The 72,089-nt window shown below is 41.4% G+C and overlaps 1 protein-coding gene across 5 annotated transcripts; it reads left to right on the forward strand.

Annotated features, from left to right (window-relative positions):
- The first annotated feature begins 7,957 nt into the window (after positions 1-7,957).
- Positions 7,958-59,500, forward strand: SLC5A9 (solute carrier family 5 member 9). Of its 5 annotated transcripts, XM_081325870.1 has the most exons (15): positions 7,958-8,221; positions 10,527-10,729; positions 14,011-14,082; positions 33,081-33,185; positions 36,074-36,238; positions 36,876-36,981; positions 37,565-37,645; positions 41,637-41,842; positions 43,187-43,322; positions 44,119-44,226; positions 44,328-44,478; positions 45,276-45,444; positions 52,836-53,051; positions 55,287-55,440; positions 58,868-59,500. In XM_081325870.1, exons 2-15 carry the CDS (start codon positions 10,601-10,603, stop codon positions 59,074-59,076), a joined length of 2,007 nt encoding a protein of 668 aa, XP_081181996.1. In that variant the 5' UTR covers positions 7,958-8,221; positions 10,527-10,600; the 3' UTR covers positions 59,077-59,500. The 5 variants fall into 5 exon arrangements, with proteins under 5 accessions (XP_081181996.1, XP_081181997.1, XP_081181999.1 ...); XM_081325871.1 differs by lacking the exon at positions 33,081-33,185; XM_081325873.1 differs by lacking the exons at positions 7,958-8,221; positions 33,081-33,185 and having other exon boundaries at positions 10,602-10,729; positions 37,565-37,614.
- Positions 59,501-72,089: the final 12,589 nt, after the last annotated feature.

Consider the following 72,089-nt stretch of genomic DNA (forward strand, 5'->3'; position numbering starts at 1 on the left):
TTGCCCTATCTCACTTGGCAAGATAGTAATTAGTCCTTGCCATTTTCATGATCCTGCTAACTATGTGTGCATTTGGTGCAGAGAAGTATAGTGCCAAGAAATCCTGTAGTTGTTTATCCAGAGGTAGGATTTCTCTGTCGTCTCCCCAGTTGGAACATGTCCTCATGAAAAAAGAGCTGAGAGAAATTGTTTAAATTGGTCTAATTGCTTTTGTGAGAGAGACAGTGAGTGGCATGTCTTCAACCAGTATCATCTTTCTAGTGTGATAATTATTCTAGAGCCTGAAGCTAGTAATTTGCCAGATTTTCCAATTGACTCCCAGTACTTTTATACAAGTCAAGGCAAATTCACTTGATAGCATTATAATTTTTTTTAGATTTGTGTCAGGCTGTTATGTTATCAGTGAGTCAAAATTTTTGGCTGTCGGTGCACCAGCAAAGTAAGTTAGATTGGAGAACCTACCGTTATGTACATGATCCCTCAACTGGCTTATCTCATCCATATAGCTTAACTGACTGTTGAAAGCAATCGTCCATTTTGCACCCAAGCAATTTCTTAAAGCATAATTAGTTTTAAAAATGCCACGGCTTATGTGAAATATCTAGGCAGCCATTCCAGACTTTATAGCAATAGCAATAGCACTTAGACTTATATACCGCTTCACAGTGCTTTACAGCCCTTTCTAAGCTGTTTACCAACTCAGCATATTGCCCCTAACAATCTGGGTCCTCATTTTACCAACCTCAGAAGGATGGAAGGCTGAGTCAACCCTGAGCCGGTGAGAACTGAACTGCCGAACTGCTGGCAGCCGGCAGTCAGCAGAAGTAGCCTGCAGTACTGCATTCTAAGCACTGCACCACCAGGGCTCTTATGGTGTAAATATGTTCAAAAGGATTTTTTAAGATCCTTTTCTCAAACTTATTTTTGTGAGGACAGAACCAGTGGAAGGAAGAGCTTGTAATAATGTCTTCATTTTAAGCATAATTTGGGTGCTCCAAATTAAAGAGCTTCATGAACCCTGGGATGCATATGGAATCCATACATTTTGGAACTCACTAAGAAGACAAGAAAACACAAGGAAATAAATATACTACTATGATATGCCAAACATTACTCTGCCTTTTAATCCATTCCTCATCAATTTGATAGAAAACTAGATTAAGATTAAGGTAAGTTTAAGAAAGCCACATCCTACCCAGGAGAAATTCATAGAAAATTTCTCCTAGGTAGAATGTGGCTTCCTTAAACTTACTTTAATCTTAGAGCAGAAAAAGAGTGACTGTTTGATTTTTAATTGTACAGTCATTACTCAATTAATCTGCAGCCAAACTGGTAAAATTAAATCTGAAAGGAAAACAAAACATGCAAACCTCTCCTTTAAAGTTACCTTCAGAAAGCAAGCACAGTCAAGAAGGTAGGAGAGTGGTAGAAGAAAGTTAAAAAAGTAAAAGAAAAAGGGTACTATATTGTGATAAAATTTAAATAGCTTGCTGAAAGCAATTCCATTAAAAAAAATTCTAAAGCATGCTGAGAATGAGGTGGCATCTTGGGCAGAAGAAGAAAATGTTAGACACAGTTTGTTGTTGAAGGAAAAAAAGTAATAAAGGCTATGCTATGAAGTGGCACAGAACCTTACATGGGGGTCTTTTGGTCTCAGTTTGAAATTGCTGCAAATTTAAATGAATTAATTTCCACATGATTCCCACTGGTGCTCAGTGTAGTAGTTTGGTTTCAGATCTAGCCTGGGATTCTGATTTTTAAATTGCTCTGCCACTTGCTCAATGGAGAAAGCAAGCGATAATTATGCAATTGAAATCAAGTTCTGGAGAAAGAACCAAGTGAACATACAAGCTTGAGATTTGAGTGGAGCAGAATGGCTATGCCTTGGTTTTAATTGGATTTACAGCACTATCACTTTTTTTCCCTGTGAGGAAAAGGAATATTTTATAGCATAATAATGTTTACATGCTATTTCTTAAGGTTGTGCAATAATTGATTGGATTTATCAGAAACCTTTCGTGTTTCCAATCCTCACTGTTCAGTATAAACTTACACTCACACATATACAACCATGCATAATACAATATCAGAGATTACATGGATTTTTTGGTTGTTGTTGTTTAAAAATGATAGCACATTTTGATAATTTAGAATTATGAAAAGGGGATGAGTCAATAGGGAATTCTGAATCATGGATGATAGATGAATATTGCCTTCTGGATTACATTCTGTCTATAGAGAATTCTTCATCCAGCAAAACTCTTCTTATCCCTGCCTCTTATTATGTAACACTTACAGTACAAATAAAACAATAAACTCAAGAATCAAGATTACGTGAAGTACTAATACCACTTTACAATGCCTTGGTAAGGCCACACCTGGAATACTGCATCCAGTTTTGGTCACCACGATGTAAAAAAGATGTCGAGACTCTAGAAAGAGTACAGAGAAGAGCAACAAAGATGATTGGGGGACTGGAGGCTAAAACATATAGGGAACAGTTGCTGGAATTGGGTATGTGTAGTTTAATGAAGAGAAGGGTGATGGGTGACATGATAGCAGTGTTCCAATATCTCAGGGGCCGCCACAAAGAAGAGGGAGCCCAGCTGTTCTCCAAAGCACCTGAAAGCAGGACAAGAAGCAATGGATGGAAACTAGTCAAGGAGAGAAGCAACCTAGAACTAAGAAGAAACTTCCTGACAGTTAGAACAACTAACCAGTGGAACAACCTGTCTCCAGAAGTGGTGAATGCTCCAACACTGGAAGTTTTTAAGAAGAGACTGGACAGCCATTTGTCTGAAATGGTATAGGGTTTCCTGCCTTAGCAGGGGGTTGGACTAGATGACCTCCAAGGTCCCTTCCAATTTTTTTTTATTATTATTATTATTATTATTATTATTATTATTATTATTATTATTATTATTATTATTATTATTATTATTATTATTATTATTATTATTATTATTATTATTTACCATAACAGATTTTAACAATTGAAAAAGCCAAAAAGCAGAGTTCAGAAAAAGACTAGTGAATTGCTACAAACAAGGACATGTTAAACATTTGGGGGGGGGGGTTTGCAATTGGCAATTCTGAGTTAAGTTACAATGCTGCCTATAAATGAAGCACATCAAAGGACAATGTTTTAAAGTCCACTCAAAGATAGGCTGGAATATCTTACATTAGAACATCATTAAGCTTTTTTTGAACCTGATTTGGTAGATATTTGGGTTCTTTTGGCTTACTATCTATACAATCTAGAGATGATTCATTAGAAATAACCAGAATGATGACTACTATTAGACTACTTTTGTTCTGCCTGATATAAAAGTTAGGGTTAGGCTTAATCAAAACCAATGTGGTATAGGGACTTAAGAACTGGATTTGTCTGGAGAAATAGATTTCATATCCCTGCTTACCTATAGAACTTGCCTCTGTGTATCCATGAGGGAAATGGAGGGAGGAAGAGAAGGAAAAGAATATATGAGAGATATTAAATTACTGTTATGAGTTCCTTGAGGCTGAAAAGGCGAATGCATTAAATAATACGCGCAGAGCTGTTCTTTCACTCTTGTACTTTACCAGGAAGTGATTTTGACTGGAGCATATTTCCTCATAAGCTATACTCAAATCCTTTCCAGGAGAAACCAGAAAAACAAGAACAGACCCTGTTGACATCCTGGCTTTATGAGTAGGCACACGAAATCACTTGAGAGAATAGCTATATATTTCAGTGGCTGGAACTGTGTATAAATCCTCAGACCAATAGTACCAATTATTTATTTGTTCATTTGACGGAAAATATTTGTATCCTGTTTCTCATCAAAGAATCCCCATCACAAATTCAAGTAATATACCACTTCACTCCCTTTGACAGTTCCATGATTTTGTAAAATTTTATTGTCAGATAGAATTACTAAGGGACACGGTGGCTCAGTGGGTTAGGACGCTGAGCTTGTCGATCAGAAGGTCGGCAATTTGGCGGGTCGAATCCCGAGTGCCATGTAACAGAGTGAGCGCCTGTTACTCGTTCCAGCTTCTGCCAACCTAGCAGTTCGAAAGCACGTAAAAATGCAAGTAGAAAAATAGGGACCACTGCGTTGGGAAGGTAACAGCGTTCCATGCGCCTTTGGCGTCTAGTCATGCCGGCCACATGACCACGGAGACGTCCTAGAACAAGCGCTGGCTCTTAGGCTTTGAAACGGAGATGAGCACCGGCCCCTAGAGTTGGAAACGACTAGCACGCATGTGCAGGGGAACCTTTACCTTTTATAGAATTACTAATGGCTAAAGAGATGCTTCCCCACCCAAGATACACAACTTCTCTTGACATTCCTCTAAGTTTAGATAACTGAAGTATCTGCTTTGAGGCCTGGCAGTGTAGGCAAGAGAAGTAGGAAAGAGGAGTTGTTTAGCACAGCGGGTCAGTCCTGATTCTCCCATTGCCATTCTCCCTGAAAGCCCTGAAAATCAGAGTCTAGGTGGAAGGATAACCATAGTGGTTTCCAGGGACTAATAGGAGCCAAGGAGCCCCAAGGAACACTTAGATATGTAGTGCTATAGATTGTATGACCTAGTTTGTGCCAGAAATGCTTGAAAACACCACTTTAGAACTGGAACAGAAAAAAACAAGTTTATGCTACCTTCGTGATGCATCAGGGGCAATCTGAAGACGACATCATCCATTTATGTGTTCAAATACAATTGCCAATGTGTCTCCCTAACCCAGTTAATATTAGGATAAGTGTATTGCAGTGCTTCAGTAGAGTCAGGTAAGGATTCCTCAGAGTCTCAGTTGCTTATAAAAATATTCTTTTGGCTACCTTAACTCTTGATTCAGCTTTTCCATAACACTGAGAATACCTAAGAGACGTTTTGTATGGGAATTTCCATTTTAGTTTAAAAATGTACGCTTTCTCTTGGGAGATATTGTAGGGCACTGATGAAAATAGAATGTTATTCCATGCTTTATGAAACAGGCTTTAAGTACATCTTCCTACTTTGTATTATATTTCTGAATACTACAGTCAATACTGCTACTAATTTCATTTCCACCTGTGTGTATTGTATTTATACTCTACTAATAAAAGCTATTTGCTGACTGTAATACCAATTTCTGAAGTATTACACTAGAGCGGGGGTGTCAAACTGATGGACTGCAGGCCGGATGTGTCATGTGTAGTCCACGCCCACCCCAGGTAAAAAACATCATGATACATCAGGATATGTCATGTGATGTAATCGAGTTTGACACCCATGCCCTAGAGCAGTGATGGCAAACCTTTTAGGGACCGAGTGCCTTATCGCAAAGTGCCAGGCTGCATCAGCATTGTGGTGCCCTCAGGGAGGGTAGGGTGTGCGGCCCACTGGGTAGGTGTGGCTGCAGTGGTCACAGCAGACTGGGTGAGCATGGCTGGGGCCAGAACAGGAGGAGCCAGTTTCTTGCCAACTCTGGGGCACCCCTAGGGGGCTAACGCCGCTTGCTCTCTCACTTCCTGCCCTGTAATTTCCAAACGCCATGTGCTTGCTACTCTGGCAAACTCTGCTAGGGCAATGGCACACATGCCCCCAGATAGGTCTCTGAGTGCCGCCTCTAGCATGCATGCCATAGGTTTGTCACCACTGCACTAGAGTATCAAGTGTTCTTTTGGATTGCAGCAGTTAAGGCCTTATTGCTCAGTTTTTAAATTAATTTAAATAAGCAGCCTATAGCTTGCTCACAAGGGACGCGGTGGCTCAGTGGGTTAGGACGCTGAGCTTGTCGATCAGAAGGTCGGCAATTTGGCGGGTCGAATCCCGAGTGCCGCGTAGCAGAGTGTTACTGCCTGTTACTCGTCCCAGCTTCTGCCAACCTAGCAGTTCGAAAGCACGTAAAAATGCAAGTAGAAAAATAGGGACCACTGCGTTGGGAAGGTAACAGCGTTCCATGCACCTTTGGCGTCTAGTCATGCCAGCCACATGACCACGGAGATGTCCTCGGACAAGTGCTGGCTCTTCGGCTTTGAAACGGAGATGAGCGCTGGCCCCTAGAGTCAGAAACGACTAGCACGCATGTGCGGGGGAACCTTTACCTTTACCTACTATAGCTTGCTCATCACTGTATAAATAGTATTGTATTGTTTTTCGTATTAAATGTACCAGAAGAAGAAAAAATATTGAAACAGTTGTTTTTCCCTCAATCTTTTATAGTTTTGTGTAAGCCAGATATTTATTGTCCTTTTCCACACAGCCTTCCATACTCAGAGATGGTCTGCTAGATTCCTGATTTTCAGTCCTTTAATTCTTACTTGTCAAATTTTTATTAATTTTTGTCAAAATATAAGATACAAAGAAAAATAAAAAGTAATGAAAACTCTAGGGGAAGGGAAAAGAAAAAAGAAAATGTGCAGTAGGAAGGGAAAAGAGAAAAAAAAGGTGTTGACTTCTCTTTGGCAAAGTAGAAGATAATAACATTAAAAAACTCAACTTTTTACTTTTATACAATAGTATATACTAGCCATTTCTATAACAACAAACCTTTCTAATCAACAAAAAAAGTGTCAAAATTTCATTTTATTTTCTATCACAAGCACACAGTCCAGAAACTCAAACCTATAAACCTGCTCTGTATATGTGGATAATGCTAGAGTGCTGATTCTTTGTTTAAACAATTCTGTATATTTGCAATTTAATTTTTTTAAACAAAAGAAATTTATATCTATTTCCTCACTGGCAATAGAGAGAAAATCTTGTATAGGCTAGTGGTAGGTATTCCTCTCAAGCAATACCTAGCACTACAAAGACTCTTTTAAATTCTCCCAAGTTCTGTATGAATGCCAGAGTCATGAGTCATGATTGCTGTGATGTAAAAGTCTATCCTTTCCTTTTGGTATTGGATTAAAACTGGTATCGGTCTATAACTCATTTTTTTCTGAAGTTACTGATCCTTTCTGTTAGTTATTTTAGTTTATTAGGGTTCTGTGTCATTAGTGTTACATGTACTGTATGGCCTTTCTTCTACAGTAGCTAGTAAAATAGCTTTACTACCACATTCTTCTCTTTATCAGCCACAAACATAAAGTCTTGCTTCCACTGCTATCTGTGTTGTAGACGGTTTGTGTTGAGGTATAAGACTAGTAATGTGGGTACTAGTCCCTCCATGTTGTTTATTATCTCTTTTAAGCATGATTAGATTTTCTTAATCTCTCTCTCTCTCTCTCTTTCTCTCTCACTCTATTGCACAAATCATATGTTCTTTTTTATAACGAACAGAACAATTTAAGAATAAATGGCATTATTTTAGAGCAGTAGCATAAGGTTACTGTTTTCTCCTTGCTCTTCAACAGATTGTGTGTTTTTCTTCATTTCTGTTCCCCTTTTCTAATGCTGGCCTTATTTCTGAACTATTGCGTTACAATCCTATTCTAGTAAAATGGACTATTACCAGTGCTTTTTTTGTAAAAGAAAAAGGTGCTGGAACTCACACATGTCATACAACCTGCCTTGCCTAACCTACAAAGTTCCATCCAAAAAAGGTGCTGGAACTCCGTTCTGAGCGTTCTATGTGAAAAAAAGCCCTGACTATTACTCTAATAAATTCCAAAACACATGGAGAGCTGAATCAGGGGAGGGAACTTTGGAGAATACAATTCATAATAGAGTTGAGACAGAAATTTATTTCAGAAGTCTTTTGGATACCCACACAGGCTACCAAAAAAACAACAACCCCCTTCTCTAACGGCCATTTGTGGCCCTGGTCTCCCATCTGCCAACACATACTACAAATGTCTTGAACGTGCTTTGAATTCTAAGTCCATCTCAATTATTTTGCATGTTTATGTAGAAACACATTTATATTGAATGTTTCCATTTTAAAGGTGCTCTCTTACTATTTTGAAATAAAATGCAGCCAGACAAAGCTGAAAGTCTTAGGTGGAGCACACTGACTGAAATGATCAATGGTCAGTTTTTCTGGGTGGGTGGTTTTGACAGAGGTTAGCACCGTATGATAAATAAGGCAAGCCAAAGCAAATGCCATACAGCCAAGTATCAAGTTGTGAAACCCAGCTGAGAGAAGGAGGGTGTGCCAGGAAGGAGTGCACATAACTTTGAATGTAAAGGTGGATTCCCAGGCCAGTTTATTGCTTACTTTCACTCTGATATGAACCAAAACTGAGATGATGCAAGACAGACATAATACGGAGAAGAAAACAGCCAAGCAAAGGAAGGAAAAGAGATCAAGGTACTGTGCTATTCAGGTGATGATGATGGTGGTGGTGGTGGTGATGAAGCAAGTGTCAGGATGAAAGGTTGGATTTTTCAATTTCTTAAAGAAAGCATACAGTTCTTATGCTTCTGTTGTGCTTAAGAATGGTATTTAAGTTTTTATCGTTGTAACAAACCGGTAGGGTCAGTTGCAAATGTTCCAGGATTGTAGTATACTTTACTTGATAGCATTATTTGTAGGATGATATAGAGATTTAGGGTCATTTCTATTATACAAAGAATGTGAAGATGAGTTAGATGGGTCTCTGTTGATCTTCTGTATCTCTAATGATGCATGTATTTGGAAGGGCAGAATGAGAAGACCACAAAAGAAAGAATAGTGTTCTAAATTTTTCTGTCATTTCTAGAATTAAATTAAATTCAGGAGTGTCTTCAGGATACCAGTAAACACCAAACACCAAGATGGCAACTGTGACTTCACCTGTATCTTATGTGTTGTTTTAATCATACTGTGGCAGCTGCCAACTTGACTTTTTTTGACCACAGTGTGCAGAATGTTTGTTTGTGATTCAGATATTAAGAGGGGGGTCTGAAAAAACTGTATCTTTCTCCTCAATCTTTCGAAAGGTGAAAGACAAATAGAGGAGGGAACGGAATATATTTTTGTGTCTGACTTTGGAACTTCCGATAAGTTCTGCAGTGCCATTATTTACATGCTGAATCAATTTGATGATTTTTATATAGTGAAAGTGATAACATGGCTAAAAGACATTTCACTAAAAATCTGATAGATTGGGGGAGGGAGGGAGGGAGGGAGGGAGGAAGAGAGAAAGATTAAACATTTGATTAATTTTCTTGTAATAAAAAAGTGGATAGTTGAATAATGACAGGTTTAAGCCAGTTTGATGCTAGGTAGGCTGTCAGGATGAGATCATTTTCAGCTTACTCACATTTATTTTTGCTGAATTTGTACATTGTCTCTTCCCTAACTGCCAGTTTTTCCCACAGCTGGTAATGTGCTTCTATTATTGTGAACACTGTGAAAGATTAAATGGAAACAATCCCCAACACATCTCCAATAGCCATTAATTCTGGACACAGGAACACAAGAGAAAAACATGAATGTTTTACTGACCAGAGCAAAGTAATTCTGGCTGTATATTAAACTTTCTTTTCTCTGCTTTATGCCCACAAGATGGTGCTGTGTTAAAGCATACTGCTTTTTGTTGCACCGTTGCTAAAAGGTTTCTTGAAATTGTTTTATCAGGATGGGAACATTATAACTTACTCCTCTAATATTTACTCACTACAAATTAAATCCCACTAAGTTCAATGAGACAATATAACTTTCTGAGTTCAAGAAGGCTGGGATAAATGGAAAGCAAAGTGACCATGCCAGCACAAATCTTTGGGAACAGCTGCCAAAATAATTGAGAAGTCTGGGGGGCGGGGGGCGGGAAATTGAACTGTTTTAATGATTTGAAGAGAAATGCTTCATTTGCACCACTGTAGGAATATGCACCTATTTGTATCCAAAGCAGTGTTTTGGGGGAGTTGCTGGTTCAGCTGCTGTATGAACCCAGAAATAAGCTTAAGGTGGTGCCCAAAGATGCACTGAGCACTCCAAAGTCTCCCTTCCATTTTGGATCTGACTGTTGCACATCACCAGGCTACTATACATGACAAAGGATCTTCACAATCCCTTACATAGCTATCATCTTGAATGGCAGGCAGGGGATATTTTTCAGAATTTGAGAATAATTCATTTGTCAGCATTCTATCTATCTTCATTTCCAGTACAAACTGTGCAATTTTTCTTCATTGTTTTTAGTGGGCTAATCCTAACCCTGTAAAAAGGGATGTCTGGGGAAGCCAAAATAGAAAAATTACATTGTGGCTTAATTTCCTTGAATGAAGCAGGTTGATTTATTGGTTCATTTCAAATACTGAAGCATGTTTTGAATGGGTCTATTTCCGTGGTTGAGCCCCTCATTATTCCCCATTTAAACATTTCCAAATGTTAATTTCTCCAACATTGCTTTGGAAACTGAGGTTGTACAACTGCTAAAAACATATTAGAAATGCCAATGTATTATCACATAAGGCAAGATAGAGTTGTGGGCAATTTTCCTAGTTGTTTAAAAAAAATATCTGCAATTAATCCACACATTACAGAAGTACCAGAAACATAACTCATATCCGTATCATGGGCTCAGTAAAGCTGAAGGCTGTCAAATGCCCAGAAACTGGTATGTTTGGATAGATTTCCTAGTTCTTTCATTAACGCTTTTGCTTTCTCAAATCTGTTAATATTTATTAAGGGAAAGTAATAAAGAAAAATGTGCCAAAGTCCAGTCTGAACTGTGGAGGCAACAGCCAACACTTTTCGAAAATCATGAGCCAGACACCAGCCCCATCTAAGCCACTCGATGACAAGTCAGAAGAAAAGACTTTTGCGTTTGGAGTTCCTGACATTGTTGTTGTCGTCCTTTATTTCATCTTTGTCCTAGCTGTAGGAATATGGGTAAGTCCTCTGAATGGCCATTTTGGCAACAAGGGAAGTTCTGTTATCCTTTAGGTGGACAAAAGAGCCTTGGTGGAGCAGTGGGCTAATGCCTCCTTAAGTAACACCAGCTGCCTGCAATTAGTGCAGGTTCGAGTCCCACCAGGCTCAAGGTTGACTCAGCCTTCCATCCTTCCGAGGTAGGTAAAATGAGGACCCAGATTGTTGGGGGCAATAAGCTGACTTTGTAATAATGCCACTTGGGGGGGGGGCGAAAGCCCTAATAAGCAGGCATATACATAGAATGAAGGCTATTGCTAAGCACATTGATTTGTGCTTCTTAGATTGTAAGCCACCCTGAGTCTTCGGAGAAGGGCGGGATATAAATGGGATTAAAAAAAAAATACAGTGGCCCTGCAGAAAGTCACAGCCTTCTTGTTCCTGATGTTTTTTGGGCCTGATAGCTGCATTAAGATGGATGCCTTTCCCTTCCGAACACAAACCCTAGCTGGAAAGAAATCATTCTCTTTGCAAAAGGGAGGCTTTTTATTTATGTTATTTATCGCATAGACAACTGTTTAGTTTCACAGATGAATTTATACACATTTCTCCTGATACCTCATATACGAAAGATAGCTGAATATTCTCCATAGCATTCCTTATTTTCACTGTTGCTCTAGAACAGGAGTGTCAAACTGCCGGCCTGTGGGCCGGATGCATCATAGCAAAACCACGCCCACCCCATTGCCAGCAATGGCAAAAAAAAGTGACGATACATTGCAACACGTCACTTGACATTGCGAGTTTGACACCCCTGCTCTAGAACCTTATACAAGCAATCACAATTGTAACTGTATGTTTCAGAACAGTTGCTGGCCCTGGATGAGACCAGTAGAAGTTGCCTTACACCAAATCAGCCCATTAATTCATTTAGCCTATTGCTGACAATGACTAACAATAGCCTCCAAGGTGTTTGGGTAGGGGTTATAATAATAATAATAAAGTTGGAAGGGACCTTGGAGGTCATCTAATCCAACCCCCTGCTCAGGCAGTAAACCTTATACCATTTCTGACAAATGTCTGTCCAGTCTCTTCTTAAAAACTTCCATTGTTGGAGCATTCACAGCTTCTGGAGGCAGGTTGTTCCACTGGTTAATTGTTCTAACTGTCAGGAAGTTTCTCCTTAGTTCTAGGTTGCTTCTCTCCTTGATTAGTTTCCATCCATTGCTTCTTGTCTTGCCTTTGGGCACTTTGGAGAATAGCTTGACTCCCTCTTCTTTGTGGCAGCCCCTGAGATATTGGAACACTGCTATCATGTCCCCCCTCATCCTTCTCTTCATTAAACTAGACATATGCAATTCCAGCAGCCGTTCCTTATATGTTTTAGTCTCCAGTCCTCTTATCAACCCTTATATGGAAATGCTGGGCAATTGAACCTGAGAGCTTCTGCATGCAAAGAAGATATTCTGTCACTTAAAGACTGTCCTTGCCCTTTTCTGAATCCATCACTCCAACTTTCTGCCTTCAGAGTATCAGCAGCCATATCCATCTCTTTCATATCCAGCATCTGATAAATGCACACCTTCTCTCTGTAACTTTGCATTTAGTATACAAACTTTGAAGTGATAAAATCTATCACAGTCTGTCTACGCTAACTTATAGTAGTGAATTTATTAATTCCTTACACAATGAATGTATTGTGTGCCAGTCTTGAAGACAGTATCGCTCTGAAGTTCACTGTATTCTGGGATAAAACCTTGAATGCCAGTGTCCATAGTAAGGAATAGGTACTGAAGCATGCCTACTTTGTGTTGCATACAGTTGAGACTATATAAACGACTCATAAATAAATCAATAGATCAAGGTTTAAGGAAAAAGGTGGAACATGTAAAACAAAGACATGATTTTGTTCCATATATTTTCTTTGCACTTCTTCCTTGTAGAGAATTTCATCCAGAAATATTTTTCTATCTTTGTTTCTACTTGTGCTGCCAATACCTTTTGAAAAGCCTCTTTGTGGAAAAAAGGTAATTATACAGCAAGGGTTAAGCCTCCAAGCTGCATATGACACCCCCAACCCATTATTTTCAATATCCAGATCCCTTTTGTCTTTAGTACCACAGTAAACTTAACAGGGATTTTAAAAAAGTAAAAATTCCAACTCCAAGGAGGATAAAGAGAAAAATCTCAATTGTGCCACTTGTGGAACATCACCTTAGCCAGAGAAATCTACAGTGAGATCAAAAGAGCTATGCAGTTGTAGTTGCACATAAAAAAGCAGTGTAGCTTTTATCCATAGTTTCATACACCATCTTGATCTTTTTGAGTCGCCCCCACCCACTGGTGCCTGAAATGTCTGTGGAGATTCTCAGGCATCCAGGTCATAGTTGTCCCAAAGATACTTTTTCACAAGACAACTGGACTTCCTTGTTATCCTTTGAAGATGTTTTGCTTCTCATCCAAAAAGCTTCTTCAGCTCCGAGCTGTCCCATCTATGTTTAAATGTAGCCCCAGTGCCAACCACCTTGGTCAGAGAGGCTCACAACTTAGACACTTTGGGGGATAGGGAAGGAGAAGGAATGGAATAAATCTCTTATTCTGTTAAATATTTCTTACTTTTTTAGAAGTAATTTTATTATAAGAAGATTTTATAAAGGTTTTTTAAAAATTCCAGAAACAAAGAAAAAGTTGGGAAAAAAGGTACAAAAAAATTCAAAAAAGGCGAAAGATAGCAGAAGAAAAAGAAAAATATCTAAAGAAATGAGTTCCAATCTTCTTTGCAGCAGTTATAAACATAATTACCATATTCACTCACCCAAATTATATATTATATAGTTCCCTTCTTTAATGGTATGTGGGAATAACTTTGGAAGACCAAGCAAAGAGATGCTGTCCAGGGAACAATCAGATAAGAGGGAGCAGAGCCCACAGCTGCATAGTAGGCAGAGCAAGAGACTCAGGATTGACCTTTAGGCTGAAAAAATGACCATCGTCTTTTCAGACTTGCAAGATCCTATTAATGTGGTTTTACAATAAAGTAGAATTAGATTATCTGGCCATGTTTCTCATCTGATCTATCTGCGAAGGCTGACACCTTCTTTCCTTAAGCAAACATTTTAATAAATAAATTCTAAAATCACCAGTTCATTTCTATCCATTTTGTAGCAAAAAGTCCATAAAGCATTTCAAATCTTTTATAAAAGTAATTGTAATTCCCTCTTCCTTCACGGAATGTCATATCATTCAATTTTCTTAAAATCCAAGCCAGTATTTTCCTTATTTCAGTATTTTTTTTTCTTTAGTCTTCTCTTCGGGCCAGTCGAGGAACAATTGGAGGCTATTTCTTGGCTGGAAGATCCATGACATGGTGGCCTGTGAGTATAAATACTTTATTAGTTCTACATATTTTTGAAAATATCAGAACTGTGATTCTAAGGCTACAAAAAAAAATAGATGCCCACCATTGAGACACAGTTGGCAGTTGAGACACAGAAAACTAATGCTAAACTGACCTCATGGTCATTTGGATTTTTGCAACCGGGATTCCATTCCATTCCATTCTTATATACTGCCTATCTTCCCAATAAAGTGACTCTTTGGCAGCTCTAATTCTAAGCACAAGAGGTGGAGACATGATTTAAAAAACAGTCTTCCTTCATATAACTACCAGTATAGTTTTAAGTTTGTTTTATGCATCTAAATAGTAATGGCAGTCAGTACAGGTAAACCCTAAAAGAAAACAGAACAACAAACTCAAACAGATTCACAGACTACCCATTTTTCAAAATTCAGATTCTGTCTTTAGCATAAACTAGACAGCCCTGTGACCTCTTGGTCATCCTTTGAGAGATAGGTAGCGGAATCTGATATGACCAGAAAAAAAACATTAAATTTCAGACTGACCATACTTTTCCCCCAATATTGTATAGTTCCAGGATCATCTAAGAAGAGTATGTATCTTAAACAGAAAAATAATTGTAGTAGCAAGCAAAATTTAATACCGTATATACTTGAGTATAAGCCGAATTTTTCAGCCCACTTTTTGGGCTGAAAAATTCCACTTCGGCTTATACTCCAGTCAACAAAAAAAACTTACCGAGGACTTGTGCGCGGCCGAGGCTTTGGTGCTTCCGGGATCGCCCGCACCTCTCCCAAGCCACCGCCGTCCGAGACCTGCCGAAGTTTGGGGAGGTTTGGGGAGGTGCGCGCGCACCTCCCCAAACTCCGCGCCTTGCCTGCCTGCTTCTTTCCGCAGCGGAAAGAAGCAGGCAGGCAGGGCGCGGAGGAACGGAGACTTGCCGACGTTTGGGGAGGTTTGGGCGCCTCCCCAAACCTCGGCAGGTCTCCGTTCCTCCGCGCAGACCTGCCGACGTTTGGGGAGGTTTGGGCGCCTCCCCAAACCTCCCCAAATGTCGGCAGGTCTCCGTTCCTCCTGCCGACCTTTGGGGAGGTTTGGGCGCCTCCCCAAACCTCCCCAAACCTCGGCAGGTCTCCGTTCCTCCTGCCGACCTTTGGGGAGGTTTGGGCGCCTCCCCAAACCTCGGCAGGTCTCCGTTCCTCCTGCCGACCTTTGGGGAGGTTTGGGCGCCTCCCCAAACCTCGGCAGGTCTCCGTTCCTCCTGCCGACCTTTGGGGAGGTTTGGGCGCCTCCCCAAACCTCGGCAGGTCTCCGTTCCTCCTGCCGACCTTTGGGGAGGTTTGGGCGCCTCCCCAAACCTCCCCAGGTCTCCGTTCCTCCTGCCGACCTTTGGGGAGGTTTGGGCGCCTCCCCAAACCTCGGCAGGTCTCCGTTCCTCCTGCCGACCTTTGGGGAGGTTTGGGCGCCTCCCCAAACCTCGGCAGGTCTCCGTTCCTGTTTGGGGAGGTTTGGGCGCCTCCCCAAACCTCCCCAAACCTCGGCAGGTCTCCGTTCCTCCGCGCAGACCTGCCGACCTTTGGGGAGGTTTGGGCGCCTCCCCAAACCTCGGCAGGTCTCCGTTCCTGTTTGGGGAGGTTTGGGCGCCTCCCCAAACCTCCCCAAACCTCGGCAGGTCTCCGTTCCTCCGCGCAGACCTGCCGACCTTTGGGGAGGTTTGGGCGCCTCCCCAAACGTCCCCAAACCTCGGCAGGTCTCTGTTCCTGTTTGGGGAGGTTTGGGCGCCTCCCCAAACCTCGGCAGGTCTCCGTTCCTCCGCGCAGACCTGCCGACCTTTGGGGAGGTTTGGGCGCCTCCCCAAACGTCCCCAAACCTCGGCAGGTCTCCGTTCCTGTTTGGGGAGGTTTGGGCGCCTCCCCAAACCTCCCCAAACCTCGGCAGGTCTCCGTTCCTCCGCGCAGACCTGCCGACCTTTGGGGAGGTTTGGGCGCCTCCCCAAACGTCCCCAAACCTCGGCAGGTCTCCGTTCCTGTTTGGGGAGGTTTGGGCGCCTCCCCAAACCTCCCCAAACCTCGGCAGGTCTCCGTTCCTCCGCGCAGACCTGCCGACCTTTGGGGAGGTTTGGGCGCCTCCCCAAACGTCCCCAAACCTCGGCAGGTCTCCGTTCCTGTTTGGGGAGGTTTGGGCGCCTCCCCAAACCTCCCCAAACCTCGGCAGGTCTCCGTTCCTCCGCGCAGACCTGCCGACCTTTGGGGAGGTTTGGGCGCCTCCCCAAACGTCCCCAAACCTCGGCAGGTCTCCGTTCCTGTTTGGGGAGGTTTGGGCGCCTCCCCAAACGTCCCCAAACCTCGGCAGGTCTCCGTTCCTCCGCGCAGACCTGCCGACCTTTGGGGAGGTTTGGGCGCCTCCCCAAACCTCCCCAAACCTCGGCAGGTCTCCGTTCTTCCTGCCGACCTTTGGGGAGGTTTGGGCGCCTCCCCAAACCTCCCCAAACGTCGGCAGGTCTGCGCGGAGGAACGGAGACCTGCCGAGGTTTGGGGAGGTTTGGGGAGGCGCCCAAACCTCCCCAAACAGGAACGGAGACCTGCCGAGGTTTGGGGACGTTTGGGGAGGCGCCCAAACCTCCCCAAAGGTCGGCAGGTCTGCGCGGAGGAACGGAGACCTGCCGAGGTTTGGGGAGGTTTGGGGAGGCGCCCAAACCTCCCCAAACAGGAACGGAGACCTGCCGAGGTTTGGGGAGGTTTGGGGAGGCGCCCAAACCTCCCCAAACGTCGGCAGGTCTGCGCGGAGGAACGGAGACCTGCCGAGGTTTGGGGAGGTTTGGGGAGGCGCCCAAACCTCCCCAAACAGGAACGGAGACCTGCCGAGGTTTGGGGACGTTTGGGGAGGCGCCCAAACCTCCCCAAAGGTCGGCAGGTCTGCGCGGAGGAACGGAGACCTGCCGAGGTTTGGGGAGGCGCCCAAACCTCCCCAAAGGTCGGCAGGTCTGCGCGGAGGAACGGAGACCTGCCGAGGTTTGGGGAGGTTTGGGGAGGCGCCCAAACCTCCCCAAACAGGAACGGAGACCTGCCGAGGTTTGGGGACGTTTGGGGAGGCGCCCAAACCTCCCCAAAGGTCGGCAGGTCTGCGCGGAGGAACGGAGACCTGCCGAGGTTTGGGGAGGCGCCCAAACCTCCCCAAAGGTCGGCAGGAGGAACGGAGACTTGCCGAGGTTTGGGGAGGTTTGGGGAGGCGCCCAAACCTCCCCAAAGGTCGGCAGGAGGAACGGAGACCTGCCGAGGTTTGGGGAGGTTTGGGGAGGCGCCCAAACCTCCCCAAAGGTCGGCAGGAGGAACGGAGACCTGCCGAGGTTTGGGGAGGTTTGGGGAGGCGCCCAAACCTCCCCAAAGGTCGGCAGGAGGAACGGAGACCTGCCGACGAGCCGCGGCCACACAGGGTATTCCTGTGTATTCAGGCTTGCAGAACGGCGGATCGGCTTATACTCGAGTCAATAACTTTTTCCAGTTTTGGGGGGTGAAATTGGGGGTCTCGGCTTATACTCGAGTCGGCTTATACTCAAGTATATACGGTAAGTCAATTTTTACTTACCTAAACAGATAAATAGAGTGACACACACGTGGGCAAAACAGCAGTGGGAGTGGGACCAACTTCTGACTTCCAGCTGACTTCTCCATTGTCTTTGCTTGCGGGAAGTTAGGAGGAAACAGTGGAAATCATGATCAGGTGACTATGGGGACATTGCAATACACACTGAAAGGAATGTAGTGTCTCTGGCAGCCTTGAGTACACTGTGCAAACAGCCAAATGTATTCCCCATTGTGTGCCTGCTTACTCTCTCGGCTGAACATTTCAAAGGGTGGTGGAGTAGAGTGGAGGAAAGCAAAGTACAGTCACAGTCATTTCCCACTGCTTCACTTAGCAAAGGAGTTGCTGGTCCCAATTGTCATTAAATGAGGCCTACTAGCATATGAAAATAATTTAATGAATACAACTTTAACTAAGAGTATTAGATAATAATAATAGAAAAACAAGGCCAGCAACAATGGGTAATACTATCTTGCTGCTAACGACCTCACCTTTAAGACAGAGATTGGCTTTGAGCTCTACAGGGACACCCCCCTCCAAAGTAATTCACCCCAATCAACCTTCCATCATTTATAAAGGACTTGCTGATCAGCCAGACACTAACTGACCCTCTTTTGGTCCTCCCAGACATTTATTGACCCCTCGGATGATTCCACTGACCCTTGGGAATTGATAACAATCACTTTCGTGGATCCTTTTTTTATTTTTATGCCCCTTTAATCCCTTTATTTGGGGTGGAGCCGAGCAACTGAATGGAGCTGAGCATTTACTGACTGGATGCCCTTCCTGGTGCCTATGTGGAGTTCACAGCAGATATTTTCTCTTTGCACCCTGATAGAGAGACATCTGCCGCTGCCTAGGATTGAATTCTCAACCTACCGAGTGGGAGGCAAGCATCTTCACCTGTAGGCCACTGTGCCACTTGGTGGGGAACTCTATGTTACACTAATTACTTTGGGGACCCTATGTTACACTAATTAAAAAGAAGAAGTAAAAAAAGAGGTAACTTAGATATTAGTAGCTATAGTATATATGCAGGTAAGGGACATTCTGCAAATCATAGCTGTTATGTCAGTAGCTTTGCTGCAAAGAAGGTTCCTTTGAAGCGGGAGATTCTGGTGCAATTATTGGTTAATGTTGTAAAGGCGGGAAACCCGGGCTAGGGATTGGATACAGTTCAAACAGCTCGAGTATATAAGCCGGAGTTACTTTGACAGTTGTCAGTTGACATATGTGTATTAATAAACCTTATTGCTGTTAACCCTCACTGTGTCATTCGTCTGTCTGGACCAAACAACTGGCGACGAAGGTGGGATAGGCGGCGGACTAGTGAAGGATCGGTGACTAACAGCTGCGCGTAAGGCGGTAAATTTAAACAATTCACAGTCAACCGCAAGCGGCCGCGGCGGAATCAACAAACCTCCGAATGGCGCAAATTGGTTCTTTAAAAGAATTCGATCCAAACTACCCAGAGGACTGGGAAGAATATGTGGGACAGGTCGAAGGGTTCTTGCTCGTGAACGGCATAACCGACGACCGGAAAAAGGCGGCTGCCTTACTAACTATTTGCGGCACACCAGTGTACCGGGTTGCCGTGGGATTGTGTCAACCATTGCCGGTATCAAGCGTTCCGTATGCCGACTTACTGACCAAATTAAAAGTACATTTTACGCCAAGAAGATCAGAACTCTTTTGGCGGCGCATTTTCGAAAAACGAAATCAGAGACCGGGCGAGTCAATAACAAAATTCGTTGCTGCAGTCAGAGAAGCAGCAGTACGTTGTAAATATGACAACTTAGAAATAAGGATCCGGGACAGAGTGGTGCTGGGCTTGCGAGACGAGCAGTTACAGAATAGAATTATCGCTAAGCCCACCGGCGACTTGCAAGAAGTCCTCGACGAACTTTTAACATATGAATCCACGAGGTATCGCGATCCCCCCCCCCCGCAATAGCATGGCTGCTTCTGCCGAAATAAACCAAGAAAGCCTTGTGGACTGCGGGGAGGTGGACCAACAATGGGAAGCCGACATAGCCGAAGTCACCAGACGGTTTGGAAAAATGGCGGCAAAACCATCCCGAAGCGAAGGACCAGAACCGAGTCGCCGATTCCAAACAACACCACCACAACGACAACCAACAACACCGCAACGACAACCGAGAGAAATTCCAGCAAGACAGCGCGACAGCGACAACCGATGTGGAAGCTGCGGGGGCAACCATTCCCGAGCAACATGCAGATTCCGCTCTGCTAGATGCAGATTGTGCGGAAAGACCGGCCACATCCAAGCCATTTGCAGGGGTCGTGCACGCGACAACCGTCTACACGAAATCGACGTTTGGCCAGAAGGTAAGGTAACCCCTCACTATAGTGGCAAGGAGACCCCTAGACCTTGGGCACAATACCCCAAGGTGGCGCGAGTCAATCACATAGGGAAGAGAAAAATAAACCATATTTTGGGATCAAAATTAAAAATTTTAGTCCAGTTGCAAGGAATTCCTTGCAAAATGGAAATTGATTCCGGGGCCTCAGTGTCCATAATTTCTAGTGAGACCCTTAACAAAATTGAACTTAAAAGTGGTCGCAAGGTTCCACTTAGTTCAACCAAAATTCAATTGGCGGATTTCCAAAAAACCCCAATAAAAATTAAAGGAAAAGTTACCCTTAAAGTTAAATATAAGGGGTTTAATGGATTCCTAGATTTAATAGTCACAGAAGGCCATAGAACTAGTTTAATAGGCCTTAACTGGTTCCCTGCCCTGGGAATTTGGGTCGGGGGAATTAACACCGTTAATAATAATAATAAAACCCTCAAAAATGTCTGCGATGAATTCGCAGACGTATTTGATGGGTCCTTGGGTAAATATAAAGGGCCCCCAATTAATTTTAATTTAGACCCAGCAGTTAAACCCATCAGGCTTAAGGCCCGACGGGTGCCTTTTGCCCTTAAGCAAAAAATCGAGGCCGAGCTCGACAAGCTTGTAGGCCAAGGCGTTTTAGAACCGGTCGAGGGTGGCTTGTGGGAGACGCCAATCGTCACACCCCTCAAACCTAATGGGGATGTGAGGATTTGCGCTGACTACAAAGCCACCCTGAACCTCGGAATGAAAAAACATGCTTACCCGGTCCCGACGGTGAAGCAGGTCCTCGCCACGATACAGGACGGCGCCATATTTGCCAAGTTAGACTTGGCGCAGGCGTATTTGCAACTTACTGTTTCCAGGGAGGCTGCTGAAGCTCAAACTATTGTTACCCACAAGGGGGCGTTCCGAGTCCACAGACTGCAATTCGGTATTGCAGCACCTCCAGGCATCTTCCAGGAGGTGATGGAGAGGACCTTAAAGGGTATACCTGGTGTATGCCCTTACTTTGATGATGTTCTAATAGCTGGAAGAAATGAAGAAATTCTAGCTGAGCGTCTGGAACAGGTATTGGGAAGATTTAGGGAGGCTGGACTTAAATTAAAAAGGGAAAAATGCTGTATAGGAGTTAAATCCACAGAATTTTTAGGATTTAGGATTGATAGGAATGGAATTCACTCTACAGCGGATAAAATTAAGGCAATTAAATTGGCACCGGAACCAAAAAACAAGGCTGAATTACAAGCCTTTTTAGGATTAGTCAATTTCTATCATACATTCTTGCCACATAAAGCTGCCATCGCGGAACCATTACATAGACTATTAGATAGAAAAACCCCATGGCAGTGGCAAGAAAAACATAAAGTCAGTTTTCAAACTTTAAAAGATATCCTATCAAGCCAATCCACAGTTACTCATTTTATTGAGAGCAAACCGATCTATTTAGCTTGTGATGCTTCACCTTATGGTGTGGGGGCTGTTATCAGCCACATGGATAGTCAGGGCATTCAAAAGCCAATTGCATACTATTCCAGGACGCTTACTAAAGCCGAACGGAATTATGCACAAATTGATAGAGAAGCATTAGCTATTGTGGCAGGAGTAAAAAAGTTCCATGATTACCTTTATGGTAGGAACTTTACCATACTCACTGACCACAAACCATTATTGGGACTGTTTACCACTGATAAACAGACACCCCAAATAATGTCTCCCAGAATGCTGAGGTGGTCAATTTTCCTCTCAGCATATTCATTTTCACTGCAACATAGACCAGGTAAAGAAATGGGCCATGCGGATGCCCTTAGCAGACTGCCACTAACCAACACAGAGGAGGACCCTGCCCCAGTTGGACAAATTATGTCATTACACGATATTCCTGAATGCCCAGTAACAGCTAGAGAAATAGCTGAGGCTACAAAGAAAGACCATATTCTCAAGAGGATTATGGCCTGGGTTCTAGGGGGTTGGCCAAGCACTAACCCTGATCCCAAGTACATCTCATATTTTAGAAGGAAGAATGAACTATCATCCCATTTGGGATGTATATTGTGGGGTAACCGTGTTGTTATTCCTGAACTTCACAGAAATACAGTTTTATCTGAATTGCATGAAGGGCACCCCGGAATTGTGCGAATGAAGGCATTAGCCAGAAGTCATTTGTGGTGGCCGGGGCTTGATAAAGATATTGAAGAATGCGTTTCAGGGTGTTATCTGTGTCAGCGATCTAGACCAGAGCTGGCACACGCACACACACATAAGTGGGAATTGGCCAGGAATCCTTGGTCTAGGATTCACATTGATTTTGCTGGGCCATTTCAAGGCCTAACCTTCCTAGTTGTGGTGGACAGTTTCTCTCGGTGGCTGGAGGTAGTGCCTGTTAATTCAATGTCATCTGGTAGAACTATACAGGTTTTAAGGGGCCTCTTTGCCACTCATGGGTTACCTGATGTGATTGTATCGGATAATGGGCCACAATTCACCTCTGCTGAATTTCAGGATTTCCTCAGGGCCAACTCGATTAGACATGCAACATCAGCACCTTTCCACCCGTCCACCAATGGCTTGGCTGAACGCAACGTGAGAACCACCAAAGATGCCTTGAAGCGAATCATCCGTGGCGACTGGCACCAAAGACTTGCAGACTTTTTGCTGACTCAACACACAACCCCTTGCACGGCTACCGGGAAAAGCCCTGCGGAAATGAGGTGGGGCAAACGGCTAACCACTAAACTGGACAGGTTACATCCTGACAAACTATCCTCAAGTGCTGAACCTGACATCCCAAACAGGTCCTTCAACATTGGAGACTTAGTCTGGGCCAGGAACTATGGACAAGGGGACAAATGGGTTCCTGGGGTAGTCACTGATATATTGGGGCCGTTGTCTTACACCATAGAGGGGGAAGGGAATAGAGTAAGTAAAAGGCATATTGATCAATTGAGGAAGAGGGTTGCCGGAAGTATGCCAGTCGATGGGGGTCAAAACGTACACGGGGGTGATACTGCATCCGGGCTTAATCAAAAATATCTGCCAGTTAGCGGTGAAGCAGAAACTCAAATCAGTGCGGCTGCAGCTAACCCACAACATTGTCAAATTGATTGGGAGTTGTCCCCTAGGAACAGACCAACAGTACCTGAGCAACAACAACAAACACAACAGCAATCACAATCAGTCAGTAGTGAAGCTTCAGAGCCTGTAATTCGAAATTCCAGACCCATAAATATCAGCCAGCCAATCAGACAGTCAGTTAACAATGACTTAAGTAGCCAACCCAATAGATACCCATCTAGGGTCCATAGGCCACCCAAATACTTGAGAGATTACGTCAACAAATAACATCAACTGGGGGGGAAGGGGTGTTATGTCAGTAGCTTTGCTGCAAAGAAGGTTCCTTTGAAGCGGGAGATTCCGGTGCAATTATTGGTTAATGTTGTAAAGGCGGGAAACCCGGGCTAGGGATTGGATACAGTTCAAACAGCTCGAGTATATAAGCCGGAGTTACTTTGACAGTTGTCAGTTGACATATGTGTATTAATAAACCTTATTGCTGTTAACCCTCACTGTGTCATTCGTCTGTCTGGACCAAACAATAGCCTTGTTGCAATCTGGAATATCCAGTGGTGTTTATGTGGGTTTCATAAAGTGTAAAACATTAAGGTTTCAATCACACAGTTGTTGCCACCATCTTGACCTTCTATAATACTCTGTGAATACTTCTAGTGGCCAAATAATTAGTATGGTAAGCACTGGGAAGAGGGGGGAAATCAAATCCATTGCCATTCAGGTAGCATATTTAAAATGCAATAAGACCAAGGAAAGCAATGAAAAACTTTATCTCAAGCTGCATTATATTGTTGGCAGCCAACTGAGGATTTAAATAGCTAAACTTCATATTTGTACACAAAAAATGTACAATGCCACCTGGGGTTTATAAAGTATTATTGGCTCTTAAAATATGATCACCAAGGCTTTGAAAAAAGGATGGGGATAAGCGGAAACTTAGTAGAGCCACAAGGGAATAATGGAGATTTTCAAGATTTTTCTTTTAAAATAAAAATAAACATCCCTCAGGTTCAGAAGAGCTACTGTTCTCTTACCTGAAATGAGGGCAAAAATATATTTTTCCCACTATCTAATAACTTCTTCATTTATTGAACAACTTTATAAAGATTGTAGCTTTCTGTGCTAAACCACTTTGATTTAAATCTCTAAAATAATTCACTGCGAAGGCATAAACCTTTTGAAGGACACATTTTCTTTGGCACAAAAAGGTAATATAACAGTAATTTAAAGGCCTAGGGAAATAAGTGTCAGTGGGATAAATATATTTTTCACTCACCCTCACTCAAAAATACAATGCTATAGATCTTTTGAGTTTTTAACTGCAAGTTGAATATGGCCTTGAACTTCAACTTTGGGTTACATTAACTGAAAATTCTATAGACAATGTTTTCCCCATACCTTTAATAGATACATACACATAGATAAAGTTTTGGTGTGCTTTGTGCTCCAGTGATATTTAAGCTCTCGTTTATCTACAGTAATATTGTGGCAAATTTAAAAGGCTGACAGGAAGCCAACTGTGCCGAACAACTTCCTTGCTAAGTTAAATTTCTTGAGGGAAAAGGCAAATTTCATGAGAATAGAGTTCCAGAAGAGATATGTTGATTTGTTTTGGTGAAGACTTCATATTGACTTTTTACCCCCTCCCAACTAATTGAGCTCTGCCCTAAAGAAGACCAAGTGTTGCTTTGTGTTTCTAATTCTTAAAAAGAAAAAAAAACCCAACTATTCATTATGAAAGATTGATGAGATGCTATACCTCTAAGAAGCAAATTAATTCATCTAATCTTTGACAGCCATATTTCTTTTCATTTGAACAAAGGACTGGACAGATAACCCTTGCAAGATTCTTTGTAAGCATCAGCATATAATCCATTTGTCCAAAATATCTGAACTTTCATTTTAAAACAACCTCAATCATACCAAGCAACTTCAAGTAGCTTTCAATACCTATGTATGCTTGCTTGCCTATGGACACCTATATCCCACCCAGCATACATACATACATACCTTGTATAATAAAAAGTCAACACAGTCCTAGGCTGCATCAACAGAGGAATAGTGTCAAGGTCACATGAAGTGTTAGTATCATTTTATACTGCTTTGGTAAGACTACACTTGGAATACTGTATCCAGTTTTGGTCACCATGATATAAAAAAGATGTTGAGACTCTAGAACAGACATGTCAAACTTGCGATATCACATGACGTTGCGTAATGTATTGGGACAGTTTTGCCATTGCCGCCAATGGGGTGGGCACGGCTTCCGGATGATGCGTCCGGCCTGCGGGCCTGCAGTTTGACTCCCCTGCTCTAAAAAGAGTGCAGAGAAGATAATTAGGGAGCTGGAGGCTAAAACATATGATTAACAGTTGCAGGAATTGGGTATGTCTAGTCCAACAAAGAGAAGAACTAGGGGTGATATGATAACAGTCTTCCAGTACTTGAGGGGCTGTCATAGAGAAGAACGGATCAACCTATTCTGCAAAGCACCTGATAGGCAGGACAAGAAGTAATGGGTGGAATATCATTAAAGAGAGATCCAACCTAGAAGTAAGAAGAAATTTCCTGACAGTGAGAACAATTAATCAGAGGAACAGCTTACCTCTGGAAATTTCAGGTGTTCCATCACTAGCTGACTGCCAGCTATCAGCAGTTTGGCAGTTCAATTCTCATTGGCTCAAGGTTGACTCAGTCTTCCATCCTTCCTAAGTCGGTAAAAATGAGGACCAAGATTGTTGGGGGCAATACTATTAAGAGACATCCTTCTGTACTGCTAACTAGGCACTTTATTACTTATTAAGGAAGCATTGTCTTTCACAGCAGAACAAACTGAAGCATCAACCATCCTGATTAAATATTTGCCCAATGATTTATTTTCATTGAACAGATACTGTAGCACTTCCAGATCCACAAACATTTTGGCTTGAAAAGTTCCTGCTTCTTATGGGACCACCCAGAAGTTTATGGAGCTAATCATCATGGTGGGCCTCTTGGGACACTGCTGAATAGGGCCAATGCTATATACAGAAATGGAGGCAGGAGCTTAGAGCAAGTTCCTTTCCCTCTCTAACCAGCTCTGGCTTATGAGGTTTGGTCTGACCTGGGTTTGGGGTAATACTGAAACCCTGCATTCATGCAGATTTGACAAATTCTCAAATGGCTTGAGCAGGACCAATTTCTCCTGTTCAGATCTTCAGTGACTTGAAAAGTATGCTCACTGGTTTTCGTAATAGTCATGTGACTTGCCTTTTGTTTGTTTGAAAAATGGTAGTTTTACTGTCTCAGTTTCCAAATAATTACTCAGCATGTTTGCTTTCAATATATTTGTGCCATCTTTGTCCCAGTGTTATTTAATGATGCTTAAGGTAAAGGTAAAGGTTCCCCCGCACATGCGTGCTAGTTGTTTCCAACTCTAGGGGCCGGTGCTCATCTCCGTTTCAAAGCTGAAGAGCCAGCGCTTGTCCGAGGACGTTTCCGTGGTCATGTGGCTGGCATGACTAGATGCCAAAGGCACACGGAACGCTGTTACCTTCCCACTGTAGTGGTCCCTATTTTTCTACTTGCATTTTTACGTGCTTTCGAACTGCTAGGCTGGCAGAAGCTGGGACGAGCAACAGGTGCTCACTCTGTTATGCAGCTCTCGGGATTCGACCCGCCAAACTGCTGACCTTCTGATCGACAAGCTCAGTGTCCTAGCCCACTGAGCCACCGCTGATGCTTAGTTATTGTTAAATGTTTGATAGCGCCAGACTTTATATATTCTATATTTAGGAGGCCAACCAGGTTTAAAGTATGTGTAGCTAGCAGGAGATAAGAAATTCAGTATGGTAGACATGACCATATGATTGAAGATTCATCCGTTTTTAAAGTGTGCTACAAAATGGTAAAAGAGATAGGGCTTCTATTATACAGTCAACCCTACCCTATGGACATTTTTAATCACCCTCCCCTCCCCCAGATACCCCAAAATTGTTTTAATATTTGAATCATAAATCTGATGAATGGGGTGCCTTATTGACGGAAGTCTTGAAAGTCATCTCTGTTTGGCCAGGGGTGCTACCCTGGAAGCATTTGATAGGCTCTAATCAATTTTCAAATGCCCATGATAGCTGCTTGAACTGGCGTTACAGATTTCCATGCTGATTTCAGCTGTCTAGATCAATAGTTTCCAAAGTGGGGTGGTACAATTATTTATTTTATTGATTGATTAAATTTATATGCATGGTCCAGGAATGCAGGAAGAAAATGTTAGAATCTTCTATTTCCATTTAATGTTTATATTTAAAAAAGTAGGAAATTAAGCCACCAGCCTGAGGATGACAGATGAGATTTCGTCGAAACGTTGCTCTTATACCTTCAATTCTATGTGGGGAAAAACCCGAATGACCAAAGATCTACATATATATATGGTCGGCAGTTTGGCGGGTCAAATCCCGAGTGCCGTGTAACAGAGTGAGCGCCTGTTACTCGTCCCAGCTTCTGCCAACCTAGCAGTTCGAAAGCACGTAAAAATGCAAGTAGAAAAATAGGGACCACTACGGTGGGAAGGTAACAGCGTTCCGTGCGCCTTTGGCATCTAGTCATGCCAGCCACATGACCACGGAGACGTCCTTGGACAAGCGCTGGCTCTTCGGCTTTGAAACGGAGATGAGCACCGGCCCCTAGAGTTGGAAACGACTAGCACGCATGTGCGGGGGAACCTTTACACACACACACACACACACACACACACACACACACACATATATATATATATATATATATATATATATATATATATATATATATATATATACATTATATACACTACGTGCAGTATATCAATATATATGCAATAGTGTGTGCTTATAATGGCCGGGCAGGGTCAGGGGCCTCCAGCATAAGCCCAACAAGAGGCCCCTGATTAAGTTCTTAGTTAAGTTTTTTGTGGGGTTAGGGAGGGGGGTGGGAGAAGACTATGGTTGCGCGGGAAAGGCACGCCTTCCAGCCACCATAACGCAGGCCAGGCCTACGACCATTCGCGACGGTGTAAAACGAGGACCAGTCGCCGATAATACCCAGTGGCGTACTGACAAACAACCCATTCCCAGGATGGTGGGGAACGGCAGAAGGTGCACAGACAGAGGGCCGTATCGTCACCGGGAGTGTCATCTCCGCTCTGTACAGGCGGTGAGACGCTCCGACCCTCTGTACTCCCCCGGAGGACCCGGGAGCGAAGGTGTGCAGCCTCCTATGCTAAGGCTGGTCTACCTGAATGCCAGGTCCGTAGCTAACAAAGCTCACCTCATTCGTGACCTAGTGGAGAGCGAGCATGCGGACCTGGCTTGCATCACGGAAACCTGGCTAGGCCCAGAGGGTGGTGTCCCTCTGGTTGACCTCTGCCCGCCAGGTTTCCAGGTGCTGCACCAGCCTCGGACCCATGGGAGGGGCGGGGGAGTGGCAGTTATCATCAGGGAATCCCTTAGCCCGCGAGAGACCACCGTCCCTCAGATGGTCGGGTGTGAGTCTCTCCTACTGAGATACGGCCCAGGGGCGCAGTTGGGCCTGCTGCTGGCGTACCTACCACCTAATCGTGCAGCGGCGGCCCTGCCCGAGCTACTCGATGTCCTCTCAGGGTTGGTGGTTGAATTCCCAAAACTCATGGTCTTGGGCGACTTTAACCTACCGTCCCTGGGAGGATCGTCAGAACTGGCTCGGGAGTTCATGGCTTCCATGGCGGCCATGGACCTGTCGCAAATAATTTCTGGACCGACTCATGAGAGAGGCCACACCCCAGACTTGGTTTTCTTGTCTGGACGGTGGCGTGATGATATCGGTGGGGGTGCCACGACTGTTACGCCCCTGTCATGGACCGATCACCACCTCCTGCGGCTAGACTTCCCCTTTGCCACCCCCCACCGTGGGTGCACGGTGCCAGTCAGATGGTACCGCCCTAGGCGCCTAATGGACCCTGATAAGTTCCAGGCAGCGCTTAGGGACACACATGCACTCCCTGCTCACAGCTCGGCGGATGCCTTAGTGGAAGCCTGGGAAAAGGCAGCCACGGAGGCTCTGGACCGAGTTGTACCCTTGCGGCCTCTGACCCGGCGCAGATCCCAGCGAGCCCCATGGTTCACTGCGGAGCTCCGGGAGATGAAGCGTCGGAGACGGGGCCTAGAGAGCCGTTGGAGATCCAGTCGATCCGAATCCGACCGATTGCGACTAAGAATCCTCACCAGGTCTTATCTCGCTGCGATAAGGGTGGCAAAATCCAACTACTTTTCCACGCTCATCGCGTCCGCAGATAATCGCCCGGCTGCCTTGTTCAGGGTGACTCGCTCCCTATTGAACCAAGAGGTGAGGGAGGAACCCTTGCAGGGTCGAGCCGAGGAATTCGGTCAATATCTGCTGGATAAAATTGCTCGGATTCGAACTGGCCTGGACTCCAACTGGGCTGAGCTGGAAGAACAAGACATGGACAGTCTTGTCGACGTCATCTGGGAGGAATTTGATCCTGTGACTCCTAAGGAAGTGGACAGGATTATGAGAAGGTTGAGCGCCTCCACATGCTTACTGGACCCGTGCCCTTCCTGGCTGGCCTATGCAGCTCGAGAGGGGACACGAGGCTGGTTCCTAGCGGTCATCTCTGCTTCTCTGAGTGAGGGTCACTTCCCCACCGCCTTGAAGGAGGCGGTGGTGAGACCTCTCCTCAAGAAGCCCACCTTGGACCCATCCTCTTTGAATAACTTTCGTCCTGTCTCCAATCTTCGCTTCCTTGCGAAGGTTGTTAAGAGCGTGGTGGCGCACCAACTTCCTCAGATCCTGGATGAAGCGGTTTATCTAGACCCGTACCAATCGGGTTTCAGGCCGGGCTACAGCACGGAGACGGCATTGGTCGCTCTGATGAATGATCTCTGGAGAGCCCGGGACAGGGGCCATTCCTCTGTCCTAGTCTTATTAGACCTCTCGGCGGCTTTCGATACCATCGACCATGGTATCTTACTGCGACGCCTCAGGGGACTGGGAGTGGGAGGCACGGTTCTGCGTTGGTTCTCCTCCTTTCTCCAGGGTCGCTCGCAGTCGGTGCTGGCAGGGGGACAGAGGTCGACCCCGAGGCCTCTCGCTTGCGGAGTCCCTCAGGGGTCGGTCCTCTCGCCTCTCCTGTTCAACATCTACATGAAACCGCTGGGTGAGATCATTCGCAGCTTTGGAGTAGGGTACCATCAGTATGCTGATGACACCCAGCTTTTCATCTCAACTCCAAACAATATCAGTGATGCCCTCGACGTGATGTCCCGCTACCTGAAAGCGGTCCGGGAATGGATGGGGAGGAACAGGCTTCAACTGAACCCGGACAAGACTGAATGGCTGTACGTACCGGCAAGCCAGGATATTCAGAACGTCCCATCCCTTAACATCGGGGACAAGTTACTACCCCCTGTTGATAGGGCCCGCAACCTGGGTGTCCTCCTAGACTCGCAGCTCTCCCTGGAAGATCACATAGGAGCTGTGACCAAGGGGGCCTTCTCCCGGGTTCGACTAGTTCGCCAACTACGGCCTTATCTGGACCTGGATGCCTTACGTACAGTCACCCATGCCCTTGTGACCTCTCGCCTAGACTACTGTAACGCTCTCTACATGGGGCTGCCCTTGAGATCCACTCGGAAGCTTCAACTGGTGCAAAGTGCAGCGGCACGGACACTCTTGGGAGCCTCCCGATACTCCCATATCACACCTCTCCTCCGTACGCTGCACTGGCTTCCGGTTGCCTTCCGTGTGAAATTCAAGGTGCTAACAATGACATACAAAGCCCTACATGGCATGGGTCCGGACTACCTACGGGAGCACCTTCTGCCAATGTCAGCACCCCACCGTCCTGTGCGCTCCCACAGGGAGGGCCTCCTCAGGGTGCCACCGCTCAAGGAATGTCGGCTGGTGGCCCCCAGGGGGAGGGCATTCTCAGTGGGTGCGCCAGCCCTCTGGAACTGCTTGCCAACCGAAATCCGGATGGCCCCCGACCTCCGCACCTTCCGGCGCGACTTAAAAACCTTCCTGTTCCAGCAGTCCGGCCTGGCCTGATAGCTTTAATTGGGGTCCCAGTTGGTTTTTACTATTGTTTTTATTGTTCTATCTGTATTTTACCTACCTTACTCTGTACACCGCCCCGAGTCCCTCGGGAGAAGGGCGGTTTATAAAAACAAATAAATAAATAAATAAATAAATTATAATATATCAATAAATAAGAGCACATGCATTTGGGATTCTCTTTCTCTCTCTCTCTCCCTTTTTTTTTTTACTGATGACGTTGATAAACCCAGAAAGTTTGGAGACCAGTGATTTAGACTAAATAAAATCTTTAGGATTATATATAAGAATGTCCGAGAATTGCTTTTGTAGGTTCTGCTGGGAATAGATAGAATAAATCAAGCCCAACAGATCAATAGCAGTACTAAATGCTATGCACAAGCCAAGTTCAGTGGGCATTTGTCTTTGCCTTCAAACTCCTTATAGGCAGCAGGCAGAGAATCCACCAGCATTTTAAAATGTAATGAAATGATGAGATGGTTCTTGTGCTGGAACAAACCAGGAAGTGCTGTAATTAAAGGAAGCCCTCTTGGAAAAAATGTCATGCTGCTTCCAATGTTTGGGGCATTTTAGCAGTTAAAGAAAGGAAAAAAGAAAATCCATCACCAAACCATATATATATATATATATGATCTTTATATAAGCTATACAAATTTGACAATTTTCCTATGGATCCTATGGGGGGGGGATAGGATCCTATGGACCAAAAACGTGCTTCAAAACATAATTGGAAAAGGGAGCAATGAAACAGAACATATGTCAGCTGGACTCCATGTTCCTATTTATTTGTTAGTAAGATATATGATTTCACAGTAGTATACACAGCACTCTCTCCTGTTTCCCCACCCCCTAATTACGATCCTTTGATATATGTTGGACTGAGACCATGACAGTTAGTGACCTTCCATAATCAAAGGTGTACTTGAACATGGGTTTTCCAGGTTCTCTTCCAATCACTGACCTCTATTGCTCTTCCTTGTAAAAAGCACAATAAAAGATAATACCTTCTTTCAATTAAACTTGGTTCATGGTAACTATCTGGATGTATCCATGAATAACAAGGAGCGACGTTTTACCACGCTTGGTGGATTTATAAAAAAGCAAAATAATAATAATTTGGACTCAGCTATAGACACTAACTCTGAAGATTTTAAAGATTAACTGAAACCAGAGGTGTTTCTTTAGGGGATTGATTGATAGTTGGAAAAAAAAGTTATGGAACTTTTTATTATATATGCATGATAATTACAGAGAGATTATTATACGCAGAAAGATGGAAAGGCTTGACAGGACCCAGGAATGTTTGGTGAAGTTGATAGAACTTGCTAAGATGATCAAATTGACATCTTTGATCAGAAAAAAAGACATTGATGCAGGCTGGAAACTCTTTATAGACTTTTTGCATCAAAAAGAAAATAATAAACTCATGATATATGGTTTTGATGCCTATAATAAGTATAGATTATAGAAAAAATGAGTCATGCTATAACTATAGTATAAGAGGGTCATTTACCCTTATAACTGCTGTAAAAGAAAATCAAAAATTACTTCCTAATATTTCCATTTTTTTCTCCTGCACTATTATCTTTGTCCTTTTTTCTTTCTTTACTTCTTTCTTTTCTTTATTCTAAATATTAGTTTCTCTTAATTTTTATTTCTCTTATTAAAATCTTAATAAAGTTATTTTTAAAAAGAATGTTACAGAGCTGGCTCTGATTAGATCATTTTAACCCAGATTTAAAATGAATCACTACAGAATGATATTTCAGTAGACCGTAGATTGGCAAGATTCAGGACAAAAGAGGGCATTCAGATTTTCTTTTAAGACAGACAAAGTCCACCATCAGATGAACAGTACTGGATATTTTCCTTTATGTTTGTTCACTGCTGCATGCATGCTCATTTTGCCTAGCTAATCCTTGGGCATTTTATGTTTCAGATCGGCGCCTCTTTGATGTCAAGCAATGTGGGGAGTGGCCTATTTATTGGTCTAGCAGGCACTGGAGCTGCAGGAGGACTGGCAGTTGGGGGCTTTGAGTGGAATGTGAGATGACTTTGGTTTTTACGAACGGGCAGTTTGGGGGACTCCTATGTGGGTTTGCAATAGTGGTGAATATCTGTAGCTCAGGTGTAGGATGAGGGTGAAGGTTCGTTCTCCGAGCTTGTGGGTTGGTTTCCAAACGTTTCATTACCAGGCTAGGTAACATCTTCAGCGGAGTTTAGGGGATGTCAGTGTCCTTCTGTTCATAAGGGATTCATGTGGTCAGTAGGTCTTGTGATGGTCAGGTCACATCAGACGAGGATCCCATCAGGTCAGAGTCTTGTGATGGGTCTTCTGATGAGTCAGGTGTGTGGGTGTGTCAAGTGAGGAATTGTCTAGAACCAAAGAGAGGAATTATCCAGAATCAAAGACAAGATATGGAAGGATGAAAGAAACAATGCAATTTACAAAATCAACCGTAATGATTGCAGCCAATTCTACGTGGGACAAACATCACATCAATTAAAAACCAGGATCAATGAACACCGGTTAGCACCATGATCCCAAATCCTTCATCTGTACCCACACCAACACCAAACAACACCAGTTTGATTGGAGCAACACAAATATCATTGGCCAGGCTACCACCTGCCATGCTCATGCATGGCACACTCACCTACAACCAGCCTACAAACCCTTCCGCACCCAAATCAACCACACACCCAGCCAGCCCTATCCTCAACCAACCCATGCAAGCACCCCCCCACAACCAGCACTTCACCTCCCAATGACCTTCACCTGATGTAATCCATCACAAGACCCACCCCAAGACTCTCACTCACACCTGACCCATCACAACACCCACCACAAGACCCTCACTTAATACACCCACACTTGACTCATCACAAGACCCTTACCTGATGAGAATCTCACCTCTTGTGACCTCACCATCACAAGACCTACTGAGACACAAAGCCCTTATAAACAGAAGAACATTGACACTGACATCCCCTAAACTCTGCTGAAAACATTACCTAGCCTGGTAATGAAACATTTGGAAACCAACCCACAAGCTCAGAGAACGAACCTTCACTCTCACTCCTATGTGGGTTTGGTCAAATTACTGAGTTGCTAAGCAACACAGTTGTAAGATGCAATGTGACCACACCAACTTACAGTTCCAGCAGTCCCAATTGCTGTTTTTAGGCAACCTCTGACCAATTACAGCATACGATGGTCACAGGATCACCATTTGAGATCCCCTGTTCTGCTTGTTAGAAACTGGCAGTGAAGGTTGCAAATGGTAATAACATGATTACAGGATGTTATAATGTTGTAATTGCAAGCCACCTGCCAAGTATGTACATTGTGATCACCTGAGCAAGGGAATGTAACAACAGCTGCAACTACAAGGACCTATCATAAGTACCACTGTTCAATGCCATTATAACTCTGGATGGTCTCTGAGTGAGTGAATATTAAACAAGGACTACATGTACTATAGTTTCAATGTCCATTTCAGAAAGTGTATGTGCTAATGTTTAGAAACAGTACAATATAATCCCTTGTGTAATGTTGCACAATATGTACAAAGGACGCAGAGCTTCCAGTGTAATAACACAATTAATGTAATTGAATGGAGAAGTAATGTCATCTATGGATTATTAACTTTACCAGATTGATATGACCTGATCCATTCATTGCGGCATAGTTCTTAAATATTCTAACGATTTCTTTTGTACATTGCAAATGTTGTTTAATTTTAATCAATTCCATGTGATTATAATGATTATATGGTCTCTGTGGTAGCTAAGGAAAGAATTGACCCCATTGAGTTGAAAAGAATTTACTGAGTATTCAAGAAAAGGGTTAATTCTAAAGAAAAGGCAGGTTTCCCCTGAATAGCCAGAAGTGAATTCTTCTCAAACTGGCATTTTAAAACATACTGAACATAAATTCATGACAAATTCAAGTTAAATTGTGTTGCCCCAGCATAGAACTCCCTACAAGATTGTGACCCTTGACCCCTGCCTTTGTAGTAACCCAAGTAAACTTAAAAGCCAACTTTGTCTTAGAATTATTTGAAGGCCAAGGTTGTTCCATGCTTTGAGTAACGGACATTGCTTGCAGTTACAATACTTCACTCATTGCACAGTCCTGAGGGATATATGAACTTCTCAGCTGCCAAAAAAAACTGGAGCTCAGCTGTCTCTAAGATGAATTATTTCTCTTGGTGCTAAAGGTCACCCAATAATACATTTCCTCATTCAGTAAAGGCCACACTTACTAGAACAGCGAAGAACCAAGGCTGGAGTCCAGTAACTTATATGGTAATGAATGAAAAAGGGATCTCCAGAAGTCAACACAGTTCTGAGCTTAGCAATAAAATGGAAGACATTGTAATCTTCTGGGATATTTTTCAACTTCCGCAATCTATCTTACTGTCCTGGGATTTTCTGAGGCTCTTTTACTCAAGAATTGGTCTGATTCTCAAAGATGAGCAAAGTTTTCTAGGCATTGTTACCTGCTTTTGTGGTGTTAAGACTAATAGTATAAGCCGCTAAGTTCAGTGTTAAAGCCTCATCCCTTTATCTTTATCTTGAAATCCTGACAGAAGTAAATTAAAAGTTCAGAAGAAGTTGTGCTTAAAATCAACAGAATGGTTTAATGCAAGTGAAGATGTGATTTTAAAAGTGTGAGCAAGATCATTCATTTTGATGTTAGATTTCCTGAGGCACTGTCCATCCACTTAATTAAGATCTTTTGACCTAGCCTCGGTGTTTTTTATGTTGCAGAAGATGGGCTATTCATTCAAGAAATAATTTCTCTCATCTACCTACTGTCATTTATATTATTTGTTTTCACAACTTTTCTCTTGCCATTTTCTAGCAATAAATAATTGTATACACTGTGCATATGCTGTGTCTTTTTGTTGTTGTTGTTCCTGATAGGCCACCTGGGCATTGATAGTCCTTGGTTGGATATTTGTACCAGTTTACATCTCTTCTGGAGTCATTACCATGCCAGAATATATGAAGAAAAGATTTGGAGGACAAAGGATTCAAATCTACCTATCTGTATTATCCCTCATTTTGTATATATTCACCAAAATATCAGTATGTATCCAAGAGAAAATCATAGCCTTGGGATATATGGTTAACTGAATGCTCAATAACAGAGTTGGAAGGGGCCCTGGAGGTCTTCTAGTACAACTCCCTTCTCAGGCAGGAAACCCTATGCCATTTCCAACGAATAGTTGTCCAGACTCTTCTTAAAAACTTCCAGTGTTGAAGCACCCACAGCTTCTGGAGGCAAGTCATTCCACTGACTGATTGTTCTGACTGTCAGGAAATTTCTCCTTAGTTCTAGGTTGCTTCTCTCCTTGATTAGTTTCATCCATTACATTCCATTCATTGTCCTGCTTTCTGGTACTTTGGAGAATAGGTTGACCTCCTCTTCCTTGTGGCAGCCCCTTAGAAGACCTCCAAGGTCCCTCCCAACTCTGTTATTCTGTTATTTGTATCAATGATGGGTCCAACAGCAAACAGATGCCATCCATATTACAGTATCAAAAGTGACACTTTTTCTAGTTTTGGCACCTGCTTTACTTGCAAGAGTCAAGCTATAATAACTGAGCACGATTAACATCTCTCTCTCTCTCTCTCTCTCTCTCTCTCTCTCTCTCTCTCTCTCTCTCCCTCTCCCTCTCCCTCTCCCTCTCCCTCTCCCTCTTTCTCCCTCCATTTGCTTCAGACAGATATTTTTTCTGGTGCACTTTTTATCCAAGTGTCCCTAGGCTGGAATCTCTATCTCTCTACTGTGATCTTGTTAGTAGTGACAGCTATCTACACCATAGCAGGTAACTATGCTGCCTAGCTGTATAACAGTACATGAACAACTGATCCTGGTCAGCACCAATTTACATTGGTTACATTGGATGAGAACACTCTGTAAAAAGAAAACATATAAGTAGTGGCCGGGTTCTGAAGTAGCTATCAACATAACTCAGAACAATGAACCATTTTCCTACTTTTTTCACCATGAAAGTCACCATGAAAGACTATCGTTATCATTATCAAAAAAAATCTCAGAATTCAGGAGTATCCCTGGAGCAGGATGGCAATAAAAATATCAAGTTTGTGTCTGCATGATTGAAAAAGAAGGAGGGTTACAATTGGTGGTCATGGTTGACATCTTGACTTTTTTTACCCTCTACCATGGATGTCCCAGCCTGAATAAGAGTAAATGAGAATGGGACAATGGAACTAAATCGATATTAGCTTCCTAGCTTTCTTCATGCTAGGAAGTAAATTTAAATGAATGCACATAGTTATTTACAATGTACATAGCATATAGCTAATGTGAATATGCTGCTTTGATCGTCAGTATTTAGAAGCATTTATGGCTGAATTGATCGTTTGTTTCTCTTTTTTATATTGCAGGTGGTTTGACTGCAGTTATATACACAGATGCTCTACAAACTGTAATCATGGTACTTGGTGCTTTGGTTCTTATGTTCATAAGTAAGAAGAAGGAGTTGTGCTGCTTACTTTCTTATCCTCATTTCTAAAATAGTATAGATTTCTTGGGTTTTGCTTTTGAATAGGGCTTTACTGGATTGCAGTATGTGGTGCAAAAATTAATTTTTTCTTCTGATTGGAATATCTATGGAGATTCTCAATCATCCAAGTCATGGTTGTCCCAACGGTGTTTCTCAAAAAGCAACTAGACATTATTGGTATTTTTCCTTGAATATGTTTCACTTCTCATCCAAGAAGCTTCTTCAGTTATGACTGAATGGTGGGAAATTTATATGCCTTAGCAGTTATCTGGCCGTTAGCACTCTGAAGGTCGGTCCGTTGTTATAGCAATAGCAGTAGCACTTACACTTATATACCACTTCACAGTGCTTTGCAGCCCTCTCTAAGCAGTTTACAGAGTTGGCATATTGTCCCCAACAATTTGGCTCCTCATTTTACTGACCTCAAAAGGATGGAAGGCTGAGTCATCCTTGAGCTGGTGAGACTCGAACTGCCAAAATGCTAGCAGTTGGTAGTCAGCATAATTAGCCTGCAGTACTGCATTCTAACCACTGCACCACCATAGCACCACTGTTGGCTCTCTGAGAGTCATATATGTATGTGTGTGTATATATATCTAAGCCAGGGGTCGGCAACCTAAAAAAGGTAAAGAGCCACTGGGAACCGGTTCCATGACACATAAAAGAAACTGGGAGCCGCATGCGTGCGTCCATGCATGCGCATGCGCAAAAAAAACGTTTTGCGCATGTGCAAAACGGGTTTTTCTTGTGCATGCGAGGACGCACGCGGTTGCCATTTTTTTTAATGTGTGATGGTTTGCTGATGACGGGCATGGATGCAGGAGCCGGAGGGAAAGGAATGCAAAATTGCATGGAGGGGCGCAAGGGGTGGAAGATGCCGGGATGGGGAGAGGAAGAGGCAGGGTGAGTGGCTCCGAAGGACTCACGGTCAAGCCGGTGCCCAGCACGATCACGTCGTAGGCCTCGTCCATGATGCCGGCTACACAGCCGCCTCCCCCCTCCCCGAGAGGAGCCAAGATGGACCGCGGGTTCAAGAATCCCGTTCAAGGATCTCTCCGCCGCGGGGAACCGCCCCAGCTAACTTCGCTTTTCCTATGTATGCCGTAGCAGACGCCAATGGGAGGCGTGGCGGGAGACGAGAAAGACGCGCGCGTTACTTTTCCCAGATTGGTGCCTATGCTTAGAAGCAAGAAAAAGAAGTCCCGAAGCCACTTTCCCGGGGCTGCTCGTTTGGGTGGGGAAGGGGGGGGTTGTAAATCGCGGAGGCCCTGCCCCTCCTGCTGTCATGGCAACGGCGGTGGCACCACTGATCTGGAAGTAAATGGATCCGTAATTCTGAATAAAGGAGAAAATAATTCCCAACACCCCAGGTGTAGTTCCTCTCCCCATCCCCACTCTCAAGCCTCTGTCAGAAACATCTTAAAAAGATTTGCTGCTTGCAGTGACTCCCAAGATAACTCCGCCAAGGAAAAGAGATCCGCGATACGGGGTGGGGAGAGGGGGAAGGGCAGTAGTTGCACCCACACTGGTTGCATGTTAATAGTGTCGGGGACTGCAGTTCACGGCGCTTCGGTTACTGGGGAATATTTTTGTCAGTTGCAAAGCTGCTTTCCACGCTCCAGCTGCGTTCCTGCTCATCGCCAGCCATAAAATGGTTGATAGGGCTTTGGGTCGACTGAGCAATGTAGGACCGCAGCCTTTATGATCTCCTGCTTCCCCTTGATTGCGTTACGGGGTTGAGGGAGCCGACCTGTCAGTTTTGGACCGGCCTCACCGTCCCGAGGCCGCGTCGGGTTTGTTTTTTTTTGCCCGCCTCGAACGACTCGCGTGTAATCGCGTCCTGATGATAAAGGATTCACGCAAGAGGGAGGGGAGAGAGCGTCCCCCGATATACTCGGTGAGGCTGAGACCGCTTTAAAGCTGGGCTTGAGGAACGTGTGTCTTTTAAAAGGCGAATCGTTTCAGCTTTTTGGGACTTTTTTGGTTTTCTATCCCGTTTTAACGAGGTTCTGATTTGGCTCTGTTTGGTTTCTTTGGCGTGCCCGGGGGCGGGGGGGGGGGTCGGTGGAAGAAGAGAGATTCAGGGATTTCGAAACGGCGAAGATGAGAATACAGCATGCTTTCTTTCGTCTGCCCTCTCACCGCTTAACAGCGGCGCCGCTGCCCGTTCGCGCGGAGGTCCGCGCGCACCTCTCCAAAGTTTTGGGGAGGTGCGCGCGCACCTCCGCTCGTTCGGAGAGGTGCGCGCGCACCTCTCGGAATGGGCAGCGGCGCCGCTTGTTGGGAAAGCTGCCACGGCCCGTTTGCAGAGCTGCCGCTTTCGGCAGCCTGCAAACGGGCCGCGGCAGCTTTCCCAACGAGCGGCGCCGCTACCCGTTCGCGCGGAGGTCCACGCGCACCTCTCCAAAGGTTTGGGGAGGTGCGCGCGCACCTCCGCTCGTTCGGAGAGGTGCGCGCGCACCTCTCGGAATGGGCAGCGGCGCCGCTTGTTGGGAAAGCTGCCACGGCCCGTTTGCAGAGCTGCCGCTTTCGGCAGCCTGCAAACGGGCCGCGGCAGCTTTCCCAATGAGCGGCGCCGCTGCCCGTTTGCGCGGAGGTCCGCGCGCACCTCTCCAAAGGTTTGGGGAGGTGCGCGCGCACCTCTGCTCGTTCGGAGAGGTGCGCGCGCACCTCTCGGAATGGGCAGCGGCGCCGCTTGTTGGGAAAGCTGCCACGGCCCGTTTGCAGAGCTGCCGCTTTCGGCAGCCTGCAAACGGGCCGCGGCAGCTTTCCCAATGAGCGGCGCCGCTGCCCGTTTGCGCGGAGGTCCGCGCGCACCTCTCCAAAGGTTTGGGGAGGTGCGCGCGCACCTCCGCTCGTTCGGAGAGGTGCGCGCGCACCTCTCGGAATGGGCAGCGGCGCCGCTTGTTGGGAAAGCTGCCACGGCCCGTTTGCAGAGCTGCCGCTTTCGGCAGCCTGCAAACGGGCCGCAGCAGCTTTCCCAACGAGCGGCACCGCTGCCCGTTCGCGCGGAGGTCCGCGCACACCTCTCCAAAGGTTTGGGGAGGTGCGCGCGCACCTGCGCCCATTCGGAGAGGTGCGCGCGCACCTCTCCAAACGGGCGGTGCCACTCTCCATTTGGAGAGGTGCGCGCGCACCACTGCCCGCTCGAAGAGGTGCGCGCGCACCGGGCGGCTGGGAGCCGCAGGGGACGGCTCAAAGAGCCGCATGCGGCTCCGGAGCCGCGGGTTGCCGACCCGTGATCTAAGCGAAAGCTTAGATTAGGTAGATATACTTTAAACAGTTACTTTTTATTGCTTATTATGATCTTTTAGCAATAAACGACTGTTTTATCCATCCCAGTGTTCGAAGATTTTATACTTTAAGTAAATATGCCTGGGATTCGTATTTTTAAAATTATTACTGGCAGAAAATTATCAGCACTGTAGTAATTACATATCCAATAGTTCAGAAATTCTAACAATGTAGTAATATTAAATTTATTAAACTTATATTATATTATAATAAAATGTAATTTAAATGAAATTAATTTAACATAATTGTTTAACATAATTTTCTTAATGTTGTTACTTTTATATAATGTGTAAACTTAAACATATGGCTTGTTGTGTCATATTGCACTATTTATAATTTGTGTTTCTCTTTTAAACTATAACCGTACTTTTCAAAGAGCACGTATTGCACCAAAAATGCCTCTCATGTTGAATGGCAGATAAGATTCAATTAATTGGTTGAACATTAAAGTTAAATGGTTACATCTCCCTTCCATCAACCCATGTATGTGAGGTATTTATTAAAGAAAAACTAATCACAAAAGGCCATCCTGTGTAACTAAGTTAGCTTCTGTTTTGGCTCTGAGAGAGTCAATTACATGGGGGTGGGGTGGGGGATGGAAATAAATGAATGATTGAGTGAATGAATGAGTGAACAAAATAGGATTTTGTTCTTTACAGGTTTTGAGAAAGTTGGGTGGTATGAAGGACTGCAAGAGAAGTACAATCAGGCAATACCTAACATCACTGTCCCAAACACAACATGCCACCTGCCACGGAAAGATGCTTTCCATATGTTGAGAGATCCCATCACTGGAGATATTCCATGGCCTGGGCTTCTATTTGGCCTCTCAGTTCTTGCTCTCTGGTGCTGGTGCACTGATCAGGTAAAATAAATCTCTTTCTCCCTTTCCCTTGAACTTTAGTTTGATGATCCACTTCCGCAGAAGGATGTTAACAATGCTTCCCACTGAATAATACATATGGAAAACATTACAATGGAATCAAAGAGCCATTTAATTTCTCAGTAAAGATGCATGAGCAGGATGTGAGAGCTCTCCTTCCTTACACTTACAGCACCAAGAATAATTTGTATCCCTCAGATTTTAGAAAAAGAAAGGATAAAGCCTTCTGTTGCAGGGCAGGAAGAGAGAAACAACGAAATACAAAATATAATTTCTGACCTTTGGGACTACCACAGTTAAAGAAGCAAATTCATCTTCATAGCCACATCAAACAGACATTACAGTGAAACCTTGATTTAATGGACCTTAGTGCAGTGCACTTCAGGTTCAAATTTCTATTGCGTTGACGTTGCCAACTACCATTTGTGTAATGATGTTATTAGAAACAATGTCTACTTCAGCTAGCAGGGAAGTCAGGTATATTGTTTCAGAGTGTTAAAATTCACACTTGGAACAAATTCATTTATATGCAGTTAAATGCTAAATTAAAATGTGTATACAGGTAATCCTCGACTTACAACAGTTCATTTAGCGACTGAAGCTACAACAACACTGAAAAAAGTGGCTCATGACCTTTTTTTATACCTATGACCCTTGCACCATCCCCACGGTCACCTAATTCAAATTCAGACGCTTGGCAACTGACTCATATTTATGATGGTTGCAGTGTCTCGGGCAGTGGTGAGATTCAAATGTGTGAACAACCGGTTCTCTGTGTGGATGCTGCTTCCGGAAGTCTATTCTGGGCCTGGGCAACAAAAAATTAGCTACCGGTTCTGCCGAACTGGTGTGAACTGGCTGAATCCCACCACTGATCTCGGGGTTTTGTGATTTCCTTTGGCGACCTTTTGAAAAGCAAGCTCAGTGGCGAAGCCAGATTCTCTTAACAACTGTGTTACTACCTTAACAACTGCAGTGCTTTACTTAGTAACTGTGGCAGGAAAGGTCGTAAATGGGGCAAAACTCACTTAACAAATGTCTCATTTAGCAACAGAAATTTTGGCCTCCATTGTGGTTCTAAGTTGAGGACTACCTACATTTTACCTGAACTGATGATGTGTTTTTAAATATTTGTATTTTCTACCTATTTATTAGGCAGATACTTTCTCTTAATGTTAGATGTGGTCTTGCACAAGCACCGGGTATTCTATAGAAATTTTTAAATTTTGGTGATTGGAAGGTTTTCCATTGGTTAGGCAGCTCTGTTTGTTTTCATTGGTCAAAGAAATGTGAAACAAACCATTACCACCGAGTTTCTCCTTGCAGGTCATTGTGCAAAGGTCACTCTCAGCCAAGAACCTCTCTCATGTAAAAGGTGGATCGGTATTGGGTGGATATTTGAAAATCCTCCCTATGTTTTTTATTGTCATGCCAGGAATGATTAGCAGAGCTCTTTTTCCAGGTAAGAAGCTTCTGAGTGTGGGAAAGTCGTGTGTGACTTCAGACATCATTTTTCATTAACTGGGCAGCAGTCAATAATCTAGAGAATTTGGATCCCCACCTGGTAGAGCAAACATTACTAGGTGTTTAGTCATGGGAATATCAAACTTGGCTGAAAGTGTAAGAAAAGGCCCACCTGGGAGAAACCGAAAAGATGTTTTGTGGAAACTCACATATCTCCACATCCAGTCTCCAGAGCACTCCCAAAACTGCACTAGAAATATTTGGCAATAAGAGGCTATTTTCAACTGTGGACTTTTATTTCTTCTTGGAAGGTTTAGTGTACCTCTTCAATATAAATGTTTTACAAAGTCTCCATAATCGAAAATTTTCCAAATATTTTTGTCCTGCTTTCTCCTTTGCTCTCAGCTATGTCCTAGGAAGGTGAAAAACCAATAAACAAATGTTCTTCTGGTTAGAAGCCTTTCAGACCAATAGTACAAGCATGTCCGATAAGTATCTTATCAACTGCCATCTGTAGTTACCTTATTGGGGGGGGGGAGAATTATGGCTCTTTTATGACCTGTGGACTTCAATTCCCAGCAATCCTGGCTCAGGAATACTGGAAGTCCATAAGTCATAAAGGGGCCAGAGTTCCCCACCTCTGTTGTAGGCAGAAATATGAAAAGCTCATAACATTTGAGCTAAGGAATATGGAGTGAATGGCCTGAATGTATGCAAGACCTTTGTCCTTTAGGCTCTTATTCTCCATAATATCTGTAAAGCTGAGTCACAATGCTTTTGTTTCCTTACTACAGATGAAGTGGGCTGCGTAGATCCAGCAATCTGTGAAAAAGTCTGTGGCACTAAAGTGGGATGTTCCAACATTGCCTATCCTAAGCTGGTAATGGAACTCATGCCAGTCGGTGAGATATGTTTCATTTACAAAGTGGGGAGACTCTGAATCGGCTAAATTAGGGCTCACTTGAAGATGGAAGCTAACTCAGGTTTCTTTTTGGTTTCTTAGGACTCCGTGGCCTCATGATTGCTGTGATCATGGCTGCCTTGATGAGCTCTCTTACCTCTATTTTCAATAGCAGCAGCACTCTCTTTGCCATAGATATCTGGCAGCAGCTTCGTAAGAAGGCTACAGAACAGGAACTTATGATTGTTGGAAGGTAATTTTTCCTCTTACTAGAGTTTTGTGCACTTACCTGAATGGTTAGGGCTCTGGGAGTTGAAATCCAAAACTTTTAGAGGGTAGCATATTTGACAAGGTTAATTTGATGCGCTCAGCTCCACATGATATATTTCCACATCTGGTTCGCTGCTTCGGTTGCAGCTTCATGTATCCATCTGCCAGATATTCTTCACAGAGACTTCTGATAAAATCTTGTTTGGAGACTAAATAATTCTACAGTGATGACAAGACTGCAAGCCTTTCTCATAGAACCAAGAGCAAATCCTAGCAAGGGCTTTGTGCTCAATTTTAAATAAAAACTGAAGCAGCCCAAATAGAACCACAAAGCCTCTGATCCCAAAGCAGATAACCATATCAAGCACTGCCCTCCGGAACTGACAACCTCCAATCTCCATTCACAGTTCTGCATTGTGGGAACTTAATTATCTGCTTTTAAACATTTAAGGGATAGCCCTGCGGGGTTGAAAATGACTTCTGTGTATACATTTTCATAGCCGCAGCAGATGCCTTTCATTTATGGGATGTGAAGTAATCATTTTGGACGGTAACTTTGTATATGTCTTTTAATAAAATTCCTTCCCCTTTCTCCCTTTTGATCTATGAAATATCTTTGTATCTGAAGTTTTAAAATAGTCTTTTGTTCAGTTTCCCCAAAGTCTTTCTGTCCAGCAGTGCAATGCCTCCCTCCCTGCTTTATTTTCTAAGAGGTGCAGTGAAAAAAGCTACATTGTTCAAGTTGTGGAAAAGTAACTGTATTTTCTCTTGTTGTCTCAGGGTGTTTGTTCTGATTCTTGTTGCCATTAGCATCCTTTGGATCCCCATCATCCAGACAGCCAATAGCGGTCAGCTCTTCGACTATATTCAGTCAATAACCAGTTACCTAGCGCCACCCATCACTGCTCTGTTTATCCTAGCAATCTTCTGCAGGAGAATCAATGAGCCAGTAAGTACAGAATCAATGAGAAGGTTTATATGAATAATAGTATCTTCCCAATGTCATCATTTCATAGTTTTTTTAAGGGCAGACAAGACCATTCATTACAATTATATTGACTCCTGAATGCAACATCTTTGGAATTTACTCCCATTAGAGCACAGTTTCACTTTATAAAGATTCTTAAGACTTTGATTACTGGTTTAATGGAAAATAGTGACAGGCTCAGGAAGGAATGGAAAGGGGGAGGAGAAAGAAATATTATAAAGAATTGCATTCTATTATTTTCCCCCAAAGTTTAGAAAGTAATTCTTATTCTGAGACAGAATTTCCCTACCTTTAATCTTCCAGCCATCAAACCTCCTTTGATTTGAGACTTCAAGCCTTATATAATTATGTGGGAAATCTATCCACAGGAATCAAGTGCTATTTCACTAGTCTCTTTTCAATAAACTTAATAAATAGCTTTTCTTCTTAGAATTTCATATCCTTATATCAGCAAGTCAACCTAAGTTCCATAATTCCCCACAAGTCAATTTCTGCTTAACTTGCTGTGAGAGTCAATAATCACCAAGCAGTTGTTCCATGTCCTTTGTTTTTTTTAAGAACAATAGCTGTGCATGTCTCAAACCCATGGTGTGCAACAAAAGTTCAGTAAGATGGGAAAAAAAAATATCAAATATTGACTACACAAAATAAAGCCCTGCTGATGGAGACTGGGTGGGAAAAAGTAAACTATTGTCTTATTTTTGGTAAAGAAAATAAATTACAGACTTCCGGTAGCGCTGCCGCGCAGAATGGCGGCGTTTCTGAAGCCGCCCAATCTTGGGATGCATTAGAGCGCCCGGAGGCAGTGAAAATCAGCTGTCCCGTGGCACCGAAGTCTCTCCCTCGGGAGAAGAGGGAGAGGCAAGCTTGTTTGGCTAGAGGTAGAGCTCCTCTGTGATTCCCCAATGAGTTTGGAGGCTAACGGAGTGAGTTCCCTTGGAGCCCAGGCTTTCTCCGCTCCCAGGACGCTTTCACTCCATAAAGGAGTGGAACTAGACACGACAACTACATCTGCTGCTTAGACGGGACTGTGAGTATTTTTTTTTTCTTTGAGAAAAAGGCAGAGCGAAGCAGGAGGATTTGAATTTTCAAGTTCGATTTTAACTTTAACTCAGACTTATTATCTTCTTCAAGTTTTAAGCTGATGGAAATGGAGTAAAAATGGCGCTGGAATGTTTCTTTCTTGTGTGAATTGACTGTTTTGGAAAATTGTTATATTTTGCAACATAGCAAGAGATACAATCTGCAACTGATTCTACCCAGTACCGGATTTTGTGTATTTGAAAGCTTGTCTTTTCTTTATTGAAGAATAAGGAACTTTGGGAGAAAAACTTTTATTTTTTCTCCCTTCTCCTTTCTTTTTCCCCCCTCTTTTTGAACTTTGATTCTGCTGGGAGAAAGAGGAAATCGAAACCTAAGAGATGGCTGCGAGGCATGGGGGAGACCCTACAATCTCTAAAAGTGTTATTTCTTCACCTTTACCACAAGCTGCAGGGGAGACTACAACAAAACCTACAGTACAACCACCCTCCCCACCACCACCTGCATTTACACTGGCAGACATACAGCAAGTTGTGATGCAGTCAACACAAGTATTGACACAAGTATTACAACAAGAAATAAAGGAAACAAAGGAAGAATTTGTTAATCAAAACAAACAGATGAGGGAGGATATAGTGCTTGCACTTCAGGGTTTGGCTGCACATATTGAATGCCTGGATGTTCATGTGGATTCAGTTATGGAGTATGTGGAGAATCTGGAAAATAAAATCATCAGTACTGAACAGAAAATAGACAGAGCAGAGGTTAAAATTGATAGAACAGAAGATGAAGTCACCATATCACAATATAAAGACATGGAGTTTGCATTGCGTATCAGAGGCCTTAAAGAGAATCCTAAAGAAGATTTGGAATGGGAAGTGGCACAAGCAGTGGCTCCTGTCTTGAAATGTGAACCTGAAGAATTACTTAAAGAAATGGATAAGACATTTAGGGTTAATTCCTGGATTGCTAGACAGAAAAATTTACTTAGAGATGTAGTGATTTACTTTTCCAGGAGATCAACCAGAAATTCTATTATCCAGGCTTTTTATCGGGAAAGATTTCAAATTGCAGGCCAAGATATTATAATTTTAAAGGAGATACCTCCAAAAATCCTTAGAAAAAGGAAAGATTTTGCTTTTCTGTCCGATGAGCTTAAGAAGCGACAAATTCAGTTTAGATGGGAAATACCCAATGGAATTGTGGTGAATTATGCAGGGACGAGGTATAGGTTGAATACAATTTTAAAAGCAAAAGATTTTTATACTAAGGTCCTTAAAGCAGGCTCACCACCGTCTCCTCGAGTTAAAAGAAAAGAAGTAAGACAAGAAGATAAACAGTTGAGTGAAGGTGCAATGTCACTGCCTCTTGAGGAGATGCAGCAGGCTGAGACTATGGAGCAGAGTTTGGCGTTAAAGGAGGACCCAAGAGAACAGAGGATGACTAGGGCTGCATACAAGCATAAGGAAAAAGAGCAAAAACAGAAGCTTGTATCTGGTTTAACTACGCAAGATGCGGCTTTTTCAGAGCCTGTGGGAGGAGCACGCCCGAAGAGAGCAACAGGTGATCTTCAGGTCATGTTCCAAAGGCTCCTGGTCACCAGAGATGGTGAAGTTCCTGACATGGAATGTTAATGGCTTAAACTCACCACAGAAAAGAAAGAAAGTATTTTACTATTTGAGACAACATAAAAATGATATTGTTTGCTTACAAGAGACTCATATTGCATTAAAGGACCAAAAGTATTTGGCTAATTCCCGGTTGGGAACACATTTTGCAGCCTTTGCTCTGGACAAGAAGGCTGGAGTGGTCATTTATCTAAGAAAAGATTTTTCGGCTAGACTAATTGAATCGGATAAACAAGGGAGATATGTTAGTATTGAACTGATGTTACAAGGAAAGAAAGTTTTTCTTATTGGATTATATGCTCCAAATCAACAACAGCAAAAATTCTTTAAATTTTTACATCAGAGATTAATTGAATTGGATTACAAATCTGTTATTATGATGGGGGACTGGAATGGAGTTTTGGACCCATCTGAAGACAAGAAGGGATCCTTCAAAAACCTTTCTAATTCAAAATTGCCCAAAGCTTTTTTTTTTATTTGGATCTGGAATTAAGAGATGTATGGGGGGAAAGGAATATGAAAGACAGAGATGTTACTTTTTCCGGATAGACATAAATCTTTCTCTAGGATTGACTTTATTTTAATTACTACTGATCTTTTCTCTAGGGTTAAGAACGTTAAGATTTTTCCTAGGACATTGTCGGATCATAGTCCTGTTTGGTTGGAGTTTTTTGCTGAAGATGGTAGTAGAAGATCCTGGAGACTGAATGAAAATTTATTTACAAATGAGGTGTTCTTGCAGAAATGTAGAGAACATGTGAAAGAATTTTTTGTTATAAATATGCATAAAGGTACATCGATGGGAATAGTTTGGGATGCCAGTAAAGCTTATATGAGAGGGGTCTTGATTTATATGAACAATGCTTATAGGCGTAAGCAAATGCAAAAATGTATAGATCTTGAGGAAGAGATAAATCTAAGGAGAAAGACTTTATTTTGAATCCATTGGATAATAATTTAAGGATTTTGATACATTTATTGAAAGAACAATTTAGTATGCTATTGGCTGACCAAGTAGCAACTAACTTGTGTTATGCTAGACATAATACTTTTTGTAACGCTAATAAGCCTGGTAGGTGGTTGGCTTACCAATTAAGGAAGAAACAGAAATTACGTACTATAGATAAAATAGAATATAAAGGAAAAGAAGTCTATCAACAAAAGCTGATTAAGAGGAGTTTTTTAGATTTTTATTCGAAATTATATTCTAGAGAAAACATACAAGCTTTAGATATAGATAAGTATTTACAGGAAGCTCATTTTCCGAGACTTTCAAAAGAACAACAACTTGAGATGAATTGCTTAATAACATCACAGGAAATCTCTTTAGCTATTAAACAGTTGAAAGTGGGCAAGGCCCCAGGAACAGATGTTTTAACAGCAATTTATTATAAAATGTTGTTGGTTGAAATGATTGAACCTTTAAAGATCTTGTTTAATGAAATTCAGACTGGAGGAGCAGTTCCTCCATCTTGGAGGATAGCTTTTGTATCATTGATTCCAAAAGAAGATCAAGACCATACTCAGCCTAAAAATTATAGACCTATATCGCTTTTGAATACAGATTATAAGATTTTTGCTAAAGTATTGGCTAATAGATTAATGCAAGTTTTGAAACAAATGATTCATTGTGATCAATCGGGATTTATATCTGGAAGGTATATGAAATATAATGTAAGACAAATTGTAAATTTGCTTGAATACTTGGATAAGAACAACCAAGTCCATGCAGCATTGATATTTTTGGATGCAGAGAAAGCTTTTGATCAATTGAATTGGCAATTCTTATTTAGAGTTGTTGAGGAAATGAATTTTGGAGAAGGATTCTTACATTCTATTAAAGCTATATATCAACAACAAACTGCACAAATTATAATTAATGGGGGGCTAACAGAAATGTTTAAAATTGAAAAAGGTACAAGACAGGGATGCCCCCTATCACCATTGTTGTTTGTATTAGAGATTTTATTAATTAAAATTCGAGAGTCCTCTATGATAAAGGGAATTAAAATAAAACAGAATGATTACAGATTGAGAGCTTTTGCTGATGACTTGGTTGTGACATTATCTCAACCGATACAATTGGTTATAGATTTGATGGAAATTATAACTCAGTATGGTAAGGTTTCTGGGTTTAAGGTAAATAGTAGTAAGACTAAGATATTGTCTAAGAATATGTCTATGAGTGAAAGGGAAATGTTAATTAAACTAACAGGTTTTGAAATAGTAAAAAAGGTTAAGTATTTGGGAGTGTATATTGTAGCTTCAAATGCAAAATTATATAACAATAACTATGAAACATTATGGTTGAAGATACAAAAGGATTTAAATAATTGGAAAAAAATACAATTATCTCTATTGGGAAGAATCGCAGTTGTTGAATGTTCTGCCGAAGTTTCTCTTTTTGTTTCAAATGACACCTATATTGAAAAAGGATGCCAACCTTGATGAATGGCAGAAGGGTATTAATAAATTTATTTGGGCGGGGAAAAAACCAAGAGTTAAATTTAAGATTTTACAAGATGCTAGGGAAAGAGGGGGACTCAAGGCGCCGAATTTGAAACTGTATTATGATGCGGTGGTCTTGACATGGGTTAGTGATTGGCTTAATTTAACTAATAAGAGAATACTTCACCTTGAGGGTTGGGATTTGGTATATGGATGGCATGCATATTTGCTTTATGATAAAAAGGTGGATAGGGCTTTCAAATCTCATATTCTTAGAAGTGCCTTGTTGCGTGTCTGGAAAAAGTATTATTATAAGTTAAATTATAAAATACCGATTTGGGGAATTCCTGGACACGCGATAGAAGGTGTATCTATGGGAGTGAGTTTGGATATGTTTTCCTATAAGGAATTACTTAGATTGGAAGGGAATGATTGGCAACTTAAATCATTAGATGAGTTAAGACAAGAAAACATAAGCTACTCTTGGTTTCAATATACCCAATTGAAAGCTAGGTGGAAGTTGGATCAAAAGGTTGGCATCACAATTACAGATGAAAATTTAGTAAAACAAATTAGAGATTTAAATTGTGCACATATAAAGAGGATATATAATGTTTTAATTGAATTGGACTCAGAAACGGAACTAGTTAAAGATTGTATGATAAAGTGGGCACAAAATATCCAGGAACCAATTCCGTTGGATACTTGGGAGGTAATTTGGGTTAGAAATGTTAAATTTACTCAGGCTCAAAATTTAAGAGAAAATTTTTATAAAATGTTTTATAGATGGCATTTGGATCCCAAAAAGTTGTCTAACATGTATCCTAACTTACAGTCTAAATGCTGGAGATGGGGGAGTTTAGAAGGCACCTATTTTCATATGTAGTGGACTTGCAGAAATATAAAAGCTTTCTGGGTTAAAATTTGGTGGAACATTCAAAAGATTTTTAAGAGAAAGATAAAGTTCTCTCCGCAATTGTTTTTATTGGGCATTGTTGTAGATTGTGATGTTAAAGAAACCAATTTGATGTTGAACTTGATAACAGCAGCACGGTTACTGGTGGGACAATATTGGAATAAGGATAGTTTGCCTACTTTAGAAGAATGGTTGTTTAAAGTATCGAATCTTGCAGAAATGTCTAAGATTTCTGCTTATTTGAAGGATCATTCACAAGAAAGATATATTTCAGTTTGGAGGAGATGGATTGATTATATTCAGAATAAATATGGGACTAAAAAGTTTCATTTAGCTTATGAGATTTTAAAGGGATATTGTTATTAATTTTAGTGTTAGTACTTTGTATGTATCTATGTTAAAGGGGAGTTAAAGCACATTATGAATTTGGTTAATTTTATATTATGGATAATTTTTAGTTAGAATATGATTATTATATCTATAACCCTGTATTTAGCTCTGGGAAGTGGGGGGGAAGGGGGTGGTTTGGGGTGGGTGGGTTTTGGGGATATGTATTGTAAAAATTTTTTTTGTAAAACTCTTTAATAAAAAGAAAAGAAAAGAAAATAAATTACAAAAAGAAACAACTTAAACACAAGAACAAAGTGAACCAGGGATAGGTACTTCCTTTTAGGTTACTGTTAGAAGTATAAGGTAATTTTCTGGTTGTTTGATCGGGATTCGTACAAAACCCATTGCTGTATCTTTTTTAATCTTCCTTTAATTTATCATAGTCTCATAGAGATCTGGAGTGTCAAACTCTTAATAGCATTAGATGGCAGCAAATGAATATATAGAAAACTCTAATAATCTTGCTGCCATCCAGATTTTGCAACCCAGATTTAGTAAATCTCTCAATAACTTATGGATAAAAGAATCTGCTAAATAAATGGTTTAGAAATAGGGATTTAATAGAAGTCATTCTACATTTACGGCTATTACATTTGGGCTAAAACATCTGGATTCTTACTAGATAACAGTAAAGAGAAACAACATTTGTAGTATAAAATCCTGCACTCCTGATCTGGGAGCTCTATTAAATTTATATATCACCATTTGGTTTTGAGACAACAGGGGCTCTCATAAGTATCTCTCTGTTACAATGTTAACACTGTAAATTTTGTTTAATTTTAAATAAAAACACTTTAAATCAAATTTACCCCAAAAATAAGTATGTAAAGAAAATCTTGGACCTCTTTCACTGTAAACTCAGTAATGAAGCCTGTAAATAAGCTACCAAGATTTATGTCAGTAAAATTATCTCCCTGTATTTTTTGTAGGGAGCTTTCTGGGGCCTAATGTTTGGACTAGTAGTGGGATTTATTCGGATGGTTATGGAATTTATCTACACAGCACCCTCATGTGGTGAGGAGGATCAAAGACCATCTGTATTGAAAGATGTTCATTATTTGTACTTTGCTATTATTCTGTTTGGACTCACAGTTGCTGTTATAGTCTTTGTGAGCCTTTGCACACCACCAATTCCAGAAGAAAATGTAAGTGATATTCTAGCATGAAATCTATTGTTTCAAATATATTTTTAGTCTCTGCTTGCTTTGTTGCCTTAAGAGCACTGTGTTTTGGATAGTAATATTTTGAGATATGTGTTTGTGTGTTCACTTCTTGATAGCATGTGCATTGTGCATTAGGTGCTTCACAATATGGAAACCAGGCCTGGTTTCCATATTGTGAAGCAACTAATGCACAATGCACATGCTATCAAGAAGTGAGCAGACAATGGATAAGAAATTATATTACAATAGGCAACGGAGGAGGAAATGTAAAATTTAATGGCTCTAATTGAACCCTCTTTCGTATTTCAGTAGAGACAGCATCAATCTTGTGAGCTGAAAAGATTAATATTGCTGGAGCTCTGGCATTTTGAAAGAGCATCTCATTCCAAACCAATCTCAATTACATTGTACAATCAAAGTTTACTAACAAAGAATTTTACTTCTTTGGCTGCTTTAAAACAAACACAGAAAGTTTTATTCCAGAAAATACCTAAATATTTCATTTAAATATCACTGGTTTTATGGAGTGAGTTTGTGATTCATTAGATGTTTGTTTCCAATATAGGAAACTTCCATATCCTGCTATCAGCGATTAGAGTATTCAGATTGTGCCACACTTTCTCAAACTGAATCAGAAGATCCACCCGATTCGACTGAACTGGGATCAGTGGCTTTATAAATTAATACTGTACATATTTATTCTCTGCATAGGCAACGTCAAGGGGTGTGTGGGGGGGGGGAACAGACTGCAGATGAAATCTATGTTGCATTGGTAATGCTAATTCTGTTCCTTATGTGCTTGAGTACAATCTTATGATGTAAATATAAAATTTCATAGTTTTGACATTGTTCTGAGCGGTTGTCTATGCCTATTCAGGAAATTTTAGGGGATACCATATATAGGGAGGTTATACCATTAATCTGAGCACCAACCCTGAATCTCTTCCAAATAGAATAACTAAGTGTATTTTACAGTTATAAACATTTGTTGGACTTAAGCTGGTATGAAATGTTTTGTATCTTCTTCTAAAGTGTCGGGGAGGGGGAAGATAAAAGCAGACAAGTCCAGTTGATGTAATGGCTAATGTCTTGATCTAGAAACTGGAAGATTGTGTCTTCTAATCCTCCTAGGGCTATTGTTCTAGAGGAAATGGAAGGCAGAATCATTCTGTGCATTGTCTTTGGTAGCACCTTTCCTTGGCTGGACAATAAAGTTTCAGTCCTTTGTTCTTGCTCAGCAACTTCGACATCCTCCATCTTCACTTTATTCTAATCCTATTGCACCCCCACCCCCCCACCCCAAAAAAAGCCTTCCTGAAAACCTTCTTTAGGAAAGATGTGAATCATCAAATCAAAACAATTTTGCACAATGTGACAAGAAAGATTAGCCTTGCTCACCTTGTTTGAAAATAATTTAAATAAAGAAATAAATCTTTTGGAAGATTATACAGCTTTTTGCATCAACTGGAAACCATCTTCTACATTTTATACCCGAGATTCAAACTATTTAAACTACCGGTACTCTTCTTTTATAAGGCACCTTTTGAGAGTTACTCATTATGTAGAGGTCCTGCACTGTCCATGTATTTTTACAGAAGCAATCTGAAGCAAAGAATAGGCAGAAGAAGGATGTCTGGCCATTCAATAAAATAAAAAGAGTACAGCAGTAATTTTAGAAAGTGTAGAAATGCCAAGAAAGGAAAGGTAAAGAAAATAGCTTAGCTTTAGAAATAGTTTCCAATGCATGTATCAAGGTAGAGCTTTAAATAAATATACGCTCCAAACAAATTACAAAGTTATATGCTGTTGAAAAGCTAGACAGAATAGTATCAACTATTCTTGCACGTTATGTTCCCATCTTTCTAAGCAGTTTTGGTTAAAATATAAGATACCTAATTCCAGTATGCCTGCCTGAGTTTAAAATACAGACAGTTTTTGTTGGGAGCCCATTTTTGCATTAAAGAACGTGATATGTGTGCCTTTTTCTAAGATACAATTTTATGTTCATTTGATATTAGGAGACAATGACTTCAGTGGGATTTATAACTCAGTAGAATTATATAAGATTGTGCTTAAGCATTTGCAAAGGCAGTTCAAGTATATTCTGTCCTATCCATGCAAAATGATAGTCACCTAAGTAGCATTCTTCCTTGTCAAACCGTCACTCAAACAGCTCTGTAACTTTTATTTTCTTGTTTCTAATTTGCAATTATTCAGCTTGCCAGATTAACATGGTGGACTAGATACAGTGAAATTCCGGAAAAAGACATGGAGAATTGCACCCATCAAAATACAGAACTTGCTTCCCAAAAGGAGGATTCAGTGATTTCATCATCAGAGAACATAGATTTAACAGACAAAGAACATGGTGGTATGTAACATTTCCTTCCTTCCTTCCTTCCTTCTTTCCTTCCTTCTTTCCTTCCTTCCTTCCTTCCTTCCTTCCTTCCTTCCTTTCCCCACTCGTTTCCAAAAGTAAACAATAGCAATAATCCTAACCACTTATCTCCACTAATTCATAAGATCACATATTTTGAAAATTAATCAGTCTCTATAAACCCCCTTTTAAAAAAATCACAATCATCCAGAATATTAACGATGAGGCAATTGTTATTGCCCGGGTAAAACCAACCAAAGCAGAGGGACAATCACTGAGATTTACCACCCAGGGGCCCTATTGCTGACATTATCCTGGCATTGGAACCCATAGTAATTGAATCTCAAGTGATACAGTATGTTCTTATACCTAGCATTTATTTTTCAGGCAAGAAGTATGTTCTTTAACACAATTGACTAAAGATGAATGGAAAGCATATTCCAATAATTTTATTCCATCTGTTAAAATATAATATTAGCCAATAAAATTTTGCAAACATTTTTAGGTGCTTTGCATAGCACATATGGAAGGTGCCAGATAGGTGAGGACTGATTTGTAGATCACACAGGGATTTATAGAATAGAGGGGTTTCCCCCCCCCCGTCCCAGGAAGCCATAATATAGGACATGATAGGGCAAAGCCCAAATCCAGAGCAAATTATGGCAATTTGGGTGGATTTTATTTTATTACTTGAGCCTTGAAATCCTTTGCATGTTTGGCTCTGAGAGTAATGTCATCAGCATAGCATAAATTATTACTGATTCTTCCTCTCATTTTAAAACCATGTTCTTCTTCTTTCAGCCCAGCTTCCCTTTTCATATATATTCAGTGTATAGATTGAATAGATAATGGGAAAGTATATGTTTCATTTCTTCGCCACCCTGAAGCCATTTTTTAAATATTATTTTTATATTACTCGACATAATTGTATTCAAATGTAGTTTTAAATTTTGTATATATACTTACATTCAGTGACTTTTCATTCATGAAATTGTGTACTTCTAAACTCTAAATAATTTCCTGATCCATCATTTAGTGTCTGAGAACTAAAGAAAGTTTATGGACACTTTAAATTCCAATTGCTTGAAGTAAGTAAATTAACAGAAGTACAGTGAGGTAAGAAAGAGGTATCTTAATTACAGTCTGTAATTCAAAAGAATTAAATTTGATAGCTACTAAGGAATGACAAGGAAACCAGACTTTATAATCTGAAGTTCCAGTGGGCACTTTAATTCACATTTGAAGCAGCTGTTGAGACTAAAGTTGTTAATTATTTGTCACCTTTGTTTGCACATAATCCATTTCATCTGTCCTCACATCTGAGGATCAACAGTTATCTTATTAGGTTATTAGCACCAACTGTAAAAGAAATGTAACATCTTTTCATAAAAACATATTGTATTACAGCAAGACTATATGAGGGTGTGTTTAATTTAGTCTCGCACAGAGTTCTTACAAGCTCCATTTGAGTTTCCATTTTTATAGCAGCTTAACAGGTCAAAATTTTGTAAGTTCCCACCCCTCCATGATACGATTTTAAACCAGGCTGGAGAATTCTGGAAACTAAAGTCTGCAAGTCTTCAGTTACAAAGTCTTGTGTTACAAAGTCCTGTTCCTTTTGGTTGTGGACTCAATGTTAGCATATCTAAAAAGGGGATGGACCTTCTATCATGATATTATGCCTGATAACTCACACATTTTAACATATATATCCCTCAGTGGAGGCTGCTAGTGTCTTGCTTATGCAGCTTTTGAAGGCAGAGGAACTTGATTCTTGGAAATGAGAACAAAATTGACAATTAGTAATTATAATATCCATAGAAGACAGCCAGCTTCACATAGTAGTTAAGACTACTGGAGTAGAAACCAGGAGAGGATGACTTCTAGTCTTAGGCACAAAGTTACCTGGGTGACCTTGGGCCAGTCACTCTGTCTCTCAGCCCTAGGAAAAAAGGAATGGCAAACCACTTCTGAAAATGTTGCCAAGAAAACTGCTTGGACTTATCCAGACAGTAACCAGAAGTTAAGACTGGCAAGAAGGTAGAGAAAAAAAATGACATGCTGAAATATGAGTTTTTTTCATGACAAATGTATACTTAAGAGTCAAATAATTAGGGATTCCCCAAAGTTGGATATCACTGAAGATTATATAGAGTTTTCCTTAAACAATTTTGGATCAGCCCATGACTCAAAGATAGGTTGACTCATTATTTTTCTGGGCAATATCTTTCCTTCCTTCCTTCCTTCCTTCCTTCCTTCCTTCCTTCCTTCCTTCCTTCCTTCCTTCCTTCCTTCCTTCCTTCCTTCCTTCCTCTTTTAGGTAGGAAAGTGTAGGATAAATAAGATAGATGATAAAGGAACCTCTGTGTTTAGCAGCTGTGTAGAAAAGAGACCTTTCTATATGCACACATAAGAAGAACTGCATTCAATCAACTTTCTTCTTATAAATGGTTCTGGAAAGATATGGGGGCTTCTTTGTTTCTCATTTGCCCACCCAAAGAGAGATGCAGATCTTCAGCAGATGAGGCTTTTCTTGGCAGGCAGACACTGTTGAAAGGACAGGAGTCAAGAGAGACAAAGGGCGGGAGAACACACAACAGTCCTAATCCCCTGTGACTGTGCAAAGCCAGCATGCATGGAAAATTAGAGACCCTCATAATTGGTTAACACAAAGTTAATGCTCTGTAAGCAGTTGCAGCTGAGACTAATCAGAATGTAAATACAATTAATTTGCTGGAGAGAATTTGCTGAAAGGAGACTGAATGACAAAAATCCAGGATTTAGTTGCCCTTCTTAACTAAGTAGTTCAGAACTAGAGTTTTCCTTATATGTTCTGTACTACGGATGATGACTGAAGTTTGTGCTTTTCTCTGCAGTAAAGCTCAGTCAAGGCAACAAGCTCTTTACGGAAGGTTCAATCCAATGATGAACAGGACAGAAACTAGAGGGAGCCTTTTTCTATGAGCCGCATTTCTCCCATTCCTTCTTCCTTCTGCTTTGTAGGCTGCTGGAGTAGGCACAACACTGTTTTTGAGAAGTGGTCAACTTTTTGGATTGTCCCAGGGTCATATAATCACCATTTGTGACCTTTCCAGCCAGCTTCTGACAAGCAAAGTTAATGTTAAGACAGATTTTGTAACAACCACATGGCTCACTTAGCAACTGCACTAATTTGCTTTAACAACTAAGGCAAAAAGGTTGTAAATGGACCCATCTCACTTAACAACTGCCTTGCCTAGCAACAGAAATGTTGGACTCAATTGTGGTCATAAATTGAGGACTACATATAACTTGCATCTGTTCATATCTATCCTTTGCTATTGTATGCTGTTTTTCAATTACATGTTACATGCCTGTTCCAGTGGTACTACATAGGAAAAAACCCCAATGCATATTAAATTTATTCCTTTCTCTCTTACAGAAGTGAAACATCCTTTCTGGAAAAAACTTTATTTCTGGTTCTGTGGAATTTCTGTCAATCCTAAATCCACTTTAACAAGAGAAGAGGAAGCAGCCACTCAGAAGAAGCTCACTGACATCAAGGAAGAGACAGTGTGGAAAGCTGTTTGTAATAGCAATGCTGTTATTCTTTTAGCTATCAATATCTTTTTATGGGGTTACTTTGGATGAGCTGAGTAAGCTCCTAAAGAAACTCAAAAGGTTAGGCTTAGTTTAAAAGAACAACACATTGCTAAATGATAAAAATGGACATACCTTGAAGAAATAAGTTATAAATTGTTGTTCAGAGTTTAGACCAGTAAATGGACCACTAGTAATGATTTGCAGCCCAAGGCCTGCCTTACTTTCATTTGTTTGGCCTTTGGCCTAATTTCAAAAAATTACAAAGTATTCAGACTTGTAGAAAAAAAACAATCTCTCCTGTTCATGTCAGCTTACAGTTTTAGCTTTTAGTTTTCTAACTCCATATTTCTGTCAGTGAAGTAAGAAACAGTCTTGACTTACCTCAAAGAGCTATTGTAAAACAAGATAAACTTCAAACAAATACCAAAGATATTCTTATAGAGATTTCTTGTCATTGTGTAATACATTGTTCTAAACCCTTTTGGCACAAAGAAGCCTCTTCTTTAAAGAAATAAAGAGTAGTATAAAGGCAATATTTACATGAATTGCCTTGGAGCCACAAAGCTCACGTGAAAAAAAATCTCAACAAGAACTACAGTAATGCAGTTGAAGGAACGCGTAGTGACATAATATTTTCCTGTCTAGAATTTCCTCCAGCTGGTATGATGAAATTGCTTTCATCCGTGAAAAGCTTTCCTACAGTAACATTGCTATTATTTAAACCTGTTGTTGCTACGGAGCTAGTGACACAAATGCAAAAGGTTGCAGACTGTAAATTTTTGTCTCCTGTGCACAGCTTTGGATCCTCATTTCTGACCTGAGGGTAGCTCTTGATTTAGTTTCCAGAATTGCCATGGTAAATTCTCAACCACTCCTCTATAGAAGCATGGTATTCTCGGTGGCTTAATGATGCTGGAAATGGTTTCAGCTCTGGTGGTTTAAGCTCAAGCACTATGTGACAGGTGAACTCCTGTCATTCACCTCAGCTTCTGTCCACTGAACACCATGCAAAGTAGATAGATAGGGACCACTTTGGTGGAGAAACTGAGCTGATACTCTGTGCAGGCAGTCAGATTCCTGACGGCTCTGAACCTTCCCAGTTGCATTGCCCATTTGGGAGGCAGCTCAAGGAAGGGAGGGGCCTTGGGTGATGCTGCAGGAGGAGTCATTCAGCTAGCCACTCTCCTGTGGGTAACTACTCCTCTACAATAGCATTGTGGTCTCCTGGCTACTGTAACAACACCATACACTAATAATAAAAATAAACCACTCCTCTTCAGGTCCGTGCACTCCAAGAATTGATGATAAAATGTTGTTTATATGGTCACCTCAATACAAGAATCTTTCTGTATCCAGTCAGATATGGATTATTTTTCTGATTCAACTCTTCACTGGCATATGTACCATTAATCATTTTATTCAAGTTATCAGTAGTTATAATTATTATGATATATAATATAATAATATTAGTATAGTATAATATAGTATAATAAACATACTAAGAACTAATATAAACCAAGCTAGATGAAAAATGAAAAATAAAAGTGCAGAAAAAAAGAAAATAGAAGAAAAAAAGATGAGATATTTTTTTTGAAAAAATAATTTTTAAAAAGGGCAATATGTTAGTACAGGTAATCCTTGACTTATGACCATAATTGAACCCAAGAAGCAAAACAGTTAAGTAAATTTGGTCCATTTTACAGCCTTTCTTGCCACAGTTGTTAAGTTGAATCCCTGCAGTTGTGAAGCTAGTAACATGGTTGTTAAGTGAATCTGGTTTCCCTATTGATTTTGCTTGTCAGTAGATCTCAAAATTTGAACAGAAGACCTCGGGATACTGCAATCGTCATAAATGCATGCCAGTTGCCAAGCATCCAAATTTTGATCATGTGGGGATGCTGCCAAGTTGTAACAGTGATAACTCATTTTTTTCAGTGCTGTTGTAGCTTCAAATGGTCCTTAAAGAAGTGATTGTAAATCGAGGATAACCTGAATATGAGTATATCAGTTTGGGAGCCACTTCTTTGTCTTTGTTGGCTGGCATATATTCTGGATCCAAATGTGATGGCAAGCCTGTGTTGTGATTCCTCACCAGCCCATGGATCTGGCAGCTGAATCTGAGGACTCAGATGAGGAGGAGGGGCCTGAAGTGACATTAGAGTCAGAGGAAGGCTCTGAGGAGCTACAAGACTTACAGTCTAACGAGGAGCCTGGCCCCTCTACTTGCACCCAGGCTGAGACACAGCTGTGCTGGGAGTCTGAGTTGGACAGTGATGAAGCACAGCTGGGAAATATCCAGGATGTGCAACAGCGCCAGCAAGAAAAGAGAGCAGGACAGAGGAATGCAATGAGGCAGCTCCAAAGGCAAAGGAGAAGGCATTAGGAAAGCCACGCCTTGGCTGCATAATAAAAGGAAAGATATGGGAGGTGCTGGTTGCCAAAGGCAACCATTCGTGTTGAGGATCGAGTTTCTGTGAACTCTGTTTGTTTGCCTTGGACATTGACTCAGGTTTGGGTTTTTCCTGTGGTTCCTGCCTGCTTGATTGGAAGAAAGGTTTCTCCTTGTGAGCATAACAAGGACTCACGTGGGCTGGGACAGAACAGCCTGTTGCTCTTTAATGGATTGGATTCACGCTGTCGAGCAGCATTCTTTCAGAGGGCACTCAATCCTGGCTCTGCTTGTATCACCATAACAAACAATGTTTTAGTATTTATCAATTTAACAGCATGGATTACTTTCAGACTCCAGCTGCATGCAGGTGTTTGTGGATCACAGCACCTGAATGTATTTTTATGCTTTTCTATACTTCTCAGAAAATAACTTGTCAACAGCATAGGAGACGTGTATGTTGCAAACAATTGTAGTGCTTTGAGTTATAGCTGATAACCAAATCCATAGACAGCCGACATTTTTAATGAACCCAATCTATATTTCTTTACAAATCATTGCTTCTAGGGCTATGTCGATCAGCAAATGATTATCATTCCTTTTCCTGACAAATCTATCAAGGTCATTCATTGCTGCTCCGGGGGGAAAAAGGTTCTTCTTTTAAACTAAGATGAATGGCTTGCTGGTTTTTTGTTTTTGTTTTTGTCAGGCTGACTGAGCAAAAGGAAGTGAAATTAACAACAAACCTCTTACAAATATGTCACTACACTAATTCATTGGGAAAATGTTTTAAAATGTTATTGTGTTATATTTCATTCAAACTAGGTGTTTGGTTAGGCAATTTTTTTTACTACATGTAAGCAAAACAAATTAGCAAAAAAATAAGGAAGATGAAGAGCAAGTCTGTAAATTGCTCTTTGTTTTTTATTTTAAATGCACAGAAAATTAATAAGATACTTGCTTACCAGTTAAGGTGCTTATGACTATAACATTGCAATCTATTTTGTCCAGTATTCAAAATGTGTTCAATGCTCATTCAAATATAAAAGACTCTGTGCTATTAAGAGACCATTTTTATAACTGATACGCATCCCAGTTCTTTTTAGAATACTCAGTTTTATTCAGAGATTAAAGTGATGATTGGCTATGCTATATATTTATGAGTATTTTGGGATATTTTGTGACATAATAACCCTGCAATAAAGACTTTATGGTAGTGCAGAGTGTTGGTACAGAGATTCTCCATAACGTCAAGTAACCTCTTCTGTAAATTCCAGGAGAAGAGCCTCTTCTGTTGAGACTCTCCTGCCCAAGGGAACATTGTACCCCTTGAGCTAAGATCCACACCCACTCTTTTGGCCTTCCAAAAGGGCCTTAAAACCTGGCTATGGCAATTGGCCTAGGGCCACGGGTAGGCAACCTCGGCTCTTTTATGACTCATGGACTTCAACTCCCAGAATTCCTGAGTCAGCCTAGGCCTAGGCCCTGAGGGGGGATATATCATACTGGAAGTGGTTAATGTACCGAGATAAGACACTATTCCACCCCCACCCCCTGTGTATCTTGCTCCCATCCTTGCTGTCTTTGTGAATTTTCAGTCTATTTTTATGTTAATATTTATTATTTTAATATCGTAATGTTTTATCTTGTTACTTTTACTTGCTTGTGAACTACATAGGGTCGCCTGTAGGTGAGATGGGTGGCATATAAAATTTAATAAATTAATAAATAAAATAAAAAAAATCCATGGAGAAGAGACCAGCTGAAGTCAGAAGCTGCACCCATGGCGGTTGCAGTCCAAGAATTTAGCAAAAGAAGAGCACAAGTGCATCTGCAGGTCAAGGGGAGCAACATAGCAATAAAAGTTCAAGAAATGAAAAGAAAGTGACAAGGGAGGACAGGGCACCATATCTGGGCTGGAAACATCTGAAAAACTACTAATTGGCACCAAAAGGTATGATAATTTACTTATTATTAGATTTACTGTCCCTTCAGGGGAAATCTAATTTTAAAAAGGAATAATATCCCACCTCTAATTGTGAATTTTGTACAACTTTTATTATATATTTAAGAAACAGCATACAGACACATGAACAGTAGAAAACCCAGGTTTAATAATATAATAATAAAGTTGCAAGGGACCTTGGTGGTCATCTAGTCCAATCCCCTGCTCAGGCAGGAAACCCTATACCATTTCAGACAAATAGCTGTCTAGTCTCTTCTTAAAAACTTCCAGTGTTGAAGGATTCACAGCTTCTAGAGGCAGATTGTTCCACTGGTTAATTGTTCTAACTGTCAAGAAGTTTCTCCTTAGTTCTAGGTAGCTTCTCTCCTTGATTATTTTCCATCTGTTGCTTCTTGTCCTGCCTTCAGGCACTTTGGAGAATAGCTTGACTCCCTCTTCTTTGTGGCACACCCCTGATGTGTGATAGGAACTTTAAACAACACTAACCTATTCAATGAACAAGCTTCTAAGACATACAACACATTTCTAAAGCCCAGTACAGACTTAAATCAACTCTCACTGTTTCCACCCACTTTGCAGATATGCTTACGTAATTTTCTTTGTTAATATCCTATCTAGCTGGCTTTAGGGTTTACCTTCACAGGTCAGGTCTCCACTTTTCTCCTCCCCCACCCGCTCTCTGGCTGTTCAAATCCCAAATCCATTGTGAGATCTCCTTGTTGGTAAACATGTCAATTACCAGTTGGCTGAGCTGCAAACTGGTGCTCTGAAATTCTTTAGGTTGTGATTTCTCTCCTTTTCCTTTTCTTCTTGTGTAATATTTCAATCAGCAGAGAGTACATGTGTTCTTGACACTGCTACTATAGTTTCAAACATCCTTTCTTTCTTCTTTCTCTTGCTTCTTCTTCTCTCTTGCAATATCCCAGTTTGGCTCTTTCATTTGTTTTTAAGCTAGCTTATTCATCTCCTCCCCCACAAACACACACACCAGTTTCCTTTTGTTCATTGCTGTTTCCACATCGACTTTCTGGCCTTAGATGCTCAGCCTAGTTCAGGGGTAGGCAACCTTGGCTCTTTTATGACTTGTGGACTTCAACTCCCAGAATTTCTGAGCCAGCATAGTCCACGAATCATAAAAGACCCAAGGTTGCCTACCCCTGGCCTAGTTAAACTATACCCTACAGCCTAGGTCTAGGGAGGTCTGACTTAAATTTTTCCAATATCTCTTTGTCTATTTAGCAACCATCTCGCAGCATTTTATTTCCTGCATCCTGCAATTTATCAGCATAAACACGTCTTATTTGCATCAACTTTACTGGATAATAAGTACAAATTTCTGGTGGGAAACACAGATGTGCATAAAACAGTCTCTTTTGTTTTGAAGATTATGATGCTCATAAAAGCATTCTGTTCAGTTTGCCACACTCACAGAAGAAAATTTTGTGCACTTCTCCCAAGACCTGTTTATATAACCATGACAAAATTGCACAAAATGGGGAGGCAGCTACAGAACAATGAAAGGGCTAGGGATTCTTTGACAGAATGGTGGTACAGTGCTGCTAAAGTGAACCTCTTTACAAAGGATGATGGAAGGAAGGTAAGTAACTGTGGAACTGTCACATTACAACTCTGATTGTCCATTAAAACAACCAACCAACTCCGACATGTGAATAGATGGAAAAGTTTCCTTTAATCTTGTAGGCAATTTGAGCAGGTTGATACTACACTTATGAATGTTTTCCATTTGTTGTTTTATCACAATGATCAGATATAATGTAAAAGTAGGATAACGCATCAGATTGAATCCAGAATTCTTCAACAGTTTGGAAAGCATCTTCCCACATTTCCAATGCAGAGAAATATAAATCAGTTCACTCTTTCTCCACCTCTTTCACCATCTTTTGGAAAATCTCAGTTCACAAGGTGTTCCATAAGATATAAAAGAAGAAATAAGTTTTGGATTCCTTGAATTTTTAATTCCAATTCTGAAGGGTTAGGAACAAAATGCCTAGCACTATTTTTAAGAAGAGCTTCCTACAATATTTACTTTCTGTTAAGTGCAATCAAAAGTGAGGAAAAAACAAAACCATATTCTTCCACAAAAGACTTAATGATGCAAGGAGAAATATGCTTTCTCTGCTTTCTGCCCCAGATGTGTATGTGATACCCAATTAATTTAAACTGTTTGTTTTCCCTATGAATAGTTTAAAATGTGAGTTGCAAGGAAATGTTCCACAAGAGCAACAAAAAAACCTCTGTCCACTTAACATGTGGGACTTGTTATTTTCTCTGTCAGCAAAGTGGTTTACATCTGATGGAGGAAGAAACATTCTGCTGGAAGCTCTGACAAGTATCGGTTTCAATTTTTATTAACCTATAGCCACTATCTCTGAAGACATTGAGACAGCCATGAGTAAGATTACTGTTATAATATCTTTGAGTCCTCAGGGCTAAAAAGTTTGGAGAACTTTAAAGGTTATTCTGGAAAAAAAAACAGTTGGAAAAGCCTTGGTTTACTTTAATCTGAAGAAAAGAAAAAGAGAGAGAGGGAGAGAGAGAGAGAGAGAGAGAGAGAGAGAAAAGAAGGAGGGGAGGGAGGGAGGGAGGGAGGGAGGGAGGAAGGAAGGAAGGAAGGAAGGAGAATCTCAATTCTCAGTTTGGTTCATCCTGAAACACCACTGCCTATTTTTCTTTGCTTCCTATCACTGAGTTTCCGTGAACCTCTTATTTCCTGTATGTATCAGGCAGACTTTCCAAATCTCATTCCTATGTCTTGTGCAGAGGCAGCTTACGTTCGACATGCACACCAGTGTGCCCCAACACTTTCATTAGAAATCCAGATTGAATAATTCTTACACACATCTCAAAATGGGGGCCACATGTATTAGAAAGAAGGCATATTATAAAGCAACGTCTAGAGGTCCTAAAATTTCAGATAGTCATCTTATGTTCTGTATGGACTTTGTGGCACTCAACAAGAAATGAAAATAGAGTCCTAAGGAAAGATACAACTTGCTTTATTGATGGTAACTAGATTCCAAAATATTCCATCTCAAGGATGTGGACCAAGGGGGACGAGTGTTCTAGGTGAATGTGATCCTGGAATAAGATAAATCTGAAACATGGTGTCTGGTCTTCAAAATTAGAGGGTTGTCTAGAAAGCTCATTCTTTTCTCCTGCAACAGTTCATACCACTTTCCTTTAGAACAGCTTTGTGAAGGGAATGGCATTCCATTCCAGGAAATGGAATCTCATCAAGAATATGATAAACAAAGAAACGTTCTCCAATAGTAGCAATGTCCATCAGGAAATTTTCAGCTTTCATAAAGACAAAAGACTACTGTTTTTTCTTGACATACAGGAGCATCACAATATATATTCTATTAAACATACCACAGTTGTACCTTGGGTAGGTTTACTTATGATTCCTATTTGAAATTCTAATGATCATCCCCTCCCACACAGCCATGTAACTGCACTTTGGGTGCTTGGCAACTAGGCTGCATTTACAACCATTTGCAGCATCCCCTGGTCACATGATCATGTTTTACAAGTGTTATCAAAAACCAGCATTACTTCCGGTGTTTGGCAAAAATGGCCCATAGTGAATCATGGGTTTGCTTAATGACCAGGAAGTTAGCTTAATGACCACTGAAAAAAGGTTGTAAAATTGACAATCATTAGTTTGACCATGATGGGCAGGCTCCATTATGGGCCACCTGTATCCGAACCCTGGAGTCTGATGCTAATGCATTCATCCACTGCAGAGGTCTTCAAACCTGGCACTTTTATGACTTGTGGACTTCAACTCCCAGAATTCCTCAGCCAGGCACACTAGCTGAGGAATTCTGGGAGTTGAAGTCCACAAGTCATAAAAGCGCCAGGTTTGAAGACCCCTGATCCACTGTATGCAATCTGCACATGGCCTTATTAAGAAACTCCCATATGCATATTAAGCCAATTACCCAATTGATCAAATTAATGTAGATTCTGTAGGATTGCAAGACCTAGACTATCTTCCAGCATTTGGGAAGTTTCTTTTTTATTTTCTGTGACAAGTTCCCCAAAATAGAATAATGAGGTATAGTGTAAGTTGAGCTGCATTGCTGCCAAGATACGTCTTTCACAAATGCCAGGGAGAGAAGCTAATTGAACTCTGAGCATATGGAGCTCTGCTGACAAGAGCTAAGAAACCAGTTCTGCATGAACAGCAAGGAACATCTTGAAGCATGCAAGACATATGTGTTTGAGATAAAAGATTGAAGTGTTTCATAATAAAAAAGGACAAAGTGAACTACAAGTGCTGTATAAAATTTTAATTAAAAAGTGGCTTCACCCTTCAACATGACTACGCAATATGCTTCACAGATGGATTTTACATTTTAACGATCACCCATACCCATAAAGTAGATGAGACAAATAAAATATTTTTAAAAAAACAGAAGCTAGGATGTATGTAAATATTAGAAGATTGTGTGGAAAATGAGGCAAGGAAGAAAAGCAATTTCTGGCAAATGTTTACTTTTGCAGAGTCAAGAAAATACATTTACACAATTCCAGCCTTTGAAGCTTTCATCCTGCATGAAATCTTCCCTAACTATCCTCTACTGAAGACCAACATGAATAATTATTTTTAAAAGGGGGATGGATGAAGGCCAAAGTGCTAATGTCTTAATTTTTATGCTTACAACAACCATCTTCTTTTTCTTTCTATGCTGAGCTAGTTCCCAGCTTCCATAAGCCAAACCTATGTTGAAGGATGCCAAGACCCATAGTTTATCTGGAAAGCCATAAATATTTGTGGCTACAGGAATGCTTTAGAGAAAGCAAACAATGAGTGATGGCTTAAGAAGTGACCTTGTAAGGAAACATAGTTTGTGAATATCAGAAGAACAGATCAAATAAAACAATTGCTTTATTTCTATGATTATATATGGATATATTTGTGTGGCCTTGCATGCATGTACTGCATCTGAACAAATATACATTTAACTCTCTTTGGGATATTTTAGATGCACAGTCCACATTCATTATTGCAGCATATAATCACTAAAATAGTTATTATTAATGGGTTGCCATGCTTTGCATTAAAAGACAACTTTGCAAAACTTTGACTTTGCATATTATTGCTTATAGCCTAAAACTTTTCTTTTTTTGTCAGTTGGTAAGATCTCAGTGCATATTTCTGCTTTAGTAGACAACCTTATATTCTGTCTCGGTTAAGAATTTTAATTGAAGGCCATTGTTCAAGTACATTTATTTTTGTCCAATCCATTTTAATAGTTCTCTGTAAAATTTCCTATTGGACATTATTAAATCATTTTTGCTACTTGTAACATAAATCAACTTTAGCAAATCTTTAAAATCTAATGAATTTATAATTGCTAGAGAAGCACCGTTGTGCTTTAAGGTAGGTCAAATAGATATTCATAAATATAGGAGTCTGCAGACGTAAGATTTACTTCGTCTATCACATCATCAGCAGTCAATACAGTGTTTCATGTTATATATTAGTTCAGAGACAGACAAGCAAGCTATTGAAGCTGGTGATCCTGATTTTAAAAAGGCCAAGAAAAATAAAATAAACATTTTAATACAAAGAATAGTACACATTGTTAGTATAGCATTGAAGAGTCTATATACAGATACATAGATTCACCCAGACTGTTAATACCTTTACACTTAAATTCAGCTTTTTCAAGATCAGATTTTGAGATTATTGGATTCTAAGCCTGCTACAAAAGAAAAGTCTGCCCTCCAAGGAATTTTTGGAGGTCAAAGCGCTTATTCAGAGCTGCCCACGATAAGCAGAACTGAGCTTCCATTCAGTGACTTTTTTATTTATTTATTACACAAAAAGAAAAGCTTTGGAATAATCCCTGAGAAGGACTCCTGAGACAGGTGTAATTCTTGATCTGCATTCTCTCATGAGTTGCAGACCTTGTTTTCATTCTTCATCCAAATCCCTTGCTAATGTAGTTGGGAAAGAGTTGGTATTTCAACATAGATGCCGTTAGTTTGACATATGTGGCTTTGTGCTCAGTTGCAGCCCAGCTCACTATGTTTAAGCATATTTCATTCTTTACTGCTCCCCAATTATCCCAACATAGAGCTCTTAAATTCAGCGATACAAATAAAATTTTGATAGGCTCTGGAAACACATCGAGGGGCTGAACAAAACTCAGGAGTGTGATATCCTGAACATCATCAAGTCGTTTTAAAAGATCTCACTTTTCAGGTGTGCAGGAACAAGACTGCTATTTGAGCTCTAAATCAGGAAAAATGGAGAAGAGTACAAACAGAAAGCTCCCAACCCATAAATATTGAGCCTTGCTGGGTCTCAGCTGTTTAATTCTGACAACTACATGATTAAAAACCAATAAACCAGGAAGGCCACAGTGCTATTTTTTGTGTGTGCCAGGCCTCTTAAAAACAGTAGCTTTTTTAAATAGATCACTTCTATGACAAAAACTGTCAAAACATCACAAACAATATGTTTTGTTATTGCTGTAACCCTGAAAAGAACAGAGACATTGCTCTCTGTTTTTATTTGCAAAGTCAAAGCACAAAGACAAAGATTGAACAGGTTAAAAGCCTTCCTGCTGTCAAAATTAACCTCCTGATTTGGCCGTATTAGGGAGGGGAGGGGCAGGGAGTGGGGCAAAGAGGACCTGAAAATGATAAAAAGAAGAAGAAAAACACATTAAAGAAAACTATAAAGCACCCTTCTTTTTTCCATGAGGAAAATCTTCCCTGAGATTTTTGAACTGCAATTTCTATTGATAGCAACTGTAGTTTTATTACATTTAGAAAAATATGGAGGAAAGGTAATATGGGGGATTCTGGGAAAATACTATGCCTGCTTTTGATATAAATTGAAAGTGTTTTGGAGTGCATGTGAATTCCAGGACAACATCATTAATGTTCATTAAAGCAATTAGTTCTCAGGCTTTTGTGAGTTTAGGGATTAGGGGACATGTAGCGGTGGCTCAGTGGGTTAGGACACTGAGCTTGTCGATCGGAAGGTCGGCAGTTTGGCGGGTCGAATCCCGAGTGCCGCATAACAGAGTGAGCACCTGTTACTCGTCCCAGCTTCTGCCAACCTAGCAGTTCGAAAGCACGTAAAAATGCAAGTAGAAAAATAGGGACCACTACAGTGGGAAGGTAACAGCGTTCCGTGCGCCTTTGGCATCTAGTCATGCCGGCCACATGACCACGGAGATGTCCTCGGACAAGCGCTGGCTCTTCGGCTTTGAAACGGAGATGAGCACCGGCCCCTAGAGTCGGAAATGACTAGCATGCATGTGTGGGGGAACCTTTACCTTTACCTTTAGCTCCTTCAAAGCTCTTCATGGCATGGGTCCAGGTTACATGAGGAACCATCTCACCCCATTGGAATTGACCCGTACCAATCATGCCAGCAGAGGGGACACGCTGTAGGCCTTGTCAGCCCTATTATTCCAGCTGGCGAGATCCAGGAGGAGGATTTTCTCTGCTGTTGCTCTTTCCCTATGAAACATCTCCCCGCCCCCCAATGTAAGGTTGCCCCCAATCCTCCTATCTTTGCCAGCCAGCTTGGGGTCCCAGTGGGGGAACAGCACGATGGAGGTGATTGAGTAATAACAGATCCCACCTCCCCATCGCATCCCCACCCTCTCCATTCTTCTTTGGTTTTAACGTACAATTTTAACTTTTGATGTTTTAGCTTAGATATAACTGTGAGACGCCCAGAGTTACCCTAAGGTAAGATGGGTGGCCAATAAATTTTATAAAATAAAATAAAATAAAATAATACAATAAAATAAGTCCTCATTCAGCAACTGCCTTGTACAGCAACTATAACACAGTAACTCTGGGCAGTTTACAATTGTTAAAAACAGTTAAGAACAAAAAAAATACAAAAAAAATACAAATACAGGACAAAAGAACAACAATGGCAAAGAACACAAACCCGAAGGGGTGGGAGAAAAGAGGAAGAAAAAGATGTCAGTCATCATCACCAAAGCTCTGGGTGAAAAGTTAAGTCTTTAGGGCTCTTCAAAATCCAATAGGCTTGGAGCTGTTTAAATTTGGGGGGAACTGAAGTTAGATAATAGATAGATGATAGATGACAGATGATAGCTAGAGAGACAGACACAGAGAGAGAGAGAGACAGATAGACATTGTTATATATCAGTTCAACTGAAATTGTATTGGTTCAGGCATGCTGGCTGAGGAATTCTGGGAGTTGAAGTCCACAAGTCATAAAAGGGCCAAGTTTGAAGACCCCTGCTCTATCTCTTCTCCTAGAAACACAAGATGATTTACTAGTATAATACCAAACAGCTGATTTAAATAATCTGCAATGCAAATGTTAGTAACAGTGCACCACAGTGGATTCATGAATGTGAAATAAACTTCATGCATAACAAATGATAGCTAGAGAACGTTAACTACAGAACACAGTGAAATTAAAATAGAAAACTAGTATAATAATAAATTGCTGGAATATAAAAATAACAAAGGATTTGATTCAAAATGAAACAAAAATAAAGAGGATAGGTAACAGTCATGTCATTGCTTCATATATTCTAAGAAAATGCATTGATTTATTTATAAGATGTATGTTACATTTATTGATTAAACAAAAAAATGCAATTTAAATTCTAGAGAAAAGATCAGAACATTTGGAATGAATAAGGAGGCAAAGCAAATAACCTGAAAGTA

This window comes from Vipera berus (genome assembly GCF_964194415.1).
Source record: "Vipera berus genome assembly, chromosome: 3".
Taxonomy (NCBI): Eukaryota; Metazoa; Chordata; class Lepidosauria; order Squamata; family Viperidae; genus Vipera; species Vipera berus.

Coding starts and splice junctions, on each gene's coding strand:
- SLC5A9 (XM_081325870.1), top strand. CDS start 10,601: ATGAGCCAGACACCAGCCCCATCTAAGCCACTCGATGACAAGTCAGAA. Junction 36,239..36,875: donor ATATATTCACCAAAATATCA/GTATGTATCCAA, acceptor CATTTGCTTCAG/ACAGATATTTTTTCTGGTGC. Junction 36,982..37,564: donor AGCTATCTACACCATAGCAG/GTAACTATGCTG, acceptor TTTATATTGCAG/GTGGTTTGACTGCAGTTATA.